General features: G+C 37.5%; 2 protein-coding genes across 3 annotated transcripts; one reads left to right on the top strand and one right to left on the bottom strand.

Moving 5' to 3' along the window:
* Positions 1-10,555: 10,555 nt before the first annotated feature.
* Positions 10,556-30,191, bottom strand: LOC311083205 (serine protease FAM111A-like). 2 transcript variants are annotated; one of them, XM_084114563.1, is made up of 6 exons: positions 30,130-30,191; positions 29,360-29,447; positions 29,206-29,268; positions 26,261-26,323; positions 25,280-26,149; positions 10,556-11,495 (listed from the first exon to the last, which is right to left on the bottom strand). In XM_084114563.1, the coding sequence occupies exons 2-6, from the start codon at positions 29,426-29,428 to the stop codon at positions 10,578-10,580; spliced, it is 1,983 nt and encodes a 660-aa protein (XP_083970689.1). In that variant the 5' UTR covers positions 29,429-29,447; positions 30,130-30,191; the 3' UTR covers positions 10,556-10,577. The 2 variants fall into 2 exon arrangements, 1 of the variants encoding a protein (XP_083970689.1); XR_014606232.1 differs by lacking the exons at positions 10,556-11,495; positions 25,280-26,149; positions 26,261-26,323; positions 29,360-29,447; positions 30,130-30,191 and adding an exon at positions 28,315-28,505 and having other exon boundaries at positions 29,206-29,265.
* On the top strand, positions 16,080-18,746 carry LOC311083032 (sperm flagellar protein 2-like; the record flags this gene model as incomplete). The annotated part of the gene is made up of 4 exons (XM_084114282.1): positions 16,080-16,115; positions 16,833-17,003; positions 18,070-18,285; positions 18,630-18,746. The coding sequence occupies 4 exons, from the start codon at positions 16,080-16,082 to the stop codon at positions 18,744-18,746; spliced, it is 540 nt and encodes a 179-aa protein (XP_083970408.1).
* Positions 30,192-68,154: the final 37,963 nt, after the last annotated feature.

Here is a 68,154-nt window from a genome sequence, read left to right as displayed (position 1 = left end):
AAAAAATATAAATTTATTTATAAATTTAAAAAATAAATGTTTATTTAAAAAATATCCGTGGTAGGCTACTGTGCTTTTGAATGATAGACTATCTAACTAAAACCTTTTTTCTATGTTAGGTTCATCATTCCTACAGCTTGAATGAACCGCCTCTAACAGCTTGGGTTGCTGTGGAAAAGGAGGGACTGGTTCGATTTGGCCACTGCACCTGTATGGCCGGGTTAGGTGAAGTGTGCTCACATGTAGGTGCCATTCTGTACACATTGCAGGCAGCAGTCAACAAACTGCGCGGCACTACTTCCACTGACAAGGCCTGTACATGGAATGAGCCTAGTATAGCAGCCTGTAGAAAAATAGAGTGTGTAGAGGGGAGCCAGATCGTTTTTTCTAAGGCCCAGAGAAAGAGAGCAGCAGATGGGTGTGGTGACCTTCCCCCTGCTAAAATTCCACCTCCAACTCTTGCTGAACGTGCAGCACTGTACAACATGCTACACCTTTCCGAGAAGAGTGAGAAGGAACCAGTAAGGAGTGTCATTCTAGCTTTAGTTCCTGGCCATGCACAGAGATATATACCTCGGGCTGTACAAATGAATATTCCTAAATCCCTTAGCAAAATGTACATGCCATTGAACAGGGCACTCTCACACGCAGAACTGTACTCAAAGAGTGAAGAGGTCTTTGCAGGCTTGAGCATAACAAAGGAACAGGTACTTTATTTATACATCAGTGAGTGTGGTTTATGGAAAAGGACATTTTGAGTGCAGGATCAAAGTTTTCACAAAATTGTCAAAATGTAAATGTATTACTGGTGATTTGCTACATGAATTTCACACAGCATTTTACATTTTATGGCTGTGCAATAGAAAGCGAGACAAGACAAGTCAATCCAAATCCACTATGTGGTACGACCAGAAAGCAGGAAGGGTCACTGCATCTAACATCCGAGCAGCCTGCCACACTAGCTTAGAAAAACCAGTTGTGTCCCTGCTGAAAAAGCTTTGCTACCCCGTGGCCTACAAAGCTAGAAACACACCACATTCTCTCAGGTACTACACAATGCCTTCAAATAACAATCAAATAACTTCCACAAAAAATAGTTGAGGACTTTCCGTTTTCTTTACTATAATGATATGGACATTATGAAGGTTTTCATAATCTATCATTTTTGATACTTCAATATTGTTTGTTTCAGATGGGGCATAGAACATGAGGGAAGGGCAGTGGAGGAGTACTCCAAGATCATGAAGGAACATCATACCAACCTCAATGTCAGGAGGGCAGGGTTGGTCATTAATCCTAAATACCCATGGTTAGGGGCATCCCCAGATGGCATGTTGACGTGTGACTGCCATGGGATGGGTGTGTTAGAAGTGAAGGCACCAAGTAGTCTTGAGAACAGGAGTTTACTTGACAAAATGAAACAGGATGGCACATTTTTTCTCCATGAGGTAGAGGGTAAAGTTTCACTAAAGAAGGACCACCAGTACTTTTACCAAGTGCAGACACAAATTCACTTAGCAGAGGCGAGCTACTGTGATTTTGTTGTTTGGGGACCAGGGACAGATGGCAAAGGAGAAGTGCACATTGAGAGAATTATACCGGATACAGTCTTCTTTGAAACTGTGCGTGGAAAGGTTCACACTTTTATCCAAACATGTGTCATTCCTGAGCTATTGGCAAATTTTTTTACAGCACCTGTTCAAGCAATATCACATGATGCCACCAAATCATCTGAAGGCTGTTACTGTGGTGTGCCTGTTCTGGATACTGATGACAAAATAGAGTGTACATCAGGAATCTGTAAGAGACTGTACATGCACAGAAGTTATTTGCAGACTACTGATGTTAGTGTTTTGAATTGGAAGTGCAGTGTCTGCAAACAGGAATTGGCAAAACGCAAGCGTGCACAAAGAAAACAAATGAAAAGTGCTGAATTTTGAATCGTACTGTTAGACAGACAAATACAGATTTATTCAATAAATAAATAAAATGCACATACATAGATAAATAAAACAGATGAATACAAATAAATACAATGTACATAGGAATTTAAAGTGAAAATGTAATACATGTATTGTAATATATAAAATGTCATATCATTATTATTTACAGTGTGTGTTTGTATAAATAAATCATTGTATATTTACATTGTATTAATGTAGTGTTTAACCAGAAGGAATAATTGAGGCTGCAACATTTGTAAGGGCACAACACACATGGACTACTTTGTCTAAAACTGTTAACCCTTTGGGGTGTTCAGCTTCACACATCTGGATACCAATAGTACTTTGTAGTATAGTGTCTCTGTTTCTTGTTTCACCGATAACTCTCTCTACATGGATTCTTACTGCGGCAAGTCCACATGTGGACTCCAGCTCTACTGGGCTCAATTGTTTCCTTCCTTTAGTGAAAGCGGTGATCTTCAGCTCAGCATTATACAAGCTAATAGATTCTGCCACGTTAAACCCTCGATCGGCCAGTATTACATCTCCTGCACTGATGCATTCCAGAAACCCAGAATTTTCCGTGACACGTTTGTCTGATGTTCTGCCTCCCCATCCCTTAGATATGAATATGACTGTTCCTTGTGGGGATATGCCAATTAGGTATTTCATGGTGTGATAATGTTTATAGGTCGAATATGTTTGTGCTCTTGCTTCTAAGTCTTTGGGTTTTTCTATAAAAATTTCAAAACAATCAATTATGCAGGCACATGTAGGGTAAGTTTGTCTAAATATCATGGGCATTGACAGCCGAAGCTCTTCTCTCTGTGGCCAAAATAGAAATGATGGGACAAGCTTTGCATGTAGCATGTCAAGGGTAGTTCTAAAAGTTCTGCTTGCTGTCGCTATCGAAATTTGGAAGAGAAAACTAAGTAGAGCAAGGGACAGGTTAATTTTCATCCTCATAAGAGTTAAAAGAAGTTGTTGGAAAGGAGAGAGGGTTGTGTGTGTCGGAAGACATGAAATAACACTATATAAAACTAATTGCAGCTTGGCAAACGTGGGGAGTCCAATCAGTGCTTTCACTTTTTCATCATCATTTGCAAAAGCCTGTTCGTCCAATGTTCCTAATTTGGTTTTCAGTCTGCGGTTTTCCTCCCTGAGGTCATCAGACTCCTGCTGTAGCTTTGCAATAGCATCTTTGCAGTGATTGCTGAAACACTGTTGTGGCACAGGCTCTCCTGAAGACAGTTCCAAGAGGACATCCACAGCATCTTGTTTCTTTTCCGCCACCATCCTCTTGATTTGGATTCTGCTGTGCTGCTCATACCTTTTTGTTTACAAGGACACAATGACATTGTCACATATATAGAACTAATATTGTAAAATATGTATTAAAATTACATTTGGTCATACTTTACTATGCAGGGAGATCCACTAATAATGAACTGTTAAGAAAGAATTCAATACCAGAGCAACACATAATAGGGAAAAAACACTGGATGAGCATGCAAAGTAAATGTCACAGCAATACATTTCAGACACAGCCTTATGTGGCATATGGGATACACTTAATAGGGCTTAAGCCCAGGCAGTTTGCAGACTACGCCACGATGGGACTTTCACCCAAAGAATTAACTAATTTGTTCAACCAAGGCACTCAAGTTCGTGGATGGATAGCCAGAGACAGTGGTCCAGTACAAAAATAGAATTTATTTTCACTTCGACAATGATTGAGATTTCACAACAAACATGCACTGTACACCAAATCAAATAACACATACACTCAATATTCACTCCACTCACTATACTCTATTCGCAACACACACATACGAGGGAGGAGGGCAATAGGGCGGAATCTTACCAGTGGGAGGCTAGTGGCTCGAGCAATGAGCATCCATGAAAAACACCCCAATCACACGTGTCAAATTTCATACACACAGCAAGAGATATGACCACACTTGGTGAACACGCAGCCACAGCACACCAAGGGACCCGCCACCGCAAGGGGCACTGCTCCCACTGGCAGTTCTCAGCACCTGGACAATGAACAGACACATAGAAATTAAACAATTACAATACACAAGGTCTAATAAGCCACCCGTTCTAAGGCCCAAGGTGATACTGGGGTCAGCAAAATGAACAGAGACTCAGTCACACAATAAATCAAAAATAAACAATTAAACATGAACAGATCACATAAAAAACCCAAACAAAAGAAATCAAAATTAGGCCAATCCTCTTGGATATCAACAGCAAGAAAAGGCCTCCATACAAGAGTTAAAAGAAATAAACACAAAACAAACCAATCAAAATGGTGTCAGTCCAAACACACTACACTCAAACACTGATTCACAACAAAGACAAGAAGAATGATCAAACAGTGTTAAACAGGCAGCGATGTAACACGCTAGCCAGCCGCCTGATAACTTGAGCTAATAATTGAGTTCAATACTCCTTGGTCCAGTGTGAAAAGGCAGTCGGGTACGACGTAAATCCGTGAACATGTAACGTGAAGAATACAAGCAAAGCAGCAGATGTTCAGCGTCGATGTAGCCAACTGGCGGCCGCACCCCCGGTTAAATAGCACTCCCTAAAATGCAAAGGATGTCCATTTACAAATATGTCCCACAATAACCATTCAACTCTTACTCAGTATAGCAACATACCTATGATTAACAGCGTTGCGTCACAGGCCCTGAGCTCTGATCACTGATAGCAGGGCGCACACTCAGCTGGTGAAAGGGCTGCTGCCACACCGGGGATTCTATAGCACGAAACATTCCCTATTCGCTAGTTGCACGTAGCCGCCATTTTGGATTTCGGATCAGCGAGGGTATGCTAAGACACTTCCGGTTTCGCATTACGCCCGGTGCAGGGAGCCGGAGAAAGACGAAATTTATCTTTTATAGTTGTTTATAGAATCAATTATCACTTAAAATACTACTAAGATCCATATTACTATCACACGAGCCAATGGCAATTAAATGCACGGACGCATAGTCAGATTAATGAATGACATACAACTGTTCACGAACAGAAGATTGTATTTGACTCATGCTGCATACACATACGCAATGACAATTATGCCTACTGTAAATATAGAGTTACAACTACGACTAGAGTTGTTTGCATAAAATGCACCGTGAACATTCACATGTTTGCCCTGTGATCGGCTACAATTTATCTCCATAAATACTATTTTCTCAATTCTGCGCATATATTTTTACTTTCTTACATCAATTGCTCGATCAATATTATCATCACATATTTTACATTTTCATTTTTTACGGTAGGTACCACAAACAATTTAATATAGGTAAGTTTGTGTATATTTTACACAATACATGCTGCTTATAAACACCAGACAGATTATTATTATTATTTATGGAACAGATCTTTACTCATCTCACTTGCACAAAATAAATGCAGTAATAGAAAGCATATAAACGCACAGGTGAAATACACTGAAAATGATATGCATTTAAAAATTTGATCGGGTTGAAGTCATCCCTCCGGATCTTCCACTCGGCCCGTCCCGCGGTGTCAACGGGGACTGCATGAAAGCTGACTTCTCTGTTGTAACGTGACGAAATGGTACCGGTGTCGTGCCGAAAAGTGATGGTCTGCCGAAAATTGATTGCATTATTTTTTGCAATAAGTAGAGGCTTCAATCATTTTGTTGTAAGTAGAATACTGCATTTTATGGGTTGTTTTCGACATTTAAAGGTATTTTAACAGGTAAAAAGGGCTGGATTGGTTGGTACACAACAGGTAAAATAATGCAGAGTCATAAGGATAATTGCAAAAGAGATCATGTCTTTATTTTATATATAGCTCCGCAGTAAGTCATGTTATAGGATACAGTCCGTTTTCCAAATACAAACACGTATTCCATCGGCAACAACAGGCTTCTATTATTTCCTATAATCATGTAAATGTCATACCTGATTAAGCTATAAACTGCACACACTTATTTGGCCACAATTGTTATTAGTATGTTAAAAGAAACGTTAAAGTATCACACAGACATACCTTTGCTATTACCACGGACATAAACTGATGGTTATTTGCACGTTATGTCTGTTTGATCCAGCTGTAGACGTAAAGATGGGCGCAATCAATTTTCGGCGGACCATCACTTTTCGGCATGACACCGGCACACAACGATTAAGTGCTGAGGCTGTCCTCTGAAAGGCAAGTCACCTCTCTTGAATCCTAAAAACACTCCTTGTGAAAAAAATATCTATGTGGTAATGGAACTCGGTCGCTGCGTCTCTCGCTCTCGCTGTCAGATCACCGTAGTTTTCACTGGAAGTACTGGCCCACACACTCAAGTTCGAACGTCAACAGGGCAAACATGTGAATGTTCACGGTGCATTTTATGTAAACAACTCTAGTCGTAGTTGTAACTCTATATTTACAGTAGGCCTAGGCATAATTGTCATTGCGTATATGTATGCAGCATGAGTCAAATACAATCTTCTGTTCGTGAACAGTTGTATTTCATTCATTAATCTGACTATGCGTCCGTGCATTTAATTGCCATTGGCTCGTGTGATAGTAATATGGATCTTAGTAGTATTTTAAGTGATAATTGATTCTATAAACAACTATAAAAGATAAATTTCGTCTTTCTCCGGCTCCCTGCATAGGGCGTAATGCGAAACCGGAAGGTTAGCATACCCTCGCTGATCCGAAATCCAAAATGGCGGCTACGTGCAACTAGCGAATAAGCCCACGTTATAAAGTTAAGGAGTGGAAAGAGAAACGAAGCGAACCATACCTGCGGCGCTACGGTAGACAGATAACCAGGCAGACATCAGGTCTCTGGGCAGGTAAACAAGACAAGTCGCATACCGGTGACATCATTTGTCAAAAGAAAAGTCCCGGTTTATAAAGGGGTATAGCCCTCGCGATTGGCTCAAAGTTAACTGCCCAGAATCACTCACAGCTGCAGCAACTTAAGCGTCACTTAGGGAGGCATGATCCAAACAACTGCATCCTGCTACACTTATTATACAACATTCAAAGTCAAACCTTTCCATGTCTTTCTCCCTTTTCCTCTTTTTGGTGGCAGGGGTGTGAGAGAAGACATATGGAACCCAATCAGGGGACAACAGGTCATCAGATTTGGCACCTGAAATAATAAAATAAGATAATATAATAGCTAAAAAACGTTACTGCCACACAAGGTTTGGGGTATTTTCAACGTAGAGTCCTGTAGTTCCAGGTCTTTCTAGTAGCTATCAAGTCTGTTAGCGAGCTAGCTGCATAACTATGGACTAGGATTAACTCCAAGGTAGCTAAATTATGTAAAGCAAACAAGGTTTTTTTTTTTAAGATAATCGAGCAGTAATAATTCCTCCATAAATAATCTAGCTCTACTATCACTGAAAACCATAGATATCACAAACCTCAAAACAACCTATCACACACTTTTGTTGTTGTTAGCAAAAGACGACAGCTGTTAGCCTAGCTTAGACTCATAACACAAACAGCTGACTCGCTGAACCAGCTGGTGGTGTTGATTGACGAAACTTCAGGATAACTTAAAGACACGATTAATTACATGATCATACACCCATTGTATTCAAACAAATGCTGAAACTACCTTTGATGAAATGATCACTGCACAGACGTGTATACTGTGAAGGTTGCCATGTCCCATTTCCTGAAACGGTTGCACGTCTGATAGCCTGTATCCATAGTTGTCTTCTCTCTGAATTCTCCTTATCAGATGGGATCCGGTAAAAAAAAACATAACCCTGGCTTATCTCTTCTGCGGTTAGAGCATCCAATCGCACAACAACTATCTGGCATGTTGTTTATTTTACTTTAACTTGTAAAATTGGCGACGTCCTGGTAAGATCCTTGATTTGTTTACTGCGTTTCGGTGCTGATGAACGACGTTCTTGCCCGCCAGCCAGTACTTGTGACGTCACGTGCAAAGTATGAATAGATCTCAAACACTTGTCTTTCAAGACAGTGTTTCTTATGGCTCTCGCTTCGGTAAAGCGTATAGGGGACTTGCAAGCGCTCTCAGTGAGCGTGACGTGTATGGAGTTTGGGCCAAATGACTCGAAGGTCATACTCAAACCAAGGCACGGGTACGTTCCTAAATCCCTCAACACACCGTTTAGGGCTCAGGTGATTTCCCTGTCGGCCCTGCCGGTCTGTAATGAGGAGAAGGACGCGAGCTTCCTTTGCCCGGTCAGGGCATTAAGGGCTTATGTGTCTCGCTCGACTGTTTTCAGACAGACAGAGCAGCTCTTTGTTTCGTTCAGCGGACGTTCTAAGGGACTAGCTGCGTCGAAACAGAGTCTATCGAGGTGGATAGATGACGCTATAGCGCTGGCTTACACTTCTAAGGGCCTGCAGTGCCCGTTAGGTGTCAGAGCGCACTCCACAAGAGGCATGGCCTCGTCGTGGGCTTGGTCTAGTGGGATTGCCTTGCAGGATATCTGTATGGCGGCAGGCTGGGCCTCTCCGTCTACATTTATAAGGTTTTATAACCTAGAAGTTCCCGCCTTGCAGGCTAAGCTATTTTCGGTCTAGTAAATCAGTAGTGTCTGCCCCGATGCTATCGGCCCAGAATACTGAAACTGCTTGAGCGTCGCTCGCTGATCGATTAAATAACTCTATGGGTAGGGTGTAAGACCCATAATATTCTTCAGTACAGGCTGAGTGTTTCGCCCTGACTGTGTGGAACACTGTTTATATGATTAGCTCCTTATAGGATGCTACTTATTACGGGAATGATGCTATTCTAGCCCCTCTTCCCGGACTCTCTGCGAGTCCCTGGTGATTATGCACTATATGAGCCCCGGGCACCTGCCTTTGGGACTTTGGTGACGGATCTCAGCACGCACAGCGTTTTACACAGTGTTCCCCTAGCGTAAGATACTTACACAGTACGAGAGACCTCTCGTAAGAGAACGTACTCGGTTACTAACGTAACCTCGGTTCTCTCTAGAAGAGGGAACGAGTACTGCGTATCTTTGCCGTGCCTGCAACACGCTCTGGTTCGCTTCGGCGATGAAAAACCAGATTCTATCAGCCTGTCGAGCTAAATTTATAGGCCCAAGCCACGTCCGCTTCGGCGTGACGTGACGTTGATCCCATTGGATCTGACGTAACGAGGGGCCTCTCTCGATAGGCTGCTGCAGTTGCCGCAGGGCAACCAATGGGCGCGCGAGCCGTCTCGCCTATGTCTGCGTGCTGCCGCAACGCGTTTTACATTATTTCAAAATTAAGGATAATTTTTGGCTTCAATATCTTGCGGAAAAGAGATTTTCCCATAGCGTAAGATACTTACGCAGTACTCGTTCCCTCTTCTAGAGAGAACCGAGGTTACGCTAGTAACCGAGTACGTTTTTTGTCACAAACTGCACAAATCGCTCGATGCCATTAGTGCTTCTGCAAACCGCTGATCAATGCTACAAACCAACACATTTTTTAACATGTTTTCTGCCTGGAGTTTTCGCAGCAAAGTACGTCACCTGGATCGTTGGTCTGATTGGTTGAAGGACTATCCAATTGCGTACAGAGTCATTTGAACTATGCCCATTGATCGCGCCTCTTGTGCAGTAGAAAATACAGATCAGACTCCCCAGACTAATGTTCAATCTTAAAAGATTGAGCTTGTTCTGGTGATAGCCAGACTAATTCTTAGGCTGCATCACAAGTTAAAATTGTGGATTGATATTATTCAGAAAATTTCATCAAATTCCTTCTGTGTCAGAATCAGAGTACATCACGCTGACATATGAAGGCGGAGGAGTTAAAGCTGGCCATAGTGTCTGTGCAGAGGACTTGTCTGGTTCTCGTGTGCAGAGGATATGTGCCGATGGCTCTTCTGTCTTATATATAGTGCTTACAGTCTGAAAGTGCTTATAGTCAAGAATGAGGCCAATATATTTCGTTCAGCATGATTATTTAATATAGCAAAAATAAGGCACAAGATTAGAAAAAATAAGACAACAGGTTTATAAAGAGATATAAATTGTATATGTGTAGCTGTAGGCCTTTTTTTCTTTTTTTCTTTTTTCTTTTCAAACATCCGCAGAATTGAACAATGCTGGAGCAGTCAAAGATATTTAAGAAGAATGTTGGCCCTTTAAAGGGATACTTTAACTAAAAATGAAAATTCTGTCATGTTGTCTATTTTTTCCCCCGAAATATATTTCTTCTGCTCAAGAAAGTCATGCAGGTTTGAAATGATGAGGGTAAATAATTAATGACAGCATTATAATTTTGTGTCTATCACTTTAAAATATAGCATTAAGGATTTCTGGAAATTATACAGAATATAATTTATCCTTTGGAATCATACAGATACAATCTAACAGATCAGGATGTAGTTTTCTGGTTGCTCCATTGCATATTAAACACTGAATGTATGTTACACAATAATCAAGTCAATAGAAAATGACAATAATAGGGACAATGAATAGACACATTTACATAGTCATCCAGGGATCATACAGAACTTATAACTCTACACATAATTAAATGAAATTGTTTATTAAACATCCCTGCATAATACCCCAAGATATATGAATATGATATATATAGACAAAGTGGCACCACTCAAGACTCAAGTCCCATTATTCATCTACAGTCTTCCTGGTTTTATGGATCTGTTTCCATTTTCACATCATTGTCTTCCAAGTTAAGATTTAAAGATTTATATTCGGAGAGTAATTTTAGGATGTCAGGTCTCTCACTTTTCTTGGCCTGTGTGATGATACTTTCCAGGATGGGCTGCATGGAATAGGCATATTCCACAATGCTTCTAGTTTTACCCTTTTCTCCTGGGTACACATATCCACCAGTGTGCACACCAATCAGATAGCAGTGTTCATCAAAAACTGGAGAGCCAGAAGATCCGTGAAAGAAACAAGAGTCATAAAGGATCTGGTTGTCATGCCATTCCCATTTCTCTTCCAAAGACTGTTGTGTCATCACATGAATGAAATTGGCATTCTCAGATTTGTGTTTCTCTTCAGCCTCTTGTAGATTCTCTTTCTCAATGATGAAGCAGGGGTCCATTTTCTTGACCCCTTCTCCTGGATGTCCCACAATGCAGATCTGACCTCTGTTAGGATGAGGGCCATGAATGTATCGACTGAGCAATCCAGGACCGTTAGCAATTTCATCAGTGGCTTTCAGTTCAAGAAGAGCAAAGTCAAGATACCTGCCCATGTTGTCTTTGCCATAATAGTACGCTGCAACCTGTTCCTTGATCGGCACACACTTGGTCTCATTTGCTTCCAAATCTTCATATCCAAATACAGCAATGAATGTCTTTGAAAGCTTCCTGGAGAAAGGGTGAAATTCTCCAATAACATGAGCATTAGTGAGGATGAATCTGTCAAAGAGTAAGAAACCGGTTCCTATGGCGGGTCCCTCCACTCGAATCTGACACACAGAGTCAGAGAGTCTCATGAGCTGCTTCACTTTCTTCACCTCCAAGAAATTTTCAACACTTTTTTGATACTTTTCTTTGAAGAACTTCTGGACCTCAGACTTGTTCTTTAGGTTCTCTCGCTGCTGTAACGTCTCCAGTAAATATTTAAACTGATCACGCAGAATTTTCGCAATCTCTTCAGATTTGTCTATGGGTTTAACTACATACCGCTTGGTTGAAGGATTGGTCGACTTTGTTGTGTTTCCATTTTGGTTTTTTTCTTGCTCAGTGTTGATGGGATTCTGGCTTGGCCCGGCATTTTCTGACACATCAGCATCTGAAGCTTCATTAGACTCAGTTTTGACAAGAGTCGCATCCTCCTGACTTTCTGGCTGATTGTTGTCACTGATAACAACTACCTGGAAAGTCTTTCTGTCAAGATTGTCTACAGGTAATGAAAATTCATATTTCGTCTCTGTACCAGACTCAGAAAGTCCACAGTGTTTCATGAAAATTAGATCTGTGAATCGTCCATCCCGTTTAAGAGCAGTTTCGACATTCTCTCCTATGAATGCAAACACACAAACATGGCGAACACTTTTCCTCAAAGCTTTGCTCTTCAGTAAACATGTCACTGTTGGCCCTCCTTCTTGTTCAACCAAAAAGGTGACTAATGTTTCAGGTTTACTTTTACTGAGTGAAGGATCTGCAGTGGTTTGTTGATTTGTAGAACTATTTCCATCCTTTTGGATGAAGTTTATGTCTAAGATCTCATCTTCTTCAATAAGACAGCAGGGGAAATCTGTCTTCACAGCAGCTCTAGGATCTTTTCTATTGGATCTTTGGATGAGTATTTCTTTCTGTATGTTCTTCTTTTTGTCTTTTTCATTCCTGAAAATTTGGCTTGTATTAAGAGCCTCAAGCACAGTCATGGAAGTTGTACATAGGTCAATAGGTCTTAGAGTTTAAACAAAACTGGAAATTGTGTTTTTTCTCTTTAGCTTCCTGTTAAATAAAAAAAAAAAAAAAAAAAAAAAAAAAATATATATATATATATATATATATATATATATATATATATATATATATATATATATATATATATATATATACCACTGTCTACATCTTTCTACAATAATTTAAATAATAAGGTAAAAGGTAAAAACGCACTGTTACGGATCTATCACACCAAACGTGATGCCGCAAAGGAAAACAAATGTCTTTTCACCCTGAGAGGGAAACTAATATACCTCGAGAAAATACAGAACACTCAAAAACATCTGCTATAATTTGACAAGTCGGAATCAGTGATATTTTCTTAGTTCAAACAGAATATTATTGATTATTGATTTATTACCATTCCACCTCATGTTTTTTATCTTTATATCTACAATGAGAGTAAAAAAGCTGCGAAAGAACAAAGATTTCTATAAAAATTGTTTTCTATAAGAATATCATAATTTAGTCAAAAATCCTAAGGAATTAACAGATTTAGCATAATGAATGGTTTTATCATTGTGTTCCAATTAAACACAGATGCTGTCATGTGCCCTGTGTGTTTGTGAACACTTTTCTTGTTTCTTCTCTTATGCCATGTTTTGTAGTTCTTTGTAGTCATGTTGATTAGTCTACCCAGGTGTGTCTAGTTAGTTTCCTTGGTTACCCTGGTGTGTTCCCATGACAATTTATCCACGCCCCCTTGTTAGTCACAAGGAATCTTTTAGTACCTCACTATTTGATTCAAATCGATTCTTGAGGTCACGATTCTATTCAAAATCCATTTTGAATCAAATTTCGATTCGAGATGTGCATAGATTTGAATGCAGTTTACTGTTTTTGTTACTTTTCTTATTTGACTGCGGTAGACAGTTTAATAGGTCTAGAAGAAGAAAAAAATCCTACTGAATAAAATGTGAACCTTGACATTTATTTAGTTTTTCTTCCCATTTTAGTCAACCCAATTATAAAACTTAGATTCAAATTTGTTCATTTAAAAGTGGAAATTTCAAGCTTTATATAGGCCTAGGTAGATTATATTTTGTTTCAGTTTATTTTTGAGACGCGCTCCAGTTCACGGAGATCATCTGCCCTGTTTTATGGTGGAAGCTAAAATGAGAGCTAAAAGTCTCTGGTCCTAAAATAAACAAGTCCTAAACAGTATTATTTTAAAGACTTCTTTAAAGTCATTCAGTTTTACTTCTAAAACATTTACAAATTGTCCTCTAAATTTGTCAAATCTGAACTGTAGCATGATTTGTTAGCTTTTAATACATAATAATAGTTATAATATTAATCCCATGATATAATAGCAATATATTGTAAAACAAATGCACTGAAAAATAAAGGAAACTTTCATAATTAGTTTTGTACTAATTTCTATAGGCTACTTCACATTAAAGATGTGATTGGGCCAGCCCAGTGTCAATCAAGAAAAGAACCAATGGGCCGCTGATCTACGCGTTTAATGAAAAATGTCAAAAATAACTAACGCTGACTTTTTTTCTTTTTTTTTTTGACCAATGCATTACAATGGCACTAACCCAGCGCCGCCAATTAAGCAAAACAAAACGAATGGGCCGCCGATGTACGAGTTTTATGGTCCGTTAAGACAAAGACAAAAAAAATAGCCTATTAGATGCCAAAAAGCACGTCTGCCCACCGGGAATCTCCTATCCTACATGCGTGGACGTCACACTTTAAATCCTACCTGTTGCCTTTGACCATCCACTTATTTAGCTGCTGGCGCATCAGTTGACATGCCATCTCCTTTTGCCTCTTTATTTTTTTTTTTTTTTTTTTAGTCCTGACAGCTTTTTTGCTTTATCCATCTTTTTCGACTCTACCTGCTCGCTCAGCGCTCACGGCGCCCCCGCCTGCTCGCGATATTATCCCCCCTCTCTGTCAAAATTCTATGATGGAATCTTATGAAAATCCTACTCTAGCCTGTTAGTCCTCTAAAAAGTTATATAACATTGAGGAAATGCAGAATTTATTTAGAAACGCACAACAGCAGCTACGTATAGATTTAAAAAAAAAAATATATAAAAAAATACCATCGCTTTGGCGCCCCCCTGGTGCTGCGCCCCTATGCGCCGCATATAGCGCATACCCACTTTTTGCGCCACTGATTATATGATATCTATGGAACTATCTACAGCATCCCGGAAGCTTACTGAAAAAAAAGTAAGCAAACTGACTACAGCGAGACTAATGGATTAAAACACATTTTGGTAAGTATTTTTTTTTATTATTAACTTAAAAGTGCCTTGTTAGTTTTGTGTATTATAATGCTGTTGTGTTGTTTAACTTACAATATTATATCTCCTATTGTGACTAAGTTAGTTTGACTTATCCTTTTCAAGCATTCTAACGCTAGCACAGCCGCAGACAATGTCATCAGAACAGCAACACCTAAATGTCACACCACTTTAGTCACAATAGGAGATATATTGTAAGTTAAACAACACAACAGCATTATAAATTGTAAGCTGAATCTCTGGAGGAGTGTCATAATATTCCTCTGTCACATATAGCTGTCAATCACCTCAATGACCTCACTCTTAAAACTGACATTTTCCGAACAATCAAACAAAATTTGCCCTCCAACTATAGGCTAATGCCTGTAATGTCTGTGATCTAAAGAAAACCACCATTATAATAATTATTTTAATTATTATTTTTGTGTATTATAATTTATAATACACAAAACTAACAAGGCACTTTTAAGTTAATAATAAAAAAAAATATACTTACCAAAATGTGTTTTAATCCATTAGTCTCGCTGTAGTCAGTTTTTTCGAGATTTTTTTTTTTTTTCAGTAAGCTTCCGGGATGCTGTGTAGATAGGCTAGTCAGATATCATATAATAAAGGATTATATGGATATATATATGGATATATGGATATATATGGATATCTATGGATAATTCTACAAGACGGGCTTTGGTTCTACTAGCGATTTGATTGGAGACCAACAGCCAATCACAATTGACCTTTAATTTTCCGATTGGTTGATTTTGTGGCACTTGCAAGTTGAGCGAGCGTGTGTGCCAAGAGTTGAGCGCGCACAGAATTAAGAGGTTGAGAGAGAGAGAGGGACTTGACAGGAGCGCAGAGAAAAATTTTGTGAGAGAGAGCACCTGAGTATACTGCGTGAGAGGGGTTCTATTTCTAGCATGCACGCGTTTTCCGTGCGGCTCGAGCCGAGCCTGAGAGGCGCGTCTCACGCAGGCAGTGTGCAAACTCTAACCTGTTAACATGGGAGCCGAAATAAAAACGGACACGCCACGCAGCTGAGACGCTTACCCCTCATTTACACTGCACACGCCTGCGGCACATTACGGCTGTGACAAGGTTTTATTCCGTCCTCCACGCGGTGCCAACTCACACCAGGAGCATTTCAGAAGCGGAGCGACTGGATGCGCGAGACCACGTGATTTGCCTGTCAGACGTGGTTTTTCTTGATTTTTGAGTTTCTACCATACAGTCTATGGTTTCTACCAAGGATATGGTGTTTAATATGTTTGGGAGTTTGCACAGGGTGTTTATTTTGAATTTGACAATGTTTTTTTGACTTTTATTTTGTATTCCCGGTGCGACTTGGACGCGCGTCCGTCAAAAATAGACTAGGCGCCTATATTTAGCGAAGCGGCGCGGAGAGCCGCTTCTGGGAAGCTTCTGAAACACGCCGCGCCGCGGCCAGTGTAAACACAAGCATTGACTAGAATGGGCGCGATCAGCTCCGGTAACCGTGTTGCAGCCGTACGTCCAAGTCGCACCGGGAATGGAAACTTGTGCAGTGTAAATGAGGGGTTACGCCACGCATCCAGTGTGTCACCGGCCTCACAGTCCAACAGCTGCACGTCCTCTGCGCTCAGCTGAGCAAGTGTTGTGTGTTTAGGCCTGCTGTGTGAAAATGAGTTGACTGAAGTGCATGAATTAACTTTTAACATTTGTATGTGTTTATCAGTTCAGTTTATCATCCGTTTTGTTCTATGATCAGGTTGAATTGTGGTTTCCCAGTGAAAGAGATCTTCCTGTCCTGGATGACCCAACCGAATCTCTGAGCTATGACAGACTAGCCAACCTTAAGAATGCAACATGAAGGATTCTGACTACTTTAAAGGGGGTCATAATATTATTATTATTTATGTTTTTTACTATCCTTTTTTGCATTTTTTACATTTAGAAAAATTCACAAAACAATCTGCATTGACATTCCTCTCATACCTGTTAGATACTTAAAATAGACTTCAGCTCTTGGGATCCATCTGAGGTGCTGAAGATCAGAAAGAGTTATTTTTCCTGAACAGTTTCAATAAATGGCCTTTTCCTCGTGATTAGACTGACCTCTTTAATGCTTCGAACAGTTTGAACATCACTGAATACAGTAAATGCATTAATATTGATGGCTTTGAAAGCCTGTAATAGTTCACTAAAAATGTTCTGAACATATAATCTGTGTCTTTATGTGTATAGTTTTTCTTCAGTCTGTTTGCGAGCTCACACTCATTTTCACTGATGCTGGACTATCTGAGCTTGCTGCTGTATTTCTGCTGCCATCCTGAACCGTCTCAGGGCATCACCAGAGCGCTGGGCCTTGTGATCGGACACACACTGCACTACAAACACACCGGCCCACTCACACAGGTACACACACACACACATTTGTATGGCTATCTATGTGAGGATATTCATTTATATAATGCAATCACTATCCTCTTACCCAAACCTTAATTATCACAACTAATTGCCTAACCTAATTCTAACCTTAAAGGTGCTGTATGTAACTTTTTCACTCCACTAAAGCATAAAAATACCATAATATGTTTGTGGATATTTAGGAAACTATTGCTGAGTTCACATACTCGTTTCTCTGAAAAACACTTCTACAGCAAGTTATTTTACTTTGAAATGTGCATTCCGTGTTGGAATGTCTGTTTTGGTTTTGGTCTGTGTGATCTCGCCCACTTCCAGTTCACCCAATAGTATTTCGACACCCTGGGGTGCCAGTTGGCAGGAGAAACAGCGCATTGCAGCCAGCAAACAAACTGGATCAGAGATTGCAGATTCTACCCAACCTAAAAAGCCTCGATATCCATCTAAAAATCTCTAGAGATCTAAATCTAAATCTCATCTAAGTCTCATTCGATAGCATATTAAAACAAGCATATTATAAATCAACTCACAGTGTGTAAGAATCCACGGCTTTCATTGTCAATTGCACTCGTTTCTGTTGCGTGTCCTCCTGCAGTACCTATTTCGACCACCAGCTGTCATTCTTACAGACTGCACCTTTAACCCTAAAACAAAGTCTTAACCCTCAAACAGCCCTTTAAAGGGGCGCCAGACAGTGAGAACTGGCCAAAACGTCCTCACTTTACTCTCTTTGTTCTCACTCTGATGGTCTACAACTCAAACTGATCCTCACAAGATAACTGTACAAACGCAAACACACACAGTGTGACACAGTTAACACTCTTCTGAGCTGAGGAATTTGTGGGTGAATTTCACAAAACCTGTCAAGCGGTTGTTGGGGTCATATTTTACACCACAATCAAAAGAAAGAAAATGTAAAGTAAATCGCTTTGGATAAAAGCGTCTGCTAAATGATTAAATGTAAATGCTTATTGTTTTCTACTTTTCATTGCTGTAATGTGCAAAAATAATCCATTATTTACTCTTGTATTGGTTCAAACCACTGTTCCTGCTGTAGTCTGTGCCGTATATGGAGGGCGCTGGAGTCGAGGCTGATGAAGAGGAGGAGAGAGGGGAGGAGCTTGATGAAGAGGAGGAGAGAGGGGAGGAGCTTGATGAAGTGGGCGTGTCAGTTGATGATGTGCTCAGAGTCCTGAGTCGTGGAGATGATTACGTCTCTTCACATCTGAACCGATTCCAGCCGAACCGCAGGAGCAGAGATGAATTCAGAGAGGTAGAATATAACAGTTCTGATCTTTGAACTATTTTAATTCAAAATATAAACAAATGAGAAACTTTTCGATTTAAAATAGCAAGCAAGATGGCAAAAATACTTAACAAATCCATAAACATAGCTAACAATTATAACCATAGCCAACAGTGTGCATGTGTTAGTCACTCTCATAATAGTCTCATAAATGTAGAGCTATTTTGTGAAATCTTTGTCTGTCCAGTGATGTTCACTGGAATGTTTTTCACTCAGTTTTGAAGCAGAGCAACATAATCTGTGTTTCTGTAGATCAGCAGATGATCCAGAGTCTCTACAGGACTGTATTTAATGTGTTGTCATGTGTTCAGGAGCTGCTGAAGGTGTTTAAGGAGTTGGGTTTTAAGGGTGAGGAGAAGATTGCTTTCTCCACACTTTCCCAGCATCCCTTTCTGCAGGATCTAATAGAACAACCCAGTCTCATATAAAAACGTACCCTGACTACATTGGTCCAAACGTAGAGGGTTACAATAATGGCCCTTAAATTGTATGACTGTGTTACGATGAGGCAAGGACGAAGCAGAGAGAGAATCCAAATGCAGCAGTCATTTATTTAAACAAACAGGTAATCCAGGGTAAATAACAGAACAACGGAACTAAGGACAGGAACAAGAAACAGCTACAACGACCGACAAACAACAACTGAAGCACAGAGGTTTAAATACAAATGCAAACAAGCTAAACAAGATAACAAGGGGGCATGGTAAATAAGAAACACCTGGGGAGACTAATCAACATAACAGGGGACTGCTAAACACGGGACAAGACAGGAACACAGACATGAATCATTACATAAACCCCCCCTTAAGAGTGGCTTCCAGACACTCCCAAGGAAACAATAGTCCAGGAGGGTGGTGGAGCGGAGGCGGACCCGGGGGTGGGATGGAGGGCCAGGCCCGTGGAGCGGAAGAGAACCTGGAGACTGCGGCAGAACGGAAGGCCAGGGTGGAGCAGGCAGTGCCGGCGACCAGGGCGGAGCAGGCAGTGCAGGCGACCAGGGAGGAGCAGGCAGTGCAGGCGACCAGGGAGGAGACGACCCCTCAGGCGGCCAGGGAGGAGACGACCCCTCAGGCGGCCAGGGCGGAGACGACCCCTCAGGCGGCCAGGGCGGAGACGACCCCTCAGGCGGCCAGGGCACAGGAACAGACACCGGCTCAGGAACAGGAACAGGAACAGACACTGGCTCAGGAACAGGAACAGACAACGGCTCAGGAACAGGGACAGACAACGGCTCAGGAACAGGAACAGACACTGGCTCAGGAACAGGAACAGACAACGGCTCAGGAACAGGAACAGACACCGGCTCAGGGAAAGGAACAGACACCGGCTCAGGGAACAGGAACAGACACCGGCTCAGGGAACAGGAACAGACACCGGCTCAGGGAAAGGAACAGACACCGGCTCAGGGAAAGGAACAGACACCGGCTCAGGAACAGGAACAGACACCGGCTCAGGAACAGACACCGGCTCAGGGAGAGGAAACTAACTCAAAATATTGATTTTTTTTCACTAAAAATGAAAGAAATGTCCGCTATGTTTTTTGTTCTCACAGCCGGAATCTTGAAAGTCACGTGACTCGGACGGAAAACAATAGGAAAAGAATAGGCAAAAAAAATGTAACAGTCATACAATTTAAGGGCCATTATTGTAACCCCTCTACGTTTTGCACTTTGGACCAACGTAGTCAGGGTACGTTTTTATATGAGACTGGGTTGCAACGAAGGATCCTCACAGTACCTGCTTCCTGTGAGTACACACACAAACATGTGATCTCACACACATACTACAACAGAGCTTAGTTGTGAGAGCTAAGTACACTTCAAATTAATATATAAAAATGCTATTTTAATGATTTAATGATCTTAAAATGGAAGATTCTAGGCACTAAATGTATTAAAGTCCCCGATATACTACAAGCGAAATTAAAGAACGAACTAATGTGACGTAATTTCTAACAAAACGAAGTTCGTTGTGGGAGTTCGAAACAACTTGCCAAAGCGAACGTTCCAGAAAAGTTCGCCATGGCTGGTAAACACCTTTGTACTACCATTGGTCCGTGGTGATAATGAAATAGGTAGGTGTGCGTGGAGGCTCCGCTTTCCAATTTTCTTTCACGTTAAAATCTTGTCCAGTTCATTTCTCCTGTTCAGTCTGTCAAGTTCAGACGTCCATGAGTGAAAACATGAACACACTGGAGAGCTTCTTTGTACTTCTGATGAAACGAGACACTGACACTGTTTTTCATGTTTAATACGGTAAAGCTGCTTGATTTTAAGCTAATTATTGTCTAAAGTGTGCCGAATTGCAGAGCTCGTGCAAACATATCCATGTTGCTATGATCAGATGCTTTTCTTATTGTGGTGAAACGCAAATTATTGCTGTGGTCCTTTTTGACCACGCCCCCCCTAGGTAACATTTGCCATGGAGCGTGTATATAAGGCGAGAGGTACGGTAAAACGGGTATTGCGTCATACCTAGCGATCTCACTTCCACCGTCTCGTTGCGCTGCATGAGGGGTATGTATGGGTGTTTTCACTGTGGTTGTCCGTGTGGTAGATGCTAAAAGCGATATACTCACGCTACTCATTTGGCATCGATTTCCTTAAAAAAATATCGATATAAACTAAAAAAATTTAATTGGGGGTGTATGTATCACTTTCAGCTGTTTTAGATTACTTCCTTAAATTACTATGTGCCCCTGGCTGTACCTGGCGGTGTATTGAGCTGGCCCATGTCACGTGACAGGAGACGAGCGAATGAGCGACATTGTGCGACACAGCCGACAGCGACACACACACACACAGCCAAACAAGGCCACCAGCCCAGTAAAGTGTGACGACATATCTCGAGTGCACTAAAGGCGTGATGGTGTCAGATCGTTTTCTAGTTCATTTTTCCAAGTTCATTTTCTCAGGGAACAACTGTCTTTGTTATGCAGGTTTATAGGATAAGTAAATCCTTGTTTATTAGGATCTTTATGACGTCTTGTTTTTGCTTCAGTGAAGTGTTACATGTTTACTTCTACAAAGAGGCTCGAAACATAACATTGGTATGATGTATTGTTTTTTTTCCTTTTAGCTTTTTTTACCAAGATTGGTCTTTTTTCTTCTTTTTTTTGAGAAATAAGAAAAGTGAAAATGTGTACGTTTTTGTTCATATTTAATTTAATTCATATTTATGTTATTTATTTTAATTTTAATTTTATTATGTATTGACTATAATACATTTTGTATAAATGGTCTGTATTTGTCTTGTGATTTGTCTTAAATGTAATAATATTTTTACTGACAAAAATGTAAAAAAAAAAGAAAAGAAAAAAGAAATTAACGGTATCAGTATCGATATCGATGAAAATGCAAGAAAAAGTATCGTATCGAATCCTAAAAGTGTGGTATCGCCCATCCCTACTGCATGTGATTTCCTTTGTGGGTGATTTCTGCCGAGTGGTGGCTGCCTGATAGATGATGTGTTTTGCACGATTTGGTACGTATAACCTTCTACTTCCCTTTGGCCCTCATAAAGGTAAATGGGGTTATAATTCTTTTGTGTGTTTTAGGAGTTTTAACCATTCTGTGAGTGGGCCTGTTTGGCTTCCAGTTGGCATCCTGCAACATCTTGATTTCAGCATGTCTTGCAACACTGCTGTTTTGCTTTAATTTTGTTTTGTTTAATGATTTGAGTTGTATTTTATTAATTTGCCTTCTCTTTTTGTTTTGTTTTCTATTCCTTTGTTGTGTTCTCATTTGTTTTCTTTATTTACTTCTGTCTTTAACATTGGCTTTGCTTTCGTTAAATGCATGTTTTGCATCTGTTAAGTTTGCATTGCATTCGGTAACGCTTGTTTTGCCTTTATTGTGTTTTCTTATATTAATTTGTTTTGTACTTATTGTGGGTTTTTTTTGGCTTCATTTATTTTGCTTTACATTTGGTAACGCCAGCTTTGTATTTATTAACTTGTCCTGTTATTTTGTTTTGCTCATTCCTTTATTGCAATCAGTAACGTTATTTTGTTTTTATGGTTTTGGTTTTGTCTTCCTTGATTTGTTGCAAACAGTAGAGCTTGTTCGCAGTTGGTCAGTGTTGCTTTCATTGATTTTTGTTTTGCCAAATTGATGTTTGGTTTGCTGTAATTGATTATTTTGTGGTAATTGTAACCCGTTTGTTTTTGTGTTTTTGTATTTAGTTGTTCGTTGACATTTCTTTTTTTGCTGTGACCTTTCTTTTTTTCTTGTACTGGAGCTGGGGCCTGGAGAGGGCAGGCTGACCCTTCCCGTGTGGTTATCTGACTGTTCACCAGAGTGGCGTGGAGTTGCCGTGAATCCTTTGGAGGGTGTGAGTGTGGTTTGGGGCACGTGTGTGGTTATTATCATTATTACTACTACGGGTATTCTTGAAGCCCGGTGTCAAGCCTGCCGCCCTAGTGGTAGCCCAGCTCTTTTGTTGTGGTGTTTGTTTTTGTTTCTCTTTTCTTGTTTGTTTTGCAGCAGGTGGTGTTGCTTGCTGTGTGGATTCTTCTTGCTGTTATGTGCGATTCGTTGAACGAGACAATTTTTAATAATTTCTTTGTTTAATAAAGATGTACCAGTTTTATACAAGGTACCCATGCCTCTTGGTCATTTCCTGAGAAATCGAACCTATGCCCCTTGGGCTTTTCCCAGAGTTAGTTCTGGGTGGCATAGTCGTTATCTTTTTGGAATCCGTAATATCATTTAGAAATTTAAGTGCTGCTGTTCGCCCTTGTGATACCTCGCATCGCCACATTATGCTTTATTAAAATGCTTGCTGTTTTCTAAATTGTGTATATTTTGTTATTGAGACAAAAACATGCAGCATATTCTTCTAACCGTTGCTTTCAGCGGTGTGGTTGCGTATTTTGAACTTTGTTTTACCACAAAGCGAAGAACGAAAAAGAACTTTGCTGGGAGTATAATGGGCCTTAATTCTGCTTGCATTAAAACATCCATTTGAAACATTTAAGAAAGTTTTAGTGCTTTCATTCCATGTTCCACACAAACTTCCAGTTTCAATAGGAAATAAGTCAACACAGGACAGAAAAATTGGATATTTATTGTAATTTAATATGTAAAAAATACAAATTAAGTTCGTATTTACACTAAAACAAGAGTTTTTATTGATTATGATTACATGTCTTTAGGACATTCACAGAATTTTCCAGACCAAACAAACTGAAGATCCTTGAAGCTTCTCAACATGATTAACACTCAATAACACCACACACCAACACATGAATCACACAAGGTACATGCTAATAGAATAATACATGTAAGTGAAATAAACATTAAAGCTATATTTGGTATAATAATGGTTTTATTTAATGTAATTTACATCTAAATTCATCATTAAGAGCAGTGATCTGCTGAAATTTTCCTAAATGTTTCTAAATGTATTTACTATAATATTAAAATACTTTTAATGTATTTAATTGTATTTTGATTGTAGCTGTGTATTCTTGTCTATTATTACAGCAATTCTGGTGTATTTGTGTGATTCAGAGATGATTGATGGTGATGCTTGAACACGATCGCTTGCAACAAAAGCAAAACATTAAGATAAATAAATGTAAAATCAGCATAAAATCCTCAACACAAATGTAAAGTAAAAATTTTATATATATATATATATATATATACTGTGCAAAAGTCTTAGGCATGTTAATACCCCCCCCCCCCCACACACAATGAATACACATGTATAAATAACAATGTAAAGAAAATACAATAAAGAATGAACTACAACTGTATCTTTAGTCTCTGCAAAATTAAGAATGTTCACTTTTTCCTACTGTCTTCGCACAAGTCAGACACACAAACACCTTCAGATGAGATACATGACATTACATTTGTCAAAAATAATGGAAACAGCTCTTAACCTCTGCTTGTGAACACAATCATCTCTAAAGTTTTATGAAAAGTGAAACCCCATAATGACATTTAAAAATCTCAGTCTGATTTTTAGGTCTCTCAGAATAGGGACCAAAAAAATGTGACAGACTTGTGGACAGATTCATTCAAGACACTCTTGAAACCATTTCAACGTCAGTCGGATTCTGTTGATCTGCAGCCACAGATACATTGCTTTTATTTCTGTATTCTTCTAAGTTTTTGACAATCTCATGCAAGCAATGTTTGTTACTGTATGTTTCGAGGTCTTCCAGGATGGACTGCATGGTAAAGCCGTATTCCATAATGCTACAAGTTTTACTTCCTTCTAATTTGTACTTATAGCCACCAGTGTGGATGCCAATCAGATTGCAGTCTACGTCAAAAACTGGAGAGCCAGAAGATCCGTGAAAGAAACAAGAATCATAAGTAATCTTGTTTTCATATGCTGAAAAGTCCCATTTCTGTTCGTCGTACACCTTCTTCATAACATTAAATAAATGCTTATTCTGAAATGCATGTTTATTTGCAGCCTCCTCTCGATTCTCTCTCTCAATGATGATGCAGGGGTCCATTTTCTTGACCCCTTCTCCTGGATGTCCCACAATGCAGATCTGACCTCTTTTAGGAGGGTTTGGATTGTAACAATTGATCAATTTAGGATATTCAGCAATTTCATCAACAGTATCCAATTCAAGAAGAGCGTAGTCAAGATGCCTTCCCCGGTCCTCTTGCTCATGAGTGTAAACTGCAAGTTGTTTAACTGATATGCACTTGATCTGTGAATCCAGGTCTTCATAATCAAATACAGCTGTGTACTGTGTAATATCTGTCGCAAGGTTAGACGATTTCTTAATAACATGAGCATTAGTGAGGATGAATCTGTCGAAGAGTAAGAAGCCGGTTCCTACGGCGGACCCCCCGACTCGAATCTGACACACAGAGTCAGAGAGTCTCATGAGATTCTTCACTTTCTTCACCTCTGAAAAATTCTCAACACTTTTATGATATTCTTCTCTGAAGAACTTCAAAACCTCAGACGACTTCTTTACGTTCTCTCGCTGCTTTAACGTCTCCAGTAAATCTTTAAACTGATCACGCAGAATTTTCAGAATCTCTTCAGATTTGTCTATGGGTTTAACTACATACCGCTTGGTTGAAGGATTGGTCGACTTTATTGTGTTTCCATTTTGTTGTTTTTCTCGCTCAGTGTTGATGGCATTCTGGCTTGGCCCGGCATTTTCTGCCGCATCAACATCTGAAGCTTCATTAGGCTCAGTTTGGACAAGAGCATCCTCCTGACTCTCTGGCTGATTCTTGTCACTGATAACAACTACCTGGAAAGCCTTTCTGTCAAGATCGTCTACATGTATTAAAAATTCATGTTTTGTCTCCATACCAAACTCACAAAGTCCACAGGTTTTCCTGAAAATGACATTGTTGAATCGTCCATCACGTTTAAGAGCAGTTTTGATTTTCTCTCCTTTTAATGCAAACACACAAACATAGCAAACCCTTTTCCTCAAAGCTTTGCTCTTCAGTAAACATTTTACTGTTGGTCCTCCTTCTTTTTTTACCCAAAAGGTGACTAATGTTTCAGGTTTACTTCTTTTACTGAGGAGTGAAGGATCTGCAGTGGTTTGTTGATTTGTAGAACTATTTCCATCCTTTTGGATGAAGTTTATGTCTAAGATCTCATCTTCTTCAATAAGACAGCAGGGGAAATCTGTCTTCACAGCAGCTCTGGGAACTTTTCCTTTGGATCTTTGGATGAGTATTTCTTTCTGTATGTTCTTCCTTTTGTCTTTTTCATCCATTAAAATTTGGCTTGTATTAAGAGCCTCAAGCACAGTCATGGATGATTTACACGCCACTGAATATGTCTCAGAGTTTAAACAAAACCGGAAAGTGTGTTTTTTCTCTTCGACTTCCTGTTAAAATGAGAAAAAAATATTTATGTACAAAAACATTCAAGTGAATTCCACTTAAGAAATGTTTGTAATAAATGATTAATTACGCATGTGTTACAGAAAGTGATCTACCTGCTTCAGAACTTTTGAGGGTCCCTCTTCAACTTCTTTCTGAAATGAATGAGCCGTCGTTTTCTGGGAAAATGTCAACAACAGTGAAGTTAATGCACTGTCTACATCTTTCTACCATAATTTAAATAATGAAAAGGACAGGTAAACGCACTGTTACGGACCTATCACAGCAAATATGATGCCGCAAAGCAAAAAAATATATATATATATTTTCACCCTGAGAGTGTAACAAATATACCTTGAGAAAATACAGTATACAGTACACTCAAAAACATCTGCTGTAATAAGTCAGAATCAGTGATATTTTATTACAGTTCAAACAGAATATTATTGATTTGTTATCATTCCATCTGTGACTTTTTTTCTTATTTCTTCAATGAGAGTTAAAACACTGCAAAAGAACAATGATTTCTATAAAAAAAACTGTCTTCTATAAGAATATCTTTCCTATCTTCTATAAGAATATCATCTTTAAGTCTTTAAGATTTACCATAATAAATTGTTTTATCAGTGTGTTCCAAGTAAACACTGTAAATCCCCTTACAACACAGGATTGTTGTGTCCACATATTGTGTCCAAATATGCCTGCTTCCATACAATAATAGGCGAAAAACTGTATGTGAAACGAGTAGGACACTGCCCGGCCAAAATTGCTGTTTGAATTTAAATAGGCAAATGCTTAAGAGTCTGATTGGATCTTTATTATAGTGATTATTATGTTTTTAGCATGTTATACAGTGGGGAGAACAAGTATTTGATACACTGCCGATTTTGCAGGTTTTCCCACTTACAAAGCATGTAGAAGTCTGTAATTTTTATCATAGGTACTCTTCAACTGTGAGTGACGGAATCTAAAACAAAAAAAACAGAAAATCACATTGTATGATTTTTAAGTAATTAATTTGCATTTTTTTGCATGACATAAGTATTTGATACAGCAGAAAAACAGAACTTAATATTTGGAACAGAAACCTTTGTTTGCAATTACAGAGATCATACGTTTCCTCTAGTTCTTGATCAGGTTTGCACACACTGCAGGGATTCTGGCCCACTCCTCCATACAGACCTTCTCCAGATCCTTCAGGTTTCGGGGCTGTCGCTGGGCAATACGGACTTTCAGCTCCCTCCAAAGATTCTCTATTGGGTTCAGGTCTGGAGACTGGCTAGGCCACTCCAGGACTTGAGATGCTTCTTACGGAGCCACTCCTTAGTTGCCCTGGCTGTGTGTTTCGGGTCGTTGTCATGCTGGAAGACCCAGCCACGACCCATCTTCAATGCCCTTACTGAGGGAAGGAGGTTGTTGGCCAAGATCTCGCGATACATGGCCCCATCCATCCTCCCCGCAATTGGTGCAGTCATCCTGTCCCCTTTGCAGAAAAGCATCCCCAAAGAATGATGTTTCCACCTCCATGCTTCACGGTTGGGATGGTGTTCTTGGGGTTGTACTCATCCTTCTTCCTCCAAACACGGCGAGTGGAGTTTAGACCAAAAAGCTCTATTTTTATCTCATCAGACCACATGACCTTCTTCCATTCCTCCTCTGGATCATCCAGATGGTCATTGGCAAACTTCAGACGGGCCTGGACATGCGCTGGCTTGAGCAGGGGGACCTTGTGTGCGCTGCAGGATTTTAATCCATGACGGCGTAGTGTGTTACTAATGGTTTTCTTTGAGACTGTGGTCCCAGCTCTCTTCAGGTCATTGACCAGGTCCTGCCATGTAGTTCTGGGCTGATCGCTCACCTTCCTCATGATCATTGATGCCCCACGAGTTGAGATCTTGCATGGTTGCAGTAAAATGCAAATTAATTATTTAAAAATCATACAATGTGATTTTCTGGATTTTTGTTTTAGATTCCGTCTCTCACAGTTGAAGAGTACCTATGATAAAAATTACAGACTTCTACATGCTTTGCAAGTAGGAAAACCTGCAAAATCGGCAGTGTATCAAATACTTGTTCTCCCCACTGTATGTTTGGCAGCAGTTCTTTTAACACTAATTGATGTAGTGTGTAGCTTTTCATTTCTTAAAAAACCATGTAGGAAGCATGGCCATATTCCAGGATGACAATGTCAAGATTCATCAGGCTCAAATTGTGAAAGAATGGTTGTGAGGGAGCATGAAGAATAATTTTCACACATGAATCGGCTCCTCTGAGTCCAGAGCTTAAATTCATTGGAAGTCTTTGGGATGTGCTGGAGGAGACTTTACAGAGTGCTGGACTCTTGCATCGTCAATACAAGATCTTGACCAAAAACTGATGCACCTCTTGATGGATATAAATGTTGTGATGTTTTTCCATCAAAAGATGCATACATTTTTGGCCAAGACATTCATACTATATAGAACATCCTTTTTTAACAGTTGCGAAGTAAGATTCAAGCCAATTGTAGTAGCTACTATATATAGTTTGCAATTTCAGATGCATCCAGAATGACATATTTGGGTCCTGGACATGAAAGGTTTAAGAACACCTGGTCTACAGCGTCCTGTTCTCTAGGGCAGCACAAGAAGCTTCTCGATCAGCTCTCAAATTCACTTTCAAATCAAATGACAGCTTTCTCACAACACTGCTCAAATCATTGATGTAGCTTCATCTCAACTCGGTGTCATTGCCTCTGCTGAAAAAAAACTGAAATTCACCATTATTTTCTTGTTCTAAGCTAAAACTGTGCCATTGTTACATTGTTTTGCTGTTGTACAAAAGACATTAAAGTGCTAGATAATGTTTTCTTTATTTGTGGCTTTGAGAATTTCAGAAAACTTTTATATGGTGACATTTGGATTTATACTGATTACATTTTTATTAAGTATAATTGGTGATTTTTTTAATTGGAATGTTGATAACCCTCAGGCACTATAATTCACAGTAAATTTTGACAAATAGCTTTTTCATTTGTTGGCCTAGAGCATTATAAAACAAGTAACAAATATTATGTCCTTACCTGAACATTGGCACTAGCTTGTGATGTCTCCCCAGATTCATTGTCTCTGGCAGTCTGCTTTTCCTGAAAGAGACAAAAATATTTCCATTACAACTAAGCCTAAACCCAACGCATTGTCTAAGCAGAAAGAATGAGAAGAATAACAGTCACCTACATGGCTCTGTTGAAAGAAACTCCGTATGTCTCTCTGCTTCTGTTTTTTGTTGGGTGGTACTTTAGGCATGTTTTTGGCCGTTCTGTGTCTTTGAATGGGACAAATGATGAAGAGCTGAGAAAGATTTTTAACTTGCATAACTTGGTTCTTTTAACAATGTAACCTTAAAATTAGTGATAGTCACTATTATTCTTACTATTCATATTAACTTAAAACAGTACCTTCAAGGCATTTTTCCAAAATAAGTGTTGTAGTATAACCAACAGGACAACAGTGATGTGTGAACTGAATTTGGCATCAATGCAGTGAATTACAGTGAAGTTATTGAATATTTTTAAAGGAAAGGGGCATTTCATTCCTGCCCACGTGTAGAAATCGATATTCAAACGGTTTATTAATTTTTCTACCTCAAAAATAAAAAGGAACTGTTTTCTCATTTTTCTACTTCCAATATTAAATAAATAAAAAAAATGATTGAACGAATGATACACGGATTTAACCTCACTTTTCGTGACATTGGTACAACTTTACATTTTAAACCGTAAGAACGAAAATAGCTCAGAAAAACTAAAGAAAAAACAACCACTGTTCCTTTAGTATTAAACATAATGCTGTTATTTTTTTAATAGTGTGCACTGCAACCTGTAGGCCTAGGCTACATAACATCTCAAATGTGTTTTAGGGTTTCATGACCCTTTAAGAAGTCAGAGACATTCCAAGGTTACATTCCAAATAGTGATATCGTTTAAAAGGAAACCAGGAAATCTTACCTTGTCCAAGTTAAAAGATAATCTAGATGGAGTAGGACAGTGTCTAAATGTGACTTCTTGACTTCAGTTTCTGTTCTCATCTCATTCGGTCCACGCTCGCTTTGATCTGATTTCCTGCTCTTCAGTCCCCGCCCACAGTAAAGGGAATCGAAAGTACTAGAATTTATTATGAAACAAAAGCTATTGACATGCATAAACTCCTAAAAAGACATAAAAATGGTCCTCTTCCTATATATTTGATTTTAGTTATTTAAATGTAGGCTAGTGATTAGCCTATCGATTGTACGGTAAACACTTGCAGAGTTTTTAAAGTAATATAATAATAAATAGGCTTCATAAGGAAAACCTTTATTATTATGAAACTATTTCACTATTATTATTATTATTATTATTTTCTTTTAGACTGAGTAAAGAATTCTTTAGGAGTCAAGAATGAGTCCATATTTTGGCCTAATTAAAATAAATAATTTTTAATAACTTTTTCAAATAAGCTATATAGCCTAATTTGTATTTTTCACAGCATTCCACGGTTCCAGAATAAAATCACAAGAGTGCTTCTGAAATTAGCCTCAATGACATATATTTTTGTCCTGTTTATTGCTATGGTTATCACTGTTGTTTAAAAATTGATACATATCAATATCTGGAAATCCGACCTACGTCTAAACAAACACGATCTCTGATTCGCCTTTGAATTCAAAGTAGCACAAGGTGAAGGTGACACATTTGCCCACAAAGATAGCTTTTTAATGCAATTTTTTTTCTTTAAGAGCTTCATTCAGTTGTGATTGAGGTAGAAGACATTAAACTCTTCCTCAAAGCAACGAAAAATAAGAAGGGAGTACGTGTCTGTGAATATTTTCCAGGCATCATACAATTTGTTGACACAACCAAATTGTTTGGTTTTATTTTTGGGAGGTGATTTTTAACTGCACTAAATCTAATCTAGATAGAAATATTAGAACCTCTCATATACCTTCTAGAAATTCATGATGCATGAACTGTAATGTTTGGAGACGCTTAAAGGGGAAGCAGAAACAGTATACTTGGACTCAAGTGCGTGATAGAAAAATTTCTATTGGCAAGATTGGACAGATTAAGTTTTTAAACACCATCACAATATCATAAGGAACTGTCACATTGGACCATTGTATGGTCAAATGTTCGTTTTTTTAATCTTTTAAAACTTATTGGCAGTTCAACACTGCATTATTAAGTGACAAACATTTTAAAGAATGGTTAAAAAAAGGAAAGGCCCAAATTAAGCAGCTTTGTTTACAGTTTACTCAAAACATCACTAGAGACTAATTTTAGAATGAGTATCTTAGAGGCTGACATTTTAAAACTCCAAGAATTGGCAGTCTACTGGTACAAGAGGTTTCTTAGACTTACTTTTAGATCAAAAATACCAAAACAATTGGCTGATCTACCTTGGTCAGGTCGAGGTTTCAAAATATGAATCAAATGGATGCTTCAATTCTTTTTTAATTTGGAAAAAAGAATGGTCAAAGTAGAACTAATTATGCTTTACGATCTGGTAGGGCTGAGCAAATATGGGTAGAACTCTTTACTGCCCTAGTAATTCAAAAAGCCTTTTAAAGGTATACATGTGAATTAAACGTGGCACAATGGCCTCCACAAATACACTCATTATAGTCTGTTCAAATTGTGCTCCTGTCTGTCTTGCTGCTGCTGCTGAGTTGGTGCGTCTGTAAGTTTTGTATATCTTTCGGTTTTGAATCATTATTTACTATCATTCCTTGTTGTTTATACTGCTAAATATAACTTACTCAACATCACACATTAACCTGATATCCCTAGCTTCAATCTAAATCGTTATTGCTAGCACAACACGCTAGTAATTCGCCTAGCCTGTCAGCGTGCCATCCGTGCGCGCTCTATTTATTTTTTCTCGCGCGTGCGCGCTCGCACCTTTTACAAGTTCATCAAACAACTTAGGTGAGTAGGATCAGTCAACAAACACGTTGAGTCAATTGCAGCAGGGCAATTGGGTGACGGTGAGACGCTATAGTGGCGGGACAAAACACCGCTCTTCCATTCCGATTACCATAACAAATATATTCTCCCCAATCAGTGAAACACCCACTGTGAATCCTGTTGAATGTGCCCTAGTTATTGGCGATTCTATTACACGGAACGTGAAAATAGACACACCAGCCACCATAGTCACATGTTTGCCGGGAGCCAGAGTGCCTGACATCAAAGCAAATTTAAAAGTGCTGGCTAATGCTAATCGTTAATTCTCTAAGATTATTGTTCATGTCTGTACGAATGATGTTCGACTCTTTAATTAACGTTAAAGAGATGTGTGAACTCGCAAGTATGATGTCAGACACTGTAATTTGCTCTGGCCCCCTTCCTGTTCGCCGGAGTGATGAGATACTTAGTAGACTGTCTTCACCCAAGTGGTGTCCGCAAAACAATATAGAATTCATAGACAGTTGGAAAAGTTTTTGGGGCAGACCTGACCTGTTGAAAAGAGATGGTATTCATCCCCCCTGGGATGGTGCTGCTCTTTTCTTTAGTAATATGGCACATAGTCTTAGGGTCTACTCTGACGATCACTACTCTGATGGGGGTGTTAGCCTTGCGTTCAGTGCACCACAGCTGGCTCTCCGCCCTCAGAGAACATCAATACCTGCTCATGCACTCCCACGGCCCATTCTGTTGCGACTGGTTGGCAACCTTGACCGACTTAGTAAAGTCTGTCATGATATCGCTATACAAATCTATCTTTTTCACAGTCATCTCATGATACCCCAAAAGGATTCTTACTCTACAGCAATAAACAGACTGGGACAATACTATTCAGAGTTTTGAGGGCAGTCCTCATTCTCAATTTATTATTTCTTGCAGTGGCAAAAACTAAATACACCACTCTTATTCCAGCTAAGCTGGAAGTTCCATGGGCCAGATATACAATTACATTTCAAGGCTTACCCTTTCTTCGTTTAATATAAGCGCTCTCTCTAAGAAAGTCAGGTGTTTTCTTCTGAGTGTTGTGGTCTGTGGCTGGCTTCCGCTTGCTCTCTTCAGAAGATCTTACACACACATCTACTCTGAGAGAGATAAAAAAGGCCACATTTTATAATCACTAATAACGCACAATATCTCTACATTTATGCACACGTTGCTTCAACATATTTCCTGCGTGCGTTAATTGTTACATTACTTGCGTCAATGCTTTTACTGTTTGCGTCAATGGCATTAGCAATACACACATTTTTATTGTACATTTCATCAGTTTTCTACATTGAACACAGTTACAGACAACAATGCTCTTGTCCTGCAAAACCCATATTCACCCACACACATAATGCAACATACGTCATCTTTAGAGGATGTGGTGTAGACACAGCGCACAGTATGTGCTTCTGTCACCTTGAATGTCTGATAAAACGTCATGACTCGTAGATATTTTCCAATATCAGCAATTTTAAGATTGCTTTTTATTATATATTTTCTCATAATTTAGATCTTTATCTAAATGTTTATAAGAGAACACTCCATTTCTCTTGACAAGATAAATCAATGTAAAATCACTATAATACTATAATAATTATTAACAGACATAAAAAAGTAAAAAGAATATAAGGAAAATGCATATAAAGATATATGAGTGAAATGAGTATGTATAGATAGTATATGAATACACAAGTCTGTATTAATAACAAATCAAAGAAACTTAAAAAAATAAAAATAATTTTGTCTCTGCCAAATGAACGTTCTGCTCTCTTCGCACAAGTCAGACCCACAAACACCTGCAGATGAGATGCATGACTTTAGTTTACACTTATCAAAAATAAGAGAAACCAAGTGTACCAACTTTTGCTTTTGAACACACAATCACTGCTAAGAATAGGGGTGTGCCGGTTTCAGAATTGGTGATGACGGAATGTGACAAGATCTGGGGATTTTTTGACCAGATTTCAAAGCCGCACCCGCCCGCCATCCGTTGATTGTTTTGCGGTCTATGGACGACGCAATGCTCTGCTGATGCGAGCCGCAAGAAAGCCCTTGTCTGTTCTAGAAAGGATGCAGCAAAGATATTTAATGCTAATGTATGAGGCATAGGCCTATGCTGAGTTTCATTCATTTACGATGAGATGCGCTCTAGTTCAACTTCACAATGCAATGCAAGTGAACGCGGCGCGTCGGAGCCTCGATGTCACGGTTATTATATTGTCTCCTATATTTACTTACATGCAATTGGTTGATGAAACATTTATTAAAATTAAGATACAATTTGTACAAAACGAAATTCACTTTAAAGAAAGGCTTTCTACAAAGCAAAACTTAATGAAGTGGTAAAAATCATGTCTGACGATTTACAAAACAAAACTTCATTAAGTGGTTAAAACCATGTCTCCCGATTGCAAATGTTCATTGCTAATGTTTATTATTGCAAATGTTTTTCATTTGTTTAATAAATCTCATAATGATGGCACATCACTATATCATTGCTTTTATTTCCATCTCAAATGATTGGCGGTCGGTCAGGGGGTACTTGGCAAAGAATCAATACAGTTGGAAACGATGTAGACCATCAATAACACAGACTGTTAACAATTGTTTTTAATTAGTATTTAAACATTCTCTATGATAAAAAATGTTTGTAAAAAATATTTTAATAACACGGTTTTGGCGGTTCACTCTAAAAAATGCTGGGTTAAAAACAACCCAATTTGGGTTATTTGGCAACCCAGCGCTGGGTAAATATTGGACAGAACACATGCTGGGTTATTTTGACCCAGCAGGTTGGGTTTTTATACATTAACCCATCTGCTGGGTTGTTTTTAATCAGTGCTGGGTCAAACAACCCCCATGCTACAGGTTATTCATTTTAGATAATAATAATAATAATAATAAAAAAACGAATAAAAAAATAAAAAAATATTAATAACAATAATAACACTACTGTTTATTGATTCAATTAAAGTGTTTATTCCAGGAAATTAATATAATCATAAATACATTCATGTTTAAAAAAAAAAACAGTTAGACATCTGCAACATAAACGGAGGCCCACAAAAATCATTTGTGCTAAAATGTTGGTATGTTAAAATATTATAAAATGGTAAGATTCTCAAAATTCAAAACTCTACACTTATAAACTGTAAAATAGCCTACAGCTTAAGATTCTATTCACAAAGAATACAATAAAAAACACATAAGTACATACATTGTAATTCACTTAAATAAGCAATCATTTAGTCCTGTGCAGCAAAAATGGGAGGCACATCTCTGCGTATAAACAGTAAGTACATACATTGCAATTCATTTTAAATAAGCAATCATTTAGTCCTGTGTAGCAAAATAAAAACATGAAACTCTATACCTATAAACTGTAAAATAGCCTAGCTAAAAATTATCTTCACAAAATGATTTAAAAAAAAAAACTGAGTCAACTTTTCCAGAGTTTCCCCATTCACCAAAAAACTGTCCAGCCATTCCAAGCTCCAAGACAAAGGGGAATGGTTTTGCTTCTCTCTGCCTTTCCAGGTAAAGCACCATGTTGGTTCCAGACTAAATGAGGGAAAGACAGTATCAGACACAGATAATTATTTAAAAGAGTGTCTTAGGTTTTCATAAGAGCAGTCTTAAATTAGTTAAATACCATCTTAAATTAACTTAAAGAATTAGTTCACCCCATACATTTCCTAATCATTTACTCACCCCAGTGCCATCCAAGATATCCATGTCTTTCTTTCTTCAGTGGAAAAGAAATTAAGTTTTTTTGAGGAAAACATTTCAGTATGTTTCTACACAGAATGGACTTAAATGGCAACCAACTATCCCAATGTTCAAAGAAGGTTCAAATGTCCGTCTCAATGCAGCTTCAGAGTCTCTACACAATCCCAGTTGAGAAATAAGGGTCTTATCTAGCGAAACGATCGGTCATTTAAAAAAAAAAAAAAAAAAAAAAAATGTATATACTATTAAACCACAAATGGCTGATGGTTTCACTAGATAACACCCTTATTTCTCGACTGGGATTGTGTAGAGACTCTGAAGCTGCATTGAGATGGACATTTGAACCTTCTTTGAACGTTGGGATAGTTGGTTGTCATTAAAGTCCATTCTGTGTAGAATAATCCTGAAATGTTTTCCTCAAAAAAACTTAATTTCTCTTCCACTGAAGAAAGAAAGACATGGATATCTTGGAAGACATTGAGTAAATTATTAGGAAATTTTCATTTTGGGGTGAACTAATCCTTTAAAGAGTTGTGAGAAAATGAAATGCGTGTCAGATCCAAGCAGCAATAAAACGATTTATCGTGCAGCCCTACAAACAGGTGTAAAGAAATGAGCCTGCTCTTTTTGTCCCCTGTTGTTTTACTTACTGGTTGTACATCAATGAATGAGGTTCTTGCCTCTTGAATAGTTGGCCGAAAGGTTTTGTGGCCAATCTTGTACACAGGCGGGGGAAGAATGACAGGCAGGATTGTAAGTGCCAGTATGCCTTTGGAATCTAAGAATAGAAAAATGGCAAATTAGAATTTGTTCGTTCATCAGCTTTTAAATTAAACAAAGTGCATTTCTAACTAAGGTCAACTTAGAATGAGTGAAATTAGCTTAAATATATAACAGTTAAATATGTACTCTGGTAATCTGAAAACATTTAGTGTTATTAAAGGTATAGTTCACCTTAAAATGCAAATTTACTCACCCTCATGTCAAATTTACTCGCTTCATTTACTCACCCTCACGTTGTTCCAAACCTGTACAAGTTTCTTTCTTCTGCTGAACACAAAAAGATTTTTTAAAGAATGTCAGTAACAAGATAGTTGACGGTAGTCAATGACTTCCATAATAGGAAAAAAGTACTATAAAAGTCAATGGCTACTGTTAACTGTTTTGTTACCAACATTTTTTTTAAATATCTTCTTTTGTGTTCAGGAGAAGAAAGTCATTCAGGTTTGTAATACCATGAGGGTGAGTAAATGACGACAGAATTTACTTTTCAGGTGAACTATCCCTTAAAGCAGTGCTTCTCAAACCCGTCCTGGGGACCCCATACCACTGCACATTTTGTATCTCTCCCTCATTAAACACACCTGATTCAGCTCATTAGTACAGACTGCAAAATTTAAATTGGGTGAGACATCCAAAATTATGGGGGTCCCAGGACATTTGAGAACCACTGCCTTAAACCAAGAAAGGGGCAAACAAGCACGGCTATCTATGAAATTACATTGACAACGACTAGGCACAGAAGTGGTACCCTATGCCAGCACTACAATATAACTGATTTAAATTCACCCTACATGGTTTGACATTAAGTCTTGTCATGTGCTTGTACTTGGACAAGTAAATTGGCCATTCATGTTTTTGAGCTTATTGTGAATGGTGTAGCAAACTTTGTTAAGGGTTAGGGTTGGCACTGGATGCAACTGTGATTAAAAGATTACCTACAAAGAAAGAGAATTTGAAATGCAAAACTGTTCATCACATATTTACCAGCAATTTTTCAATGAGGCACTCAAGACTCCAGTTGAGGAGATTTGTTGAACAAAAATGTCCATTGCTGTAAAAGAAAAGAAGGAAACATCTGGGCCCGTATTCATAAAGATTCTAAGAATTCTCTCAGAAAACTCTTAATTTAGCTTAAAAACTTTTACGTAGGAGTCTTAGCTTAAAAGCGATTCGGGACCGATCTGAGAGCAACTCTGAGTAAGGAAAAGACAGAAACTTTTATCTTAGTGAGGAGGTGGGGTTGACCCCGTTGCTATGTATGACACAATCTTTTGAAGACTGTGATTGGTTGGTTGTCCAAGAAGGAAAAAAAGAGTGATTTTAATTAAAGGGTCTATTCTAAGTCTTCACTTTGAAATTACATGTGTAATTTTTCCTTATTTGACCGTTCTCACACACACACATTATATATGTGTATATAAATCCTTTCTTTTTTTATTTACCATGCTGTTAATTTCCTAAAAAGGTATTTGATTGGCTTAGAATGATAAAAATTGTTCCACTCTTTCCAATTACACTGATTAATGGCATGTCTATTTAAGTGGTGGTTTGAATGTTGGTTTTAATGTATCAAACATGGAATCAAAACCAAGAAGATCGAGAAAGCCCAACTGGACAGAGGAACAGTGTTTACTGTTAGCCCAGTTAGTGGAGGAACACAAGGCCATTCTTAAAGGAAAATTCGGGCCGGGTGTCACAGCACGGGACAAGAAGCAGACATGGGAGCGTATAGCACAAACTATTAACGGTTCATTCCCCCTGCTTGTGCGCACCAGTGAAGACTGTGAGAAACGCTGGTATGTGTTGCAATCAAAAGCCAGAGAGGAAATTGCAGCACACAAGCGGGAGTCATCACGCACAGGTGAGTGCTATAACACTTTTTTGTACGCTGGCAAACTTATCTCAAACAATTATATGTATAGCCTACTGTACATGTGGTCCACTGTATTGTTTTCTGGGGGGGGGACCACCTGCTAAACAGCTGTCCCAAGTAGCCCAAACCGTGTTCAACATCCTAGGTCACTCAGAAACAAGTATCACCGGTTTGAAGGAGGGCACAGACAGCTCAATGATTCAGCTGGTGGAACTACAAAAATGGTACTTTTAATAAACCAACAGCCAAGTAACACAATATAAAGACACATTTTTATTTAACATAGGCAAGGCCATTTCTATCTGGCATTCTATGAACTGAAAAAAACAAATGGGCCTACATTTATTTGAAATAACAGAGATTAAATGTTTTCTCCTTTCAGTAGCACAGAGCCTTCAGCAGAGAAATGGGGACCGTCTACATCACAGGTGGGCGACCCTCAGCCCGAAGCGCCTCATTCCCTGCCTTCTGCTGCCACCGCAACTGCTCCAACACCATCCCTAGTAGACAAAAAACTGGAGATGGAGATGGATGTCCTAAAGCAGCAGAAAATAGTACTCCATCTACAGGAGGAGTACTACAAACTAAAAATTGAGCTACTCAAAAATAAAACTAATAACAAATAATATTTTTTTTGTGTCTTCATAATATCTTTCTAATGAAAATGTTGGCTAAGGTGTGTCTGTTTAGTCACAATTTTTATATTACATTCACAGTAACTTACATGAAATGCAAATTAGTAAACTGAGCTCTGTAAGGATTCCCACTTTGGGACAGATCCCTCTAGGCCGCTGTCAGTAGCCTAAAAGAGGCCTAGAAATAGGGTTTCGTTCCACCAAGTAGGGCACTACTTTTTCTTTTGCTCAATATGTTCAACGTTAATAAAAGGTATCCAAGCAAAAAGTTCTCCACGCATTTCCCTGCAGTTAATGAGAAAAGTGTATTTATTGGCGCACTATATTGACTGCGTATTGAGACGTCTAAAACGGTTGAGCTCGATTTTCAACCAATCAGCATCGAAAATGTAAGTAGGTCACAGCCGAAATCAAGCCAATATCACTACGCACATGTAAACAGAGGAGGACGTAAGCAGCGCATCTTCATCTGATAGCGGCGATCAAGCTCGATTAACACCTATTTTTTTTACAGTCTATGATTAACACCCGTAAAGTGTGTTCTTCATGTCGGAAAAGATGGTGAGAAAGGTCAGCAGCCCTTTACTGAAGTCCGATGGGAAAAAATCAAGCAATGTGCGTAGGAATGGCTCAAAACGTCGGACACTACGGAGCTAACGTTAGCTATTGCTAATAAACATGTTGCCCTCCTGGACAAACTGGTCTCTGATGTCCCAACAACTACGGGTTTCACCCGGCCTGCTATCGGCGTTTTATAGACGCTTGACTTGTGTGTATGTGCGTCTCAATACGCAGTCAATATAGTGCGCCAATAAATACACTTTTCTCATTAACTGCAGGAAAATGCGTGGAGAACTTTTTGCTTGGATACCTTTTATTAACGTTGAACATATTGAGCAAAAGAAAAATTAGTGCCCCGTTTGTCGGAACGAAACTGAACGATACAGCTCACGTACAGCGGCCTACTCCCTTTTGGAGGGTATTCTTCATCATCCTCTTCATCAGCCCGATTGTCCGTGGGAGGGTCTGCAATTTGTCTAGCTTTACAGATGTTATGAAGCACTGCACAGGCTGTTATCACTTTGCAGACCTTTCCTGGTGCCAGTCGCACCTCTCCATGCAAAATGTGAAAGCGCCTCTTTAGTTGACCAGTACCCCGCTCAGCTACGGCTCTTTTTTTCTTGTGAGCTCTCCGGTTTTCTTGTGAGCTCTGTGGGTTAATGAAAATGAACAGAATTCAGTTGATATTTTCAAAACATAATGGTAGGTTATTTATGGGAAGTAGAGTAGCCTACAAATACTACTGCAACACATTTGTTGTTCTCTAAATTTGAAGTCCACACACATTAAGAAAGGGTAACACTTTATATTACGACCCGCAAACAACTGCGTAAGTAAACCGAAATTACGGTGTACATTTCTGTTATTATAGTGTACTTCCGTGTAGGTATAAGGGAACAATATGTTACGTTTTGGGTAATAAAGGGGTAACAAGCAGATATACAACCTGCAAAGAACTTCGTAAGTAAACCGAAATTACGGTGTACATTTCTGTAATTATAGTGTACCTCCGTGTAGGTATAAGGGAACAATATGTTACGTTTTGGGTATTAAAGGGGTACAACCAGATATATAAGCAAATTATTTATAATGTAATTATTTTAAAACTAACAGGTACCTATTCTGTATATATTCCAGGCAAAAATTGTACATCTGTTGTATATAAAAGTTTTTATCACATTTCTGGCAAAATATGTTCTTGCGCAATGTAGTTACAGGGTAATTTTGACATCTGTGGGTTGTAAATTAAACTTTTTGGCAATGCTATTTATTGGCTTTTCTTACTAAACTACTTAACGTTAAGCCAAAAAAAAAAAAAAATAGTTTTTGCTATGATTTTAATTTAAAACGTACCATGTAGTACTTATACTTACCTTATCACATTGTATTGCAATGACACTTAAATGTCAGGGCAAATATACTGTGTAATTAAAAGTTTTTTTTGTTTTGTTTTTTTAATAAGAGTACCTTTCTCTGTAATTACTGTGCAAATAGTGTTGTTTCGTATTGTTACATAGTAAGTAGTGTTTGTTACCCGTTTCAACTGTGTATTTACAAGGTAAGTGTAACTCCTGCGGGCTGTAAATTAAAGTGGCGCTTGTTACCCCCTTGTTCTGTGTAGTTACAGGGTAAGTGTAACTCCTGCGGGCTGTAAATTAAAGTGGCGCTTGTTACCCCCTTGTTCTGTGTAGTTACAGGGTAAGTGTAACTCCTGCGGGCTGTAAATTAAAGTGGAGCTTGTTACCCCCTTGTTCTGTGTAGTTACAGGGTAAGTGTAACTCCTGCGGGCTGTAAATTAAAGTGGAGCTTGTTACCCCCTTGTTCTGTGTAGTTACAGGGTAAGTGTAACTCCTGCGGGCTGTAAATTAAAGTGGCGCTTGTTACCCCCTTGTTCTGTGTAGTTACAGGGTAAGTGTAACTCCTGCGGGCTGTAAATTAAAGTGGCGCTTGTTACCCCGTTGTTCTGTGTAGTTACAGGGTAAGTGTAACTCCTGCGGGCTGTAAATTAAAGTGGAGCTTGTTACCCCCTTGTTCTGTGTAGTTACAGGGTAAGTGTAACTCCTGCGGGCTGTAAATTAAAGTGGAGCTTGTTACCCCCTTGTTCTGTGTAGTTACAGGGTAAGTGTAACTCCTGCGGGCTGTAAATTAAAGTGGCGCTTGTTACCCCCTTGTTCTGTGTAGTTACAGGGTAAGTGTAACTCCTGCGGGCTGTAAATTAAAGTGGAGCTTGTTACCCCCTTGTTCTGTGTAGTTACAGGGTAAGTGTAACTCCTGCGGGCTGTAAATTAAAGTGGAGCTTGTTACCCCCTTGTTCTGTGTAGTTACAGGGTAAGTGTAACTCCTGCGGGCTGTAAATTAAAGTGGAGCTTGTTACCCCCTTGTTCTGTGTAGTTACAGGGTAAGTGCAGTAAATATACAATAAAGGATCCAATTTAATTTCTGACTTTTATTTTACAAAGACATTTCAAAACACTTTTTCATCTTAATAAAACATTATCTTTTCTACAGTATACTCAAACAACAAAGTAACACATTATATCCCCCCCCCTTTTATTTGCTTCTCTTGCTTTTCTTCTTTCTTTTCTTGCTCTTCTTTTTCTTAACTTCCACTGGGGACTCTGAAGTTGAGGAGTTGATGGAGTCCCATTGGTCTTGCTGCACTGCAAAAATATGAATATATATACATGCTCTTAGCAAGCTACACCTTCAATTTTATGTTGTCGAACAATCCTCCACTCTAAACATTTTGTGCCACCTGATATTACTGTAGTAACTGTAATTTTGAAGAAAACACATTTTGGTGAAGTTTGAGGCAGATCATGGGGGGGTTGTGACATTTTATAGTGATAATGACTGTAGTGCAGCAGAAAATGTTTTTAAAAAAGGCATAGTTGTTCTGACAGCAACAACAAAAAAAAAAGCATGAAACACAAACATGAGGGCTGTGGCACTATAGGAACAGTATATCTTTGTGTCATTGCAGATGGGACAGCAGACTTCATCTTTTCAGTTTCCTTTTTCAAAAAATCACACTCATCTTTGAGCAAGGCGATCTCTGCTTTAAGAGTGATAATCTTATCTTTGAAAGAAAGAAAGAAAGAAAGAAAGAAAGATTAGACGTTTAAATTTTACTCCTGCCCTACTCCAGGGCTTATACTTGTGACCACTTTCCTATTTTTTTAAAACATCAAATTGAAGAACTAAACATCACTGGTACTGTACATTATAAATGCACTTGTTAAAGGATTAGTTCACCCCAAAATGAAAATTTACAACGGACTTCATTGGTCACCATCGTTCAAAAGTCCAAAGTCCAAGTCCAAATCAATGCAGTTTCAGAAGTCTTTTAAGTGTTTAAACGGGCTGTACGCGATCACAGCTGAAGAAGAGGTTGTTATTTAGCGAAACGATAGGTCATATAAAAAAAAGAAATATATAATTTATAGACTTTTTACCTTCAACAGTTCGGATTGAGCTGATCAACAAACGGACAGGGAACTACGTCATCACGTTGAAAGGTCACGCCTGCGCCGGCAATACTATTTGAACTACTATTCATATTCATCAGAATGTTATTCATATACTATTCATATTCATATTCACTGAATACTATTTCTATATAATCGCAAACAATACTATTTGAATTATCCTCCTACGTACGGTCGCATTGTAAACAGTGGGGCGGTACTTCGGCCGACGCAGGCGTGACCTTTCAACGTGATGACGTAGTTCCCTGTCCGTTTGTTGATCAGCTCAATCCAAACTATTGAACTATTGCCACAGCCCTCAGGTTTGTGTTTCATGTTTTTTTTTTTTTTTTTTTTTTTTTTTTTTTTTTTTGCTGTCAGAACAAATATGCCTTTTTAAAAAACATTTTCTGCTGCACTACAGTCATTATCACTATAAAATATCACAACCCCCCATGATCTGACTCAAACTTCACCAAAATGTGTTTTCTTCAAAATTACAGTTACTACAGTAATATCAGGTGGCACAAAATGTTTAGAGTGGAGGATTGTTCGGCAACTTAAAATTGAAGGTGTAGCTTGCTAAGAGCATGTATATACTGTATATTCATATTTTTGCAGTGCAGCAAGACCAATGGGACTCCATCAACTCCTCAACTTCAGAGTCCCCAGTGGAAGTTAAGAAAAAGAAGAGCAAGAAAAGAAAGAAGAAGAAAAGCAAGGGACGCAAATAAAAAGGGGGGGGTTGTGTTACTTTGTTGTTTGAGTATACTGTAGAAAAGATAATGTTTTATTAAGATAATAAAGTGTTTTGACATTTTTTTGTAAAATAAAAGTCAGAAATTAAATTGGATCCTTTATTGTATATTTACTCTACTTACCCTGTAACTACACAGAACAAGGGGGTAACAAGCGCCACTTTAATTTACAGCCCGCAGGAGTTACACTTACCCTGTAAATACACAGAACAAGGGGGTAACAAGCTCCACTTTAATTTACAGCCCGCAGGAGTTACACTTACCCTGTAACTACACAGAACAAGGGGGTAACAAGCTCCACTTTAATTTACAGCCCGCAGGAGTTACACTTACCCTGTAACTACACAGAACAAGGGGGTAACAAGCTCCACTTTAATTTACAGCCCGCAGGAGTTACACTTACCCTGTAACTACACAGAACAAGGGGGTAACAAGCGCCACTTTAATTTACAGCCCGCAGGAGTTACACTTACCCTGTAACTACACAGAACAAGGGGGTAACAAGCGCCACTTTAATTTACAGCCCGCAGGAGTTACACTTACCCTGTAACTACACAGAACAAGGGGGTAACAAGCTCCACTTTAATTTACAGCCCGCAGGAGTTACACTTACCTTGTAAATACACAGTTGAAACGGGTAACAAACACTACTTACTATGTAACAATACGAAACAACACTATTTGCACAGTAATTACAGAGAAAGGTACTCTTATTAAAAAAACAAAACAAAAAAACCTTTTAATTACACAGTATATTTGCCCTGACATTTAAGTGTCATTGCAATACAATGTGATAAGGTAAGTATAAGTACTACATGGTACGTTTTAAATTAAAATCATAGCAAAAACTATTTTTTTTTTTTTTTTGGCTTAACGTTAAGTAGTTTAGTAAGAAAAGCCAATAAATAGCATTGCCAAAAAGTTTAATTTACAACCCACAGATGTCAAAATTACGAACGAACCCCCCCTCACTGCCAAAGGTCCAGAATTTAAGTCGGGTTTTTTTTTTTTTCACTTTTATTTTTTTCATGTGATTACTTTCATCATTGTTTTAATCAATGCTTGTGACAAATATTCTGGGTTGCTATTTCCAATTAATATGATTATTGTAGCTGGACGTGTGTGTGTGTGCCGCGCGTGCAGTTCAGAGAGAGTTCTCGCAATGCACTTTTCAAAGCATTCGCTAAGTGGGCTTAAGCCCCGAATGTTTTGTCAAAAGCCCCGAATCTTTTAGGTTTTTTAAAATAACTTCAACTTTGTTTAATTTCCTCTCAGTCTTTCTGACTGGAGCGGCAAAAAATGAAACACAAGCTCCATTACCGTGCGTGGTGGCGGACGGTAATGCATCGCGCATCACTCAGCTTGTTTGCCAACTGCCATAAAAACTAACGAACGTCGTTGTCATCAGGGGCTGGCGGGCTGTTGTATGTTCACCGGCGTCGTAGCGAGCTTACTGGCTAACCGGCTGAAGTTAATATGGACATATCAAAGTTTTTTATACGGAACACAAACAGTAAACCTCACCGGCCGGAGAGAGATTCAGAAGCAGCGTCAGACGAACCGCGGACAATGTAATGATATGATGTAATGATGCTTACACCAAATTCCAATTTTACCTATGCAGGCTAACTTAAAAATAGTCAGATAATGGTTGCCTCTTTTTAGTTGCCAGGGGTGAAAATGAGTCATCCTTAACATTTTTGGTGTTTTGGATTCACTACAGCTGGAGAACAATTAAATACAAAATAGGTTGTAGCCTACAGCCGTCAGAGCCAGCAGGGCCTTCTCTGCTGGCCCTGTCAAAATAAAAAAAATATTTTTTTTCTATAATTAAATTAATGTGTGTCTGAACATGTCTAAATTCAATTACTGTCTATCAGTACGTTACGATTATATTTCCAGAAAGAATATGGTTAATTTTTGTGAGTCTGAGCTGGATTTTACATATGTCAACTAAACGCAGCTCCGTGGACCAGCACTAGTTGTATAGCTAGCCTTCCGTTGAAGCTGCCGTTTTCCATTTGATCATAACTTTGACTGACGTGTTTTATCAGCCAATCAAATTGTGATGCGTATGACAGAACGCCCCAGAGGCCCAGCGATGTGTCAACGGCTAGCCCGCGCTGATGTCATCGACATGGGTGGGCAGATACAATACATGTTTGTGTACAATAACAATTTTCAGGAAAAATAACATTACAATGTCCAGAAATCAATTTCATTAGTACATTGGGTCATTTTGGGTACATTTGTCATTCTAGATCTACTAATATTGTCAGTACCGAGAATTTCCACGTGACTAAATGCATTGATTCTTATATAATTTATGTGTACTGTGATGGTCTTGTGGTAGAATTTTTGCCACGCGTGTCAGAGGTTCTGGGATCGAATCCACACTCGTATATTTTTTATTTATTTTTTTACAGAATATGTTCATCAGTGGTTGTATATCAAGCAGGGCATTTGTGTGCATTTTGTTTTGTAAGATTTCAACGAATAGAAAGTCTCCGCAATGGCGATAGATTGAAGCGCGCATCTGAGTGAAAACTTTGCGCGAGCCACAAGAGAACACTGTATCCGCGCCACTGATAACAGCGGCAACGAGCACTCAGCTTGAACACCACATTTCAGCGCTAGAATGCATCTTATTCAACAAACGAAAATGAATGTCCTGCTAGTTAACCAGAGATGTTTTATTTATTTGTATTAGGTACATCCGTGCGCGAGATGTTTCAGTGCAGCTTTTATAATGTACAGTGGTGTGCGTGTGCGCTGAGGTTGAAGATCAGCTGTCTCGTTGTTGATGTTACGCAATAGTGCATACAGTGCATGATTGTATTTTGCATGAATCTGTGTGTGTTGTTATGGCGATGGGGGGGGGGGGGGGGGGGGCGGGGGGGGCGGGGGTGTAGATCGTTACTGAAGGCCCTGACTGAAACCCCACGGTACGCTACTGGTTGTAGGCAATACTCTTCTTTTACTGGGTGTAACTATCATCATTTTCCCAGATAGTGTATAGATTTTTAGGCATTCTATTATCTAAAACAGCCTGAAAAATAGTGCATTTAGCTGACGTAAATGGGAAAAAAATCTCCCCGGGGGAGTATGCCCCTGGACCCCCCTAGGTTTGGGCTGAGCCCCGAATGTTTACAACGTCTGGCTCCGCCCCTGGGGTTATATATATATATATTTTTTTTATTATTATTAAAAGGATTTCTATATTTTATCCACTCAATAGTCTACAATATAATAACCATATAAACGTAGCGTAATTATAATAATAAAACATATTGGGATATTCAGTGATATTGGCGGCTGTGCAATATGATTGGAACTGACCAGTGTACTAAATCCATAAGTGTCAAGACAAATACAGCAACAAGCAAAGAGGCATTGACAGCGAGTCAAGAAATGATGATGAGAAGAATTATTATTAATATTTCAGTAAAGTTCATTAAATCTATTCTGTTGTTAGTGTGGTCTTTAAACTTATGAACTGTGTATGGACTGACAAAGGTGTTACATGAGGAAGCAATTTGACAACAATGCAGTAAATATTTTAGGTGCATCAAAAAGCGTGCTCGTTAAGATACCAGCAGACAAGCTAATCCAGCACAAATTAGTGCATAAAAGGTCACCAAAATGAAGTATTTGAACCTCATAATTAAATACAAAAGGAGGAGAAAAACTGCAAAAAGGTCCACTTTTTGAAAAAAAGAACCCCCCCTCTCAATAGGCTGGCTACGGACCTGTTAAGTGTATATGTTGTCACTGTTACCTGTTGTAATTTAGCTGTGACCCCTGGTCAGGACGGAGGTAAGGTGTGAGGAGCCATGGTTTACAAGGATAACCACTGTCCCCTAACAAGTGGCAATTTGCTGGAATACGACGTCCTTCAAACAGATGTCTCAGGCCACTCTCTGCCAGTATCCTGGCATCATGTGTTGCGCCGGGCCATTTTGCAACAATGTCTACAATCTTATAATCTGCACTGAAAACAACTTGAACGTTTATGCTGTGGTACCTCTTTCTATTAACATAAACGTCCTCGTCTTCCGACGGTGCAATAATTCGGATGTGGGTTCCATCAATTACTCCGACAACACCAGGGAAGCCTGCTATATTCATAAATGCAGTTTTTTGAGCCTGCAAGGTGGGAATGTCCAGTGGAAACGAAATGAACTGCGACACAATAAGAGGTTCTGAAAGTGCTGTAATTGTTTGTGTGATCACTCTGCTTACAGAAGGTTGTGACAGACCCAAATCATCACTACTGCATTGTTGCATTTTCCCAGTTGCCAAATATCGTAATGTAGTGATTACTTTCATTTCTGGCGCTATGGCATTTCTGCGCTGTGTCGGAGATGTTAGCGCGTCTCTAATAAGATCAGTCACAAACATAATCCCTGCACGATCTAATTTATAGCATCTTATTAACTCACTGTCATCCATTGTCTGCAACACATTTCTTCTCCTTCGTCTTTCTGCCATTTTCTCCTCTGCTAAAGAAACTCTTAAGCCTCTTAAAAGTCCTCGTCCGTGCTCCTAACAATTTTGCCCTTAAGACCTCTTTTAAGGGTCAAGATGCTTTCTGAATTACTTTTTTCTTTACTAGGAGTTTTTCTTTAATTTTAAGAGTAAACGCCCACATTTCTAAGAATTTTCTTAGAATTTTGTCACTAGGAGCTACTCTTTGCATTAAGATTCTTTATGAATACGGGCCCAGATTAGTAATATCTTTACAAATTTAGCATGTCTTATACAATGTTTTTAAAATTAATTTTTATGCTGGCTCCAGTTAATTTAAAATATATATATATAAATAATTTTAATGAATCATTACTTAATTAAAAAAATAAAATAAATAAACAAAATATTTTTTAACAGCTTAATTAACTATTGTTAATTCACAAGAATGTAAACAGAAGAAATGTTAATTTTGTGGATAATTAAAAAAATATTTTATAAAATTACCTGTAGATATTTCATAGAATATTTTTTATTCATTCCAATGTATTAGTCTATCGGTATAACAATCGCCTGAGGGCATTGTGCCCATTGACTTATTTGATTGCAGTTTCAAGATAAGTAAAAATAATAAATAAATGTTGTTAATGTTTATTCTTCCTGGCAGTTTTTTTTTTAAAATCATTCACGATTCAATGATCATCATAGTTATTTTAATGACTGTGAACCAAATTGCATGACAAACCAAAATAATAAATTGTATTAGGCTATTTAATACATAAGCTTGGTTCCTCCTTAGGTTTTTTTTCCTCTCCATTCTGTCACCTGATGGAGTGTGGGTTCCTTGCCACTGTTGTCTCTGGCTTGCTTAGTTAGGGGCACTTAATTTTCAACAATATTATTGATTTAATTGCACTGACAATATCAGATGAGAACTGAACTGAACTGAATGACTTTTTCAGAGCTGGTTTAAGACCAAATTGTACTTCAGTAACTACTTTGATTATCTTTACATAGTTTCTGAACGTAACTGAAGCAACACTGAACTGACTTCAAATGAACAATGACAGTTTTTGATAAGAATTGTACTGAGCTGGACGATGACATCACTGTTTTCTGCAGAAATGCTTAGCCAAATTGAATTAAGGTGCACGCACCCAAACACAGAGAACATACTGCAGCATAATTCAATATTTTATGTAAAGTACTAACCGTCTATAACTAACTAATATTAGTACTAATATACTAACCGTCACACCCCTAGCTAAGAATTATATGAAATGAGAAACCCCATCCTGAAGACATTGAAAAATCTCTCAGAATTGAAGGCTTGATGTCATGTTTTTGCAAGGGAAAAAAATTCCCTTCAATCAGAATCTTCCATCTCATAGTCATCCTGATTCTCTTGATCTGCAGTTCCATACTCGTAGCTTTTATTGCTGTAGGCTTCTAAGATATTGACGATCTCATACAAACCTTTTATCTTAGCCTGTGCTCTGATCATATCCAGGATGGACTTCATGGAATAGCCATATTCAATCATGCTTCTAGTTTTACCCTTTTCTCCTGGGTACACATATCCACCAGTGTGCACACCAATCAGTTTGCATTGTTCATCAAAAACTGGAGAGCCAGAAGATCCGTGAAAGAAACAAGAGTTATAAGTAATCTGGTTCTCATAAATGTCCCATCTATCTTCCAAACTCCTCTGTGTAATCACATGAATGAAATCACGATTCTCAGATATGTGTTTATCTGCAGCCTCTTGTGTTTTATCTTTCCCCAAGATGATGCAGGGGTCCATTTTCTTAATCCCACCTTCTGGATGTCCCACAATGCAGATCCCACCGCGGCTAGGAGGGGGGCCAGGACTAAAACGACTGAGCAACTCAGGACGACCTGTGATTTCATCAACAGCATCCAGTTCAAGAAGAGCAAAGTCAAGACGCCTATTATTGGCGTCTGTTATGTTACAGTAAGCAGCGATCTGTTTCTTGACCCGCACCAGCTTCACCTTTGAGTCCAGACGTTCAAAATCAAATGCAGCTTCTAAAGAAAGCTTGTCTGGAGACTCGAGAAATTCCCTAACAACATGTGCGTTAGTGAGAATAAATTGCCCAAAAAGTAGGAAGCCGGTTCCTCTGGCGGATCCCTCCACTCGAATCTGACACACCGAGTCAGAGAGTCTCATGAGCTGCTTTATTTTATACACCTCAGAGAAACTCTGAACACTTTTATCATATTCTGCTCTCCAAACTCTTTGGACCTGAGATTTTTTCCTTGGCTTCTCTTGCCGCTTTAATAATATATCCAGTAAAAATGGAAACTGAGAACGCAGAATTCTCAGAATCTCTTCAGAGTCTGGAATTATTTTAAACGATTTAGTTGAAGTATTTGTGGATTTCATTGTCTTTCTCTTTTGAGTTTCTTCTTGTTCAGTGTTGATGGGATGCTGGTTAGGATCAACGTTTTCTTTCAAATCAGCGGCTGAAGTTTCATTCATTTCAGTATTGACATCACTTAAGAAGTCTTGGCTGTCTGGCTCGTTTTTATCACTGATAACAATGATTTTAAAATGCTTTTGATCAAGATGCTCTACAGTGTTTGACATTACATGGTTTATCTCGCTCCCAAAGTCACGGAGTGCACACTGTTTCTTGAATATGTAATTGATGAAGCGTCCGTCACGCCGAAGAGCATCCTTCAGTCTGTCTTCTTTGAACGCGTACACACAAACATCCTCAACTTTCTTCATCAGCTCATTGTTTTTCATTAAGCGTTTCACTTTATCCCCTCCTTTTGTTTTAATGTAAAAGATTACAAAGTTTTCTGATTTATTAGATAATGAAAGCCGTCCAGTTGTTTTTTTCTTTGTATCAACATTTCTAGTATTTTTGATGAAGGTTATGTCTAAGCGCTCATCTTTTTCAATAAGACAGCAGGGGAAATCAGCCTTCACAGCAGCTCTAGGAACTTCTCCTTTGGATCTCTTGATGACTATTTCTTTCTCCATTTTGTCATTTTTAATCTTCTTGAGAATGCTGTTTGTATTAAGAGCATCAAGCACAGTCTTGGATGTATCACACGCCACTGCATGCCTCTTAGACTGGTAGCAGAAATTGAAAGTGTGGCTTTGCCCCTCGTGACGCTGTTAAATTCAGAAGAACAAGAATACAGAAAAAAATTAAAGAATTATAAATAAAGGATTTCCATTAAATGATTAGCAATATTGCAAAAATATTATAATATATACAAATGTTATACAGCAGGGATGAGTATCCGCACAATTTTCCAGATTTAATTTGGATCCTCAAGCCACTGATCACAACAGTTCATAATGTTCACTTTTTTTAATTCTTTAATTTAGGTGTATTATTCATGAAGTAGAAGATCTGAAGGACAAGAAATGCAATACAGGTAAAGGCATTTGAATTGATAAGCACCAAGTACCATTAAAATTCACAAACCTGCAGCATTTGGCTTTTTGATGGACCCTCTTTAACTTTATCCTTGAAAAAATCATTCTTCCTTTCCTGAGTGAATGTCAACACAACAGTATTAATAGGAGTCCACTAGTGAACATGGGTTTACCATCATATTGTAAATCATAAATGCAATAATTTATCACTCTAAAAAGATATGGCCTTTTAAAGCAGCTATCAAGAAGCTTTGACTTTCCAAAATGCTTTAGCTAGAGTAATTCCACACACTTTTTCATGAGACCCTTAAATAATCCTCATCCAATGATACAGATTTGTCAGTATGCAACAAACCTTTAGAGGATCACGGCCATTGTTTCCTTTTTTCTTTCTTGAAATATTTATTCTTTTCTAGAACAACGGCATAAGAAACATTAAAATAGCATGTATTATTATTAATTGAACACATTTGAATCTAATACCATAGAGAGAGTGTAGAGGGATACAAACTGTCACTTTTGAGTGATTTATGACCCTCTAAGCCCCGCCCCCTTTTTGACCGTGGGAATTTCCCACGCTAGCTCCTCCCACTTATGGGCTGTACGTACACCGTGGGAAAATCGGACTTGTGGCACGACTCCTTATGGGTTGAACATCTGAAGCGTGGGAAAATCTCCCATGCTCAGTAGTTCTAAACGGGTGTATATTAAAACTTTTTAAGAAATGTACAATAAAGACATAGCCAGAGATGAGATCAGTGTTTTTTATTTATTAAAGAAGACATATGTACATTCATCACTTTTAAAACGTTAAAACATCAATGAAATAAGTTTAAATTGCATTTTTTTCTCTAAAAAGAGTTATTAAAAAATGAATTAGTGTTATTTTAAGATGTTAAAACAACTTTTTCATTTACAAAAAGATCATTTTTACATACCCAGTTGTTAAAAACTCAGAGTTTAAAGATTCAAAAGTGTTTTCCTTGTGTAATTTTTCTGGAGCAAAGTGAAAAAGTGTCCACACAGGTTGGAGGTCTGAGAGGAGTGACATTTTCTGAAGGTTACAGAGAGACAGACCCAAGCTCCGCCTCTACCCCCACCCACAACAGATGTCGCCCTGGGAAAACCCCACAGCTCCTATCCACTCCCAAATAGAAAAAGCGACCGGTCAGCTCGATGTCCGAGCCGAAATGACCAAAGAATCAGGCTGCAACGGCTCGAAGAGACCACACCCCCTAGCACACCCCTCTCAAAACTGAGTGGTCAATTTCGATTTAAGGGTGTGTGTAAAAAATGACATCACTCACGGGAATCCCCCTCCCACAACGTCACAGTCACATGATATGTTTAAAAAGGAGCGCAAACAGGACACGAGATACTTGTGGTATTATTCAAGTAGAACACTATGGCTACGTCAGACCCCAAAACTCCTGAAACACTGATGTAGCTATGGAGGATTCGACCTTAGCGCCGCGAAAAAAAACCCCATAGTTACCAGGACCTGTTTAACGCGATTTCTTCATGAGCCGGCGGATTGTGTGGAATATACGTTTCACTTGTCTGAAGGACGCGCGTGTACATATGTTTATGACAAAATCAACAGAGATGTCAGACCAGTTAACTTAGATAACGACGAACGATTCACCTCAACTAAATTCAACGGAGGACCCTGATTGGATTTTATTTTATACAGAGTATGGAGAGATTTAAAAGATGATGGAAGTGAACCGGTTTTCATAGCAGAGTGGGCTGGATTAACCACGGGTACAAGATAGCCTACCGACTTCTTGCGGATTATATCAAAAAACACCCAGAGGATTACGTTTAGGCTACATACTTTGCAGTGATTTTGGAATGGATGTACCCGAATGTTCGTGACCTATTTCTGAGGATGAGCATTTAAAATAGCCTACTACGATTTAATTCAAAGGAAGGTTTACCTGTGTTGGAACAGATTTTTTCTAAAATCACGTAGCTTTTTTTAAATGGAACGACGCATTTGGATCTGCTGACGGATACGCACCAATAGGATTACCGGCTGCAACGAATGGATACCGACAGAAAAGCATCGATTGGCTGAATATATTTTGTGATTATTTAATCCTTTCTATGTAAAGTATTTTGAATTGCCAGTGTATAAAATGTGCTATATTAAAAAAATGTGCTATATTAATAAACATGCTATGCCTTGCTTCGCCTATGTCACAGGATAAATTATGTTTGATTCACAACTCTATGCTCTCATACAGGCTAGAACTGGCTCACACTCACACAAACACCCCACCCCACCACTCCCCACCACTTTTGGCCTGAGCCCTCCAACGTGGGAAAATTCCCGGTCCATATTTAAAGTTGTACTTTTCACAATCACATACACAAAAGACATTAAAACAATGTTTATCACTAAAATACAAAGGGTGGTAAACACACATTTGTAAAATGTTAAAAAAAGTTTGAATTGCAAACATGTTCTAGAATTAATACATCTAAAACAACATGTATTAAAATTATATAGAGCAAATATTTCTATTTTCTAACATAGCCTACATTTGAAGAAAAGTTGTACTTTCACAATTACATAGTGTTTGAAGTCATTAAAACATTGTATCAATTTAAAATACACGTATTTAGCGTTCATACATTTGTAAAATGTTAAAACGTTAAAAACAACGTGCTTTAAACTCTTAAAAAAGTGAAGCAATGTAGGCCTATTGGGTAACAGATCAGCGAGTTGTTTTTAATTAAATAAAAGTTTTGTTTTCCATATATATTTAAAACTTTTTAAAAACACTGTATAAAGTTAAAATGCAATGGTTTAGTATTCGTACATTTTACAACGTTATCTGAAAAAAGTTAGAATGTGGTCCTTCACATACAGATTTAAAAAAAAAACGTTCAAAACAACATCAACTAAAATACAACATGCTGCTAAGTTTTGTTTAGTTTAAGTTCCGTGATACATCAGTCATCGACAGTAGAAACATGAATGAGTATAGATCATGTGTGAAGCCGAGTCTCCGCCCACCTATCACTAGATTTATTTATAATTAGGCTACACTAAATAACATTTATAAAAATAATAGTTGTTTAAAAAAATAAAAACTCATGTTTTAGTTAGTTTGGGACTTTTAGTGAAGTTAACAAATATGCACTAACTTACTGATTTATTCACCCTTCGACAGGATAATCCACATGGAGAAATCTGATCATTGTTTGAGAATGCGTTTTGGAGTAAAACATAATGAATCTGTTCAAAACTATGTGCTTTAAGCTTTAAACTTTAAAACCGTGAAACGTAAGCGGTAGGCAAACAGTTTTTTTCACAGACATGTAACACTCTCACATACAACTTTAATAACTTTTTTAAAATGATACACACCTTTAAAATACAAAGGTGTATACGCCAGTATAAAAAGTTATCATAATAATGTAAAACAAGTTAGAATGTTTTCCTTCACATACAGATTTTTTTTAAAAAAAACAACAACTTAAAAACAAAAAAGTCAACGTTAAATCATTTAAAACAAGTTATAGAATGTCTTTCACGAACGACTTTTAAAGATAGCCTACCAGAAAAATGGAAAATTATGTTTTTTAAGCAATGTTTCAAACGTGAGACATATCAAACAACAACAGTTAAAAAATAGTTTTTAAGTAAAACTTTTTAACAATACGATTTGCTGCTAAGTTTTGTTTAGTTTTTAGCTAAAATATCTCTTCGCGCTCCGAAAGCACAACACGAATAAGAAATAGACTGGCCTGTGAAGCGAGTCTCCGCCCATCTAACACTCACCCCAACGCATGAGAATTCACGTGTGCAGAGGTAGCTACACATTTAAATGGTGGTAAATGGTTAAACATAACAACTCTAGGTGCACGAGCCGTCAGTCGTCAACATGCGTGGGGTTTCATTCGTATAAAAGTACACAAATAAACACCCAACTCTGTTCACAAAGTGAAAGAGGCAAATAATAGGAAGAGACCAAAAGTCGGTAGAGCGTTATATCTCTTCTGCACAGCTCACGCATCTCATACGGACATACCTTCTACGTACAGTTGTCATTCTACCTCAAATTGCCGTAAATCCTCCAAGTGACCGCTACAATGTGTATGCATTAAACATATCATGCAACAGTAGTTAAAATATGTCTCAAACTATTTTTAAAAACATTATTACAACTCTTGCTTTACAAAAACTGGTATTAAAACATGACACAAAATTGTAGATTTAGTTTACAATTTAATACTGTGAAGCTGCTTTGATACAATCTGTATTGTGAAAAGCGCTATATAAATAAAGTTGACTTGACTTGACTTTACCCTTACAGTTTTTCTCAGTTAGTCATATAGTTATTTCTTTTTTATTCTCTATTTTTACAGAACTAAAATCAAGATGCTTCAAAGTAGGCTATGAATTGGAAGTAAATTACCAAAGACACAAACAACTTTGAACATTTATACATCAGTGTGTTGCAAATCAGAATTCTATCTTCTTTAAATAAAGATTCATCTTTATTCATGCTTTAATTTCTTTAAAACAGTCTGATGACATGCAATATTTCTGTGGTTAATTGATTAGTAATGTTGCGAGAGGTTTCCTCATACGAGTAAAAACTCTTTAGATGTGTTTGTGACAAAACATTCTATTCACTTAGTCTTTTTTAAATGTATGGCCAATCCTTTTTTTTCTTCTGACCAACTACATTTCTTATGAATTAACTGAGACCAGGTTAACAACCACATATAGGGAATGCATGTTGATTACCAAGTTTCAGGCTATGCTTCAACATGTAATTATACCCTATTTTATATGGTTATGGTTCCATGTTGTTTTAATGTTTGTTTGTTTGTTATTAACTAATACCTTTTTTTAACTAACACTTCAACAGCCTGCACAAATTAAAGAAACGTATGAGCTAAGGATGTTCTCTGACCCCAAATAAACGGGTAATGGAGTGTTCACAATCTACAATATACAGTTAGATATTCTCCTACTTAGTATGTGTGTGTGTGTGTGTGTGTGAATAGTTCTGCTCAAATCTTTGGGTGTATTTTTACACACCAACATATTTTGTCACACCGTAGTGATGCAAAGTTCCACACTCTTGTAAAACCTATAGACTAACTTGAAAACATCATCTTTATACGGGAATCACACGTGTTCCAAAAACATCCATGCACCGTTTATAATAAAAACACAACAGTTTGCAAATGATGGTTTCATTACTCCACTAGATTTAGTCATCTCGTTCAGATAGTAGATGACACTGTTCACATCACATCAACTATTACAACAGAATCACATCTGACTATTGCACTGAGAGATGTATAGGGCCTATACATTAAAGGGTGAGACTGTTAAAGTTCCACACTATGGTAAAACCTGTAGATACAATTGCACAAAAGTCAATTCTAGAGGTCAACTGGGTTAAAAGTAAATGTATCATCATGAGCCATTGAAAACAAATACAGAAAAGTCACTATAGTGATCAGTTTTAGCGTTTGAATTGACATTTGACATATTACACTGAGAAAAACAATAAGTAGAATTTACTCAATTTTTATAAGGCAAGTTTTTGCACAAATTTTTTTCAAGTAAATTTCACATTGATGGAAATTAAGTAAATCTACTTAACTAAGCCGAGTAAAATTCACAAAGTGAATAAGTACATATAACTTGGCCTGTTAAATTATATTGAGTAATTTTTACTTACAAATCTGATATAATTAATATAATTAAGTAAAACCACTTGATATTTTAAATACATTTTACTTGTTTTATGCAGTGCTGGTAATTATTTTAAATTAAATTAAATGTTACTCTTATAATGTGACAAAATAATACTGTGACAATGTGCAGTTAAGAGTAATTTATTAAGAAATAAGCATATACAGAAACCTATAATGACAATAATAACAATTCAGTGTGTTCGGTCTCTCTCTTTGTCCCTCTCAACCGGTTTACAGCAACGGAGGCACAAAGGGCTGAATGCATTTGAGAAATATCCTGAAATTAAGAAAAGAGAGAGAGAAAAAAACAATAATCAGTAAACAGCTAATACTTTTAAATTAAAAGTTAATTAATTTGCATTCACATTATTCATTTCATTTAAACCAAATCATTAAAAACATCCTGCATGACCTTACTCTCATAGTCAATTTACACACATTAATGCTAACATGTGACACACAGCAGATATCAAGGCTACGAATTAGGAATTTGGGAGTACGAATTATTGTCATTTACAACGTGGTTACGATTTAGTAAAAGCAGGGACCATTTAATAGATAGTATGCACGATTTAGCAAATGAATGAGGAAATGAATTATATTGTGCACGATGAGGGAACGAGAACCTTCTCACTTAGGCCTATTGTTAATTCGTGGCCAATATTTGTCATCTATAAAGAAAATTGCACACAAAATAAATATTAAACAAAAAGATCATGATTTAAGTGACATATTCATGGTTTTTAGGCGTAATTACTGATAAATCGTGTAAAACGTAAAGTTTAAAACTGAGAAAAAAATATGGCTAACGTCTACAAAGTTAACTCGTCATTAACCCTCTTGAGTCGGCAAAAGCGCCCGCGCGTAGCAGCAAATTAGACTTATACTCCGTCATTTTTGGTCATAAAGATTACAGACTTAAGAAATATGAAAAAATAAACTGTTAAATGTCTAGTTTTTCCACTTTCAATCGAAATAAAACATTGTGCTTTTGTAAAATAAAGAAAATAAACAGGGTGCTTTCTGCCTCTGCCTCTCCCTTAACTTTTTTCTGGAGCACGTCTCTAAACTTAAGAACACTAAACTTTTCAAATGTATAGCATGAAGTGATGACAAGACAATCGTTGAATTAATCAAAAAATCATTATAAATCCGTAATATAATGCAGTTTTTTACTGTTGCTTACCTGTCGAGAGCCGTTGGAGTGGAGATTCGAAATCCCTCAATCATCGCGTGTTTTCTTCTTTCTGCGCATGCGCAGATTCCTTTCTTCAAGGACTAAATTTTACTTGATTTTTTTAAATTTGCTTCAAGTACTTAATTAATGCATGTAAATATGCCAGAGAGTCAGAAGTCAATTTCACTTGTCTGTTGGATGTCTAATATTTACAAGTAAAAAATTAGTATATAATTAGGATTTACTTAATATACTAAAGTTTTCATTTTTACAAAATTATTCTTAGCAAAAGATACATGATTTTTCCTGTTTTATTTACTTTGACATAAAATCATTTTTTACAGTGTACGCTGTTTACATCTTGTTTTTGTACAGTTTTTTGCAAAAAGTCTATAGTCACAGACCGTGGTCAAACATGTTCATATAGGAATGTATGAAAAACATGAACAAATATTGCATAAAGAGAATTAAATGACGGGCCTTCTAGTATGAGAGTGTTTAAGACTAAACAAATCATATTTATTTTAGAACATCTTTCTGCTATGTCTACGAAACATTGATGTGAAAGATGACTATTACACTTTAAACTCGTCTAACTATTACACTTATTTTGTGTGTGTGTTTGTCACTAAACAACATGGTTAAGCTAATGAATTACAGTTGATACGTGGTATTTTTACGTGAAAGGAGGGAAAGGAATATTTAACATATAAAAATAAAAAATATTTTAACCTATCGTCAATTTCAATTGTTAGATAAATCATCTAACAATCAACAGTTATATGTGAAACAATTAGAGTTGGTTAGAATAAGTCGCATTAGAGCAGGATCCTTGTTTAGTATTGAACATTGTTATTGTACCGCATGTTAAACAACGGTATTGTTGTCGGGCTCATCAAAGCTCACACAGTTTTCACCGGAGCATACCGACTCTGAAACAAGATCAAGTATTAGCAAGTAACATTTTGGACACCTTTGTTTTTAGGCATCTTTGCATTTCTTCTGAAACACCCTGTTTTGAAATTGTTTAACAATTTTTAATATCACTAGCTTAACACTTATCGTATTGACAGGTGTGATTGTAATGTTTTGTATGCCGTTTTCTTTACACTTTTCCCCGGATATCTGTTTCCTATAGTTAGATGTTAGTGAACTCTAGGTCTTCTCTTTGTTCATATACGACGGTAGTCACAGGAATTGACTTGATTTGATAAAATGATGGTTTAAACCATCATCTTCACGTGAGACATTTACATTATATTATTATACCGTCCTAGTTTTTAAATAGCGCTAAAAAGTATATTTTACATTTTAACCTTTATGCGGATATAGAATGCCGCACAAGGTTCTCTGACATATCTTATCGTGTAAAACACCTATGTAGATCTAACTATGTTTTTAAAAATACCGCGAAACAAAGACAAGGACACATCTTTCTATAAGCGACCCTCAAAATCTGTGCATACAACAAAACACATGTATGTGTACAATGATTTATCAGAAAATTACTTTTCTGATAAATCATTGTACACATACATGTGTTTTGATAAGATATGTCAGAGAACCTTGTGCGGCATTCTATATCCGCATAAAGGTTAAAATGTAAAATATACTTTTTAGCGCTATTTAAAAACTAGGACGGTATAATAATATAATGTAAATGTCTCACGTGAAGATGATGGTTTAAACCATCATTTTATCAAATCAAGTCAATTCCTGTGACTACCGTCGTATATGAACAAAGAGAAGACCTAGAGTTCACTAACATCTAACTATAGGAAACAGATATCCGGGGAAAAGTGTAAAGAAAACGGCATACAAAACATTACAATCACACCTGTCAATACGATAAGTGTTAAGCTAGTGATATTAAAAATTGTTAAACAATTTCAAAACAGGGTGTTTCAGAAGAAATGCAAAGATGCCTAAAAACAAAGGTGTCCAAAATGTTACTTGCTAATACTTGATCTTGTTTCAGAGTCGGTATGCTCCGGTGAAAACTGTGTGAGCTTTGATGAGCCCGACAACAATACCGTTGTTTAACATGCGGTACAATAACAATGTTCAATACTAAACAAGGATCCTGCTCTAATGCGACTTATTCTAACCAACTCTAATTGTTTCACATATAACTGTTGATTGTTAGATGATTTATCTAACAATTGAAATTGACGATAGGTTAAAATATTTTTTATTTTTATATGTTAAATATTCCTTTCCCTCCTTTCACGTAAAAATACCACGTATCAACTGTAATTCATTAGCTTAACCATGTTGTTTAGTGACAAACACACACACAAAATAAGTGTAATAGTTAGACGAGTTTAAAGTGTAATAGTCATCTTTCACATCAATGTTTCGTAGACATAGCAGAAAGATGTTCTAAAATAAATATGATTTGTTTAGTCTTAAACACTCTCATACTAGAAGGCCCGTCATTTAATTCTCTTTATGCAATATTTGTTCATGTTTTTCATACATTCCTATATGAACATGTTTGACCACGGTCTGTGACTATAGACTTTTTGCAAAAAACTGTACAAAAACAAGATGTAAACAGCGTAATATGTCAAATGTCAATTCAAACGCTAAAACTGATCACTATAGTGACTTTTCTGTATTTGTTTTCAATGGCTCATGATGATACATTTACTTTTAACCCAGTTGACCTCTAGAATTGACTTTTGTGCAATTGTATCTACAGGTTTTACCATAGTGTGGAACTTTAACAGTCTCACCCTTTAATGTATAGGCCCTATACATCTCTCAGTGCAATAGTCAGATGTGATTCTGTTGTAATAGTTGATGTGATGTGAACAGTGTCATCTACTATCTGAACGAGATGACTAAATCTAGTGGAGTAATGAAACCATCATTTGCAAACTGTTGTGTTTTTATTATAAACGGTGCATGGATGTTTTTGGAACACGTGTGATTCCCGTATAAAGATGATGTTTTCAAGTTAGTCTATAGGTTTTACAAGAGTGTGGAACTTTGCATCACTACGGTGTGACAAAATATGTTGGTGTGTAAAAATACACCCAAAGATTTGAGCAGAACTATTCACACACACACACACACACACATACTAAGTAGGAGAATATCTAACTGTATATTGTAGATTGTGAACACTCCATTACCCGTTTATTTGGGGTCAGAGAACATCCTTAGCTCATACGTTTCTTTAATTTGTGCAGGCTGTTGAAGTGTTAGTTAAAAAAAGGTATTAGTTAATAACAAACAAACAAACATTAAAACAACATGGAACCATAACCATATAAAATAGGGTATAATTACATGTTGAAGCATAGCCTGAAACTTGGTAATCAACATGCATTCCCTATATGTGGTTGTTAACCTGGTCTCAGTTAATTCATAAGAAATGTAGTTGGTCAGAAGAAAAAAAAGGATTGGCCATACATTTAAAAAAGACTAAGTGAATAGAATGTTTTGTCACAAACACATCTAAAGAGTTTTTACTCGTATGAGGAAACCTCTCGCAACATTACTAATCAATTAACCACAGAAATATTGCATGTCATCAGACTGTTTTAAAGAAATTAAAGCATGAATAAAGATGAATCTTTATTTAAAGAAGATAGAATTCTGATTTGCAACACACTGATGTATAAATGTTCAAAGTTGTTTGTGTCTTTGGTAATTTACTTCCAATTCATAGCCTACTTTGAAGCATCTTGATTTTAGTTCTGTAAAAATAGAGAATAAAAAAGAAATAACTATATGACTAACTGAGAAAAACTGTAAGGGTAAAGTCAAGTCAAGTCAACTTTATTTATATAGCGCTTTTCACAATACAGATTGTATCAAAGCAGCTTCACAGTATTAAATTGTAAACTAAATCTACAATTTTGTGTCATGTTTTAATACCAGTTTTTGTAAAGCAAGAGTTGTAATAATGTTTTTAAAAATAGTTTGAGACATATTTTAACTACTGTTGCATGATATGTTTAATGCATACACATTGTAGCGGTCACTTGGAGGATTTACGGCAATTTGAGGTAGAATGACAACTGTACGTAGAAGGTATGTCCGTATGAGATGCGTGAGCTGTGCAGAAGAGATATAACGCTCTACCGACTTTTGGTCTCTTCCTATTATTTGCCTCTTTCACTTTGTGAACAGAGTTGGGTGTTTATTTGTGTACTTTTATACGAATGAAACCCCACGCATGTTGACGACTGACGGCTCGTGCACCTAGAGTTGTTATGTTTAACCATTTACCACCATTTAAATGTGTAGCTACCTCTGCACACGTGAATTCTCATGCGTTGGGGTGAGTGTTAGATGGGCGGAGACTCGCTTCACAGGCCAGTCTATTTCTTATTCGTGTTGTGCTTTCGGAGCGCGAAGAGATATTTTAGCTAAAAACTAAACAAAACTTAGCAGCAAATCGTATTGTTAAAAAGTTTTACTTAAAAACTATTTTTTAACTGTTGTTGTTTGATATGTCTCACGTTTGAAACATTGCTTAAAAAACATAATTTTCCATTTTTCTGGTAGGCTATCTTTAAAAGTCGTTCGTGAAAGACATTCTATAACTTGTTTTAAATGATTTAACGTTGACTTTTTTGTTTTTAAGTTGTTGTTTTTTTAAAAAAAAATCTGTATGTGAAGGAAAACATTCTAACTTGTTTTACATTATTATGATAACTTTTTATACTGGCGTATACACCTTTGTATTTTAAAGGTGTGTATCATTTTAAAAAAGTTATTAAAGTTGTATGTGAGAGTGTTACATGTCTGTGAAAAAAACTGTTTGCCTACCGCTTACGTTTCACGGTTTTAAAGTTTAAAGCTTAAAGCACATAGTTTTGAACAGATTCATTATGTTTTACTCCAAAACGCATTCTCAAACAATGATCAGATTTCTCCATGTGGATTATCCTGTCGAAGGGTGAATAAATCAGTAAGTTAGTGCATATTTGTTAACTTCACTAAAAGTCCCAAACTAACTAAAACATGAGTTTTTATTTTTTTAAACAACTATTATTTTTATAAATGTTATTTAGTGTAGCCTAATTATAAATAAATCTAGTGATAGGTGGGCGGAGACTCGGCTTCACACATGATCTATACTCATTCATGTTTCTACTGTCGATGACTGATGTATCACGGAACTTAAACTAAACAAAACTTAGCAGCATGTTGTATTTTAGTTGATGTTGTTTTGAACGTTTTTTTTTTAAATCTGTATGTGAAGGACCACATTCTAACTTTTTTCAGATAACGTTGTAAAATGTACGAATACTAAACCATTGCATTTTAACTTTATACAGTGTTTTTAAAAAGTTTTAAATATATATGGAAAACAAAACTTTTATTTAATTAAAAACAACTCGCTGATCTGTTACCCAATAGGCCTACATTGCTTCACTTTTTTAAGAGTTTAAAGCACGTTGTTTTTAACGTTTTAACATTTTACAAATGTATGAACGCTAAATACGTGTATTTTAAATTGATACAATGTTTTAATGACTTCAAACACTATGTAATTGTGAAAGTACAACTTTTCTTCAAATGTAGGCTATGTTAGAAAATAGAAATATTTGCTCTATATAATTTTAATACATGTTGTTTTAGATGTATTAATTCTAGAACATGTTTGCAATTCAAACTTTTTTTAACATTTTACAAATGTGTGTTTACCACCCTTTGTATTTTAGTGATAAACATTGTTTTAATGTCTTTTGTGTATGTGATTGTGAAAAGTACAACTTTAAATATGGACCGGGAATTTTCCCACGTTGGAGGGCTCAGGCCAAAAGTGGTGGGGAGTGGTGGGGTGGGGTGTTTGTGTGAGTGTGAGCCAGTTCTAGCCTGTATGAGAGCATAGAGTTGTGAATCAAACATAATTTATCCTGTGACATAGGCGAAGCAAGGCACAGCATGTTTATTAATATAGCACATTTTTTTAATATAGCACATTTTATACACTGGCAATTCAAAATACTTTACATAGAAAGGATTAAATAATCACAAAATATATTCAGCCAATCGATGCTTTTCTGTCGGTATCCATTCGTTGCAGCCGGTAATCCTATTGGTGCGTATCCGTCAGCAGATCCAAATGCGTCGTTCCATTTAAAAAAAGCTACGTGATTTTAGAAAAAATCTGTTCCAACACAGGTAAACCTTCCTTTGAATTAAATCGTAGTAGGCTATTTTAAATGCTCATCCTCAGAAATAGGTCACGAACATTCGGGTACATCCATTCCAAAATCACTGCAAAGTATGTAGCCTAAACGTAATCCTCTGGGTGTTTTTTGATATAATCCGCAAGAAGTCGGTAGGCTATCTTGTACCCGTGGTTAATCCAGCCCACTCTGCTATGAAAACCGGTTCACTTCCATCATCTTTTAAATCTCTCCATACTCTGTATAAAATAAAATCCAATCAGGGTCCTCCGTTGAATTTAGTTGAGGTGAATCGTTCGTCGTTATCTAAGTTAACTGGTCTGACATCTCTGTTGATTTTGTCATAAACATATGTACACGCGCGTCCTTCAGACAAGTGAAACGTATATTCCACACAATCCGCCGGCTCATGAAGAAATCGCGTTAAACAGGTCCTGGTAACTATGGGGTTTTTTTTCGCGGCGCTAAGGTCGAATCCTCCATAGCTACATCAGTGTTTCAGGAGTTTTGGGGTCTGACGTAGCCATAGTGTTCTACTTGAATAATACCACAAGTATCTCGTGTCCTGTTTGCGCTCCTTTTTAAACATATCATGTGACTGTGACGTTGTGGGAGGGGGATTCCCGTGAGTGATGTCATTTTTTACACACACCCTTAAATCGAAATTGACCACTCAGTTTTGAGAGGGGTGTGCTAGGGGGTGTGGTCTCTTCGAGCCGTTGCAGCCTGATTCTTTGGTCATTTCGGCTCGGACATCGAGCTGACCGGTCGCTTTTTCTATTTGGGAGTGGATAGGAGCTGTGGGGTTTTCCCAGGGCGACATCTGTTGTGGGTGGGGGTAGAGGCGGAGCTTGGGTCTGTCTCTCTGTAACCTTCAGAAAATGTCACTCCTCTCAGACCTCCAACCTGTGTGGACACTTTTTCACTTTGCTCCAGAAAAATTACACAAGGAAAACACTTTTGAATCTTTAAACTCTGAGTTTTTAACAACTGGGTATGTAAAAATGATCTTTTTGTAAATGAAAAAGTTGTTTTAACATCTTAAAATAACACTAATTCATTTTTTAATAACTCTTTTTAGAGAAAAAAATGCAATTTAAACTTATTTCATTGATGTTTTAACGTTTTAAAAGTGATGAATGTACATATGTCTTCTTTAATAAATAAAAAACACTGATCTCATCTCTGGCTATGTCTTTATTGTACATTTCTTAAAAAGTTTTAATATACACCCGTTTAGAACTACTGAGCATGGGAGATTTTCCCACGCTTCAGATGTTCAACCCATAAGGAGTCGTGCCACAAGTCCGATTTTCCCACGGTGTACGTACAGCCCATAAGTGGGAGGAGCTAGCGTGGGAAATTCCCACGGTCAAAAAGGGGGCGGGGCTTAGAGGGTCATAAATCACTCAAAAGTGACAGTTTGTATCCCTCTACACTCTCTCTTACCATTTAGGACATTACCAAAATTACATAGAATTTTATGATATTTCCACACAGAATTAATGAAAAGTGCACTCAAAGTATATAAGATTGTTAGTTTTTTTTTAACATGCACCATTTAAAAATATGAAATCTCAGAGTGGAAAGGAAAAGTAGTTAATATATTGCAAGTCTATTAAAGTCATAGAGCAGCTTTTTTGTGAGCAACTGACCAACATTTGTTATTTGTATTCTTTGAATATGCAGAAACAAATGTGGAGGTAAAATATTCAAGAAAATTATTTGAATAAATGCAAGTTTTTGGTCTGTTCCTCACACGTAACAGGATCCAGAGGTCTGGGAATAAAGTGCACAAGCTATATAGACTACTTTTATAGTGCTATTTTATGAGCAACTTCGTGTCTCTGAACTAATGATTAAAGACATTGGTCTTTAAAAAGTATTTTTTATTTTGAAATAAATGAAAAATCTTTTTCTTTTGCACTTGCTTATTTACTTGACCTTGATATCTTCATTAGCTGAGACATGAGCAATTACCTAAAACTTTGTTTCTTAGATCTGAATCATTATTATTGAAATATCATGGGCTTACCTGTACATTTTCACCAGTTTGTGACGCCCTTCCGGCTATGTTGCAGTCAGTCTATTAATTTTGAAATAAAAGAAAAATCGATGTTTCTTTTGCACTTGCTTATTTACTTGACCTTGATGTCTTCATTAGCTGAGACATGAGCAATTACCTAAAACTTTGTTTCTTAAACCTGAATTATTATTGAAATATCATGGGCTTACCTGTACATTTTCACCAGTTTGTGACGCCCTTCTGGCTATGTTGCTGTCAGTCGGCTGCATTCAGACATTCCACAATCATTACCATAATTTAGACTATAAGGAATTTCAATACAGTGTTCATTATAAAAAATGGCAATAGCCAAGCTTAGAAATGTAAAAATCAATATTTATAAATCAGATATATGACTCATAATATCTAGCATTTTGTCACCTCAAAATAATTCAAAATGCTGTTCTGTATTTTTCCCTGCTGGTGTTGATCAAGAGTGATGCTGTTCTTCATTTTTTTCCGCTAGTGTTGATCAGGAGTGATGTTGGCAATTCAGTGTTTCTGTGAAGAGGACAAATGAGGAGTTCAAGATTAATATCTGAGAAATCTGATTTAAGAAAAAAAAAATCTGTTATACACTACATTACTGAAGTAGCCTATGTATAGTGACAGTTCACGTAATTTGGTAAATAAAAATTTGCTTACAATTTCACACAACTGTCTGGATTGTAAGTGATTTTTATTTCTGGAATGATAACGGGATTAAGGCCTTACTGAATTAACAACGCGAGGAGATGTGACAAATTGGATTAGTGCCTGTTTTGCACACACTATTTCTGAAAACAGTAGTTAAATGAAAGCCTGGCATTTGATAGAGGACAGCAAATCTTCATTCACGAAAAACATTCCGCTCCCCATTGTTCGACCCCCACCAAAGCGCAGCACGTGACAGTGATTCGTTCACGAACGAAAAAACACTAATCCAAACACTTTTGGTATCATCGCGTTTCAGAATCTTTGATGTTCATAGATACACACTACGATGTAATTTTTTTGTGTGTAAATTCGTTCACAAATAAGTCGCAACAAAGCGCATTTTATCCTTTACATCATTTGTTTGTTTTATTTCCAGTGAAAACATTTATTTTTTAAAGTTGTAGTAAACGTCTAAGGTAATATTATAGTTTGTTGAATATGATATGACATTTTGTTTTAAAAAGTTACCTTATATATGAGTTAAAATATGAAGCCTAAATGAAGCAGGAGAAAGTGCGTGTCGTC

This window comes from Abramis brama (assembly GCF_963993115.1).
Source record: "Abramis brama genome assembly, chromosome: 5".
NCBI lineage: Eukaryota > Metazoa > Chordata > Actinopteri > Cypriniformes > Leuciscidae > Abramis > Abramis brama.
This window is presented reverse-complemented; position numbering and strand designations above follow the sequence as displayed.

Excerpts from the sequence above, each read along its gene's own strand:
- LOC311083205 (XM_084114563.1), bottom strand. The coding sequence starts at position 29,428 with ATGCCTAAAGTACCACCCAACAAAAAACAGAAGCAGAGAGACATACGG. Across the intron at positions 26,150-26,260 it reads CCTCAAAAGTTCTGAAGCAG|GAAGTCGAAGAGAAAAAACA; the intron begins GTAGATCACTTT and ends TCATTTTAACAG. Across the intron at positions 11,496-25,279 it reads TACTGGAGACGTTAAAGCAG|CGAGAGAACCTAAAGAACAA; the intron begins CGAGAGAACGTA and ends ACGTTACAGCAG.